This window comes from Vombatus ursinus, unplaced genomic scaffold (genome assembly GCF_900497805.2).
Source record: "Vombatus ursinus unplaced genomic scaffold, bare-nosed wombat genome assembly UNPS02014775.1, whole genome shotgun sequence".
Lineage (NCBI taxonomy): Eukaryota > Metazoa > Chordata > Mammalia > Diprotodontia > Vombatidae > Vombatus > Vombatus ursinus.
Genome location: NW_020954553.1, coordinates 9,511,650 through 9,583,738, shown reverse-complemented (window position 1 = coordinate 9,583,738; position 72,089 = coordinate 9,511,650). Strand labels below are relative to the sequence as shown.

At 44.2% G+C, this 72,089-nt stretch overlaps 1 protein-coding gene and 1 long non-coding RNA gene across 3 annotated transcripts in view; both read left to right on the top strand.

Moving 5' to 3' along the window:
- Positions 1-42,497: 42,497 nt before the first annotated feature.
- On the top strand, positions 42,498-66,931 carry LOC114044929. Its single transcript, XR_003569312.1, has 3 exons — positions 42,498-42,689; positions 63,416-63,526; positions 66,859-66,931. It is a non-coding gene; the product is annotated as an uncharacterized LOC114044929 (long non-coding RNA).
- Positions 66,932-68,839: 1,908 nt separating this feature from the next.
- MFSD2A (major facilitator superfamily domain containing 2A) overlaps positions 68,840-72,089 on the top strand; it is a 25,927-nt gene continuing 22,677 nt past the window's right edge. Inside the window, exon 1 of one of the 2 annotated variants that reach the window (XM_027864715.1) lies at positions 68,840-69,169. In XM_027864715.1, the coding sequence (XP_027720516.1) occupies positions 69,080-69,169 (90 nt within the window). In that variant the 5' untranslated portion in view covers positions 68,840-69,079. The remainder of the gene's footprint in view (positions 69,170-72,089) is intronic. The other variant, XM_027864714.1, reaches the window with a different exon arrangement.

The following is a 72,089-nucleotide window of genomic DNA, read 5'->3' as shown; positions in this document are numbered from 1 at the left end:
ACCATTGTGATTTTTTGTCATTTTTGCCAGTTTTGAGGGTATGAAATGAAACCTCAGGATTGTTTTGATTTGTATTTTCTCTTATTTGATGCATTTTTTTTATTTTCCCTTATTTGATTTGGAGTGAATTGGAGCATTTTTTCATGTAGTTGTGAATACTTTACAATCCTTCTCTTGAGTACTGTTTGTTCATATCCTTTGAGTATTTCTCTTTTGGGGAATGGTTACTAGTCTTACGTATATTTATTATTTCTATATCTTGGATGCCAAACTCTTATTAGAGAAATTTGATACAAAGATTTTTTTCCCATTTGGCCACTTTCCTTCTTATCCTAGCTGCACTAATATTGTCTGTGCAAAAGCTCTTCAGTTTCAAGTAACCAAAGTTATCTGTATTATCTTTTATATACTCTACCTTTTGTTTGGTTAGGAATATATCTCCTACTCATAACTATGAGAGGCATATGATCTGATTCTCTTCTAATTTTTTTTTATTTTGTTCTGTCATTTCAGTTGTATCCTACTCTTCATGACATTATTTGGGGTTTTTCTTGGAGTGGTTTATCATTTCCTTCTCCAACTCATTTTACAGATGAGGAAACTGAGGCAAACAGGGTTAAGTGACTTACCCAGAGTCTCATCCAGTAAGTGTCTGAGATCACATTTGAACTCAAGTCCTCCTGACTCCAGGTTGGTGCTCTATCTACTGTACCACCTAGTCTGATCTTTAATATTAAGATCATGTATCCATTTAGAATGTATTCTGAAATATTGTATAAGGTATTGGTCTAAATTGAACTTCTGCCAGATTGCTTTCCAGTTTCCCAGTAGTTTTTATCAAATAGGGAGTTTTTCCCTAGGTAATTTATGCTTTCTCCTTTATCAGACACTGGGGTTATTGAGTTGTACTGTTTCTGAATCTCCTTTGAATAGTCTGTTACACTAATCTATGTCCACATTCTTAACCAATACCAGATGGTTTTGTTAACTGCTGCTTCATAATATAGTTTGAGGTCTGGAAGTGCAAGTCTCCCTTTGTTCTTACTTCTTTTCATCATTTCCCTTGATATTTTAGATTTTCTTGTTTTTCCAAATAAATTTTGTTACTATTTTATCAAGTTCGGTAACATATTCCCTTGGCAATTTGATTGATATAACATTAAAAGTACAAATTAATTTTGGTAGTCATTCTAATCATATTGGCCTGGCCTTTTGCTAACATTTATATAACACTTTAAGGTTTGCAAAGTATTTTACAAATATTATCTCATTTGATTCCCATAAAAACCCTGGGAGGTAGGTGCTATCACAACCCTCATTTTTATGAATGAGGAAACTGAAGCAGACAGAGGTGAAGAGATCTGGCCAGGGTCACAGAGTGACTAAGTGACTAAGGAGAGATATGAATTCAGGTCTTCTTGACTCCAGGTCCAGAGCTCTATCTACTGCACCATTTAGCTGTTGATTCAATTAGATACAAATTAAGATTTGTTCCCCAAAAAGCCACTCATGTACTTTTTGGTTAAGAGTGGATGTGATTTTGCTTTTCATGTTACAGTCCAAGACATTCCTTCTAATATGGCAATAGTCGCTGTTCCATTCTCTGTATTTTCTCCTTTGGGAAAACTAGAATTCTTTTGTAACCCTTCTACTTCTGTTACTTTTGTATGTTTTCTCAGACAGGATACTGATAAAAGCACCTCTCCTTTGGGAGAGGTGGAGATTTGACACTCTGAATTCTTCATTTTTTCAGAGAGTTAGCTAGAGAGACAAACACATTGCTTGTCTTGACCTCACTCACCTGATGTAAGAAGCTAGGAATTCATTGAATCCCCTTTGAAAAAGTGGTTCCTTTAAGTTCTATGGTTCTTTTGCCTAGAGAATCCTTAACAGAGGACCCTCTTTGTCCACTAGAGGGAAACAACAGTTAAGGAGTGAGTACCAGCATAGACAGGCTCAAAGCAAGAAGTCTTCATCTAGCAGAGCTAGAAGAGATCTTCTCAGTTAACTACAAATTACTAGTGAAATTTCCTCTGCCCTTCTCAGGAAGCTTTCCTTGATACTCATGGGCAATAATGATTGCCTTCCCTCTTAGACCTTGACAGAACACTTCCTCTGTGACTCTCTAATGCACTGATCATAAACTATTATATCTTACAGTTATCTCCATTGGTGTCTCCTCCAGCTACTAGACCATGAGCACCATGGGGGTAGGGCCTGTGTCCTTTATAAATTATATATCTTTACTATGTATGTGGGATGTTCAGGGAGGACTAGCACCTCTGGTGTGAACCCTTTTCAGGGATGCTCGTCCACCTTTGGTTTTCACTTGGCACTCAACCCTCACCTATGGCTCTAAGAAGCTGTAGCATGTGCAGCAGCCACACCCAGTAAAACTGCCTTGGCAGATGGACTGAACCAGGTTGAAGGTAATCGACAGGCCTCAAACCTGTCTGTGAGTTAGGAGGTGTCTATCCCAAGTGTGTGAAGACATCCCTTGGTGGAATGGACAGATGAGAACAATTTGTTCCACCAGCCATGAAGGTGGTTGAAACCAACACTGTGGAGAATTTAGAGCTTGGTCAGACATTGAAGATGCCGAGGTCAACTGCATCCCAGGCCATGGCCAGCTGACCTGATTTTTGTCTTGCTGTTGGACTTCAATGACTCAGGAAAAGAGAGTGAGGCTGATCACTTTGTACAACTCTACTCCACTTAAATCCAATTCATACACAAATCAAGACATCACTCTGTAAGGTCATTGATCCTCTTCAAAAAATGAAGAATGAACAGCAGCAACTATATGAGAAAGGAAAGAAAAGCTAGCTTCTTTAACTTTAATTTGGCACCAACATGGCTCATTGAATTTGACCTGAGTCAAACAACATCTCCACTATCACTTAGCATGGCTACCAAATACATTACTTGTTCAATGAATCCCCCTCATTGTAGAGATGATAAACTGAGGCCATAAGAGGCCCAGTAACTTGGCCAAAGAGCCACGGGCCTGTAAGAAATGATCAAAAGAACCAGATCCAGAGAAAACTGGGAAGACTTGTATGAACTTGTGTGTATACCCAGTGACGTGAGCAGAACCAGGAGAACAATTTATACCATGATTACTAACAACTTTGAAAGGCTTAAGAACTCTGATCAGTGCTGTAATGAGTCAGGACTCCAGAAGACCAATGATGAATCATGCCTCCTACCTCTTGGCAGACAAGTACCTTGTAGAGGTACAAGGAGACATACATTTTCAGACTTGACCAATGTGTGAATCTCTTGCTTGACTGGAAGTATTTGTTACAAGGGAGAGCTTTCATCTTTCTTTTTTGGACGGAGGGAGGTTTTATGAGGGGGAATAGAAGAATAGTGATGATAATGTGATAATGCCTCCCAAAAGGAAGAAAAATGATATCAATGAAATATTTTTTAAAAAACACACACATGGAAAAGAAAGCACAAGAAAGTTCAGAGACACAAACAAGAAGGGTAGTGTTGGTACTGCATTGTTAAATGTAATACCTACTTTTAAAAACTGTATGTAATGGAAATTCAAGATTTCATACACAATCTTCTTTTTCTGGTTTGTTTGTTTTTTTTTAATGTATGGAAATTGTCAGTGTTTCGTCAAGTTGAGAATTTTTAAAAAAAGAAAGTTTTTAAGAGGTCAATGGCATATATAATGGATACTATATTGCTTGCCTTCTCAATAGGTGGAGGAAGGGCTGGAGTGAGAGAATTTTGGAATTCAAAATTTGAAAGATGAATGTATACATAAATAAATGGGGGGGGGGGAGTCAGTGGCAGAGCTGAGACAAGATTCCAAATCTTTTGTCTCTCAGTCCAGAGCTTCTTGTAACACTTGAAGAGCTGCCTCTAACTCTCCACTAGATTGTAAGCTCCTTGAGGGCAGGGACTGTCTTTTGCCTCTTTTTGTATCCCCAGCACTTAGCATAGTACCTGGCGCATAGTAGGTGCTTAATAAATGTTTATTGAATTAAAGTCAACTGACCTGGTAATTACTACTTCTTTTAATTCTTTCCTAACTTGGCTGAGTTAATTTTTAATCCTAACATCTGGCCCATCCTGATCATGAATAAATGAATGAAATCACTGTGTTCTTGATCATTCAGTAATAAGCACCTCTCTGAGGTAGTTCACCCATCCTCTGAGCCCGTCCCACCTGCTGCTCAGAATGGGCCTCCTCAGCCTCCCAACCCCATTTCTCCCACATAGCACCTCATGTTTACAGACAGGGAAACCAGAATACAAGAGGGTAAAAGACTTGCCCAGGTCACACAGCTATAAAATCCAAGCTCTTCTACTTATTCATTGTGTGACCTTAAGCAAGTCACAGGGGCAGCTAGGTGGTACAGTGGATTGAGCACTGGCCCTGGATTCAGGAGGACCTGAGTTCAAATCCGAACTCAGACACATAACACTTACTAGCTATGTGACCCTGGGCAAGTCACTTAACCCTAACCCAAAAAAAAAAAGCTATTTCTAACCCAAACTCTTTGGGTTTCAGTTGCTTCATTTATGAAATGAGGTGGGGTTAGAAAACGTGATTTTTTAAAAATATAATTCTTATATATTTTGTCCAACTACATGTAAAAACAACTTTGCTGAAGTTAATTATTTCAACTAATTTTTAGCTGATTTTCTAGAATTGTCTAAGTATATATACCATCATATCATGTGCAAAGAGTCATAGTTTTATTTCCCCATTGCCTATTCTAATTCCTTCAATGTCTTTTCTTCTCTTATTGCTATAGCTAGCATTTCTAGCACTATACTGAATAAGAGTAGTGATAATTGGCGTAATGCCCATCCTTGTTTCACCCCTGATCTTTTTGGGAAGGTTTTTAGCTAATCCCTGTTACAGACAGTGATTGCTAATGTTTTTCGATAGCTACTACTTATCATTTTGTGGAAAGTTCCACTCATTCCTATGATTTCCAGTGTTTTTAATAAGAATGAGTGTTGCATTTTGTCAAAAGCTTTTTCTGCATTGAGATAATAATATGATTTTTGTTGTTTTGTTATTGATATTGTCAATTAGGCTGATAGTTTTCCTAATACTGAACCAGCCTTGCATTTCTGGTACAAATCCCTTGTGATGTATTGTTGTAATCTCCTTGCTAATATTTCATTTAAATTTTTTACATCAATATTCATTAGGGAAATTGGTCTATGGTTTTCTTTCTCTGTTTTTGCTCCTCCTGGTTTAGGTATCAGCACTATATTTGTGTTGTAAAAGGAATTTGGTAGGACTCCTTCTTTGCCTATTTTTCCAATAGTGTATATAGCATTGAAATCAATTGCTTTTTAAATGTTTGGTAGAATTCACTTGTGAATCCATCTGGTTCTGGGAATTTTTTGGGGGGGGGAGCACATTTATAGCTTGTTCAATTTCTATTTCTAAGATAGGACTATTTAAGTTATCTATTTCCTCTTCGGTTAATCTGGTCAATTTGTATTTTTGTAAATACTCATCCATTTTACTTGGATTATCAGATTTATTGGCATATAATTGGGCAAAATAGCTCCTAATAATTACTTTAATTTCCTCTTCATTGGTGGTGAATTCACCTTTTTCATTGTCGATACTGGTAAATTAGTTTTCCTTTATCTTTTTTTTTCAATAAAATTAATCAATGGTTTGTCTATTTTATTGGGTTTTCCCTAAAAACAGCTCCTATTTTTATTTACTAGTTCAATGATTTTCTTATTTTCAACTTTCTTAATCTCTCCTTTGATTTTCAGAATTTCCAATTTTGAGTTTAATGGGGGATTTTTAATTTGTTCTTTTCCTAGTTTTTTTTTTTAGTTTCTTGCCCAATTCATCAATCTGTTCTTTCTCTGTTTTATTGATGTAAGTGTTTAGAGATATAAATTTTCCGTCAGTACTTCTTTGATTGCATCCTTTAAACTTCAGTATGTTGTTTCATTATTGTCATTCTCTTTAATGAAATTTTTTTTCCTGTGATTTGTTCTTTGACCCACTTGTGCTTTAGAATTAGGTTATTTAGTTTCCAATCAATTTTTAATCTATGTTTCCATGGCCATTTATTGAATGTAATTTTTGTTGCAATATGATCTGAAAAGAATGCATTTAACATTTCTGCTTTTCTGCGTTTGATTTTGTCATTTTTATGCCATAGTCAGTTTTTGTGTAGGTGCCACGTACCACTAAGAAAAAAGTCATATTCCTTTTTAGTCTCGTTCAGTTTTCTCCAGAGGTCTATCATATCTAAGTTTTCTAAAATTCTATTCATCTCCTTAACTTCTTTCTTGTTTATTTTTTGGTTAGATTTATCTAGTTCTGAGAGGGGAAAATAGAGGTCCCCCCACTAGTATAGTTTTACTGTCTATTTCCTTCTGTAACTTATTCAACTTTTTCTTTGAAAATTTGGATCATTCCTTAATTGATAAATGGTCAAAGGATATGAATAGGCAGTTTTCAGATGAAGAAATCAAAGCTATCTATAGTCGCAAACACCTCACACCTATCAGATTGGCTAAAATGACAGAAAAGGGAATTGATAAATATTGGAAAGAATGTGGGAAAATTGGGATATTAATGCACTGTTGGTGGAGTTGTGAACTAATCCTACCATTCTGTAGAGCAATTTGAAACTATGCCCAAAGGGCTATAAAATTGTGCCTACCCTTTGATCCTGCAATGCCACTACTAGGTCTGTATCCCAAAAAGATCATAAAAAGGGGGAAAGACCTACATGTACAAAAATATTTATAACAGCTCTTTTTATGATGACAAAGAATTGGAAATGGAGGTGATGTTCATCAATTGGAGAATGGCTGAACAAATTGTGGTATATGGATATAATGGAATACTATTGTGCTATAAGAAATGATGAGCAGGCTGATTTCAGAGAAACCCAAAAAGATTCACATGAACTGATGCAGAACACACTAAGCATCGTGCCACGATCAACTATAAATGACTTAGCTGTTCTCAGCAATACAATGATCTAAGCCAATTCCAGAAAACTCATGATGGAGAATGCTATCCACCTCTAGAGAAAGAACTGATAGAGTCTGAATACAGACTGAAGCATACTTTTTATTTTACTTTGTTCTTTTTCATGGTTTGGTTGAGGGTGGGTTTTTGTTTTTTTTTTTTTGGCCTGTGTCTTCTTTCACAGTATGACTAACATGGAAATATATTTTGCATGATTGCACATGTATGACCTATATCAAACTGCTTACCATCTATCTCAGGGAGGGAGGAGAAAGAGAAAGAATTTGGAACTCAAAATTTTAAAAAATGAATGTTAAAAATCATCTTTATGTGTTATTAGGGAAAAAATTATTAAAAATTGTGTACTATGCATCGGGCAGTGTACCAAGCTTTGGGCAAATCACTTAATTTCTCTGAGTTTCAGCTTTCTTCTGTGTAAAATTAAAGAATTAGACTAGGTGGTCTCTAAGTTTCCTTCCAACTCTAAATCTATACCTCCCTGACTTATTCCATGAATCATATTCCTGTGGTATTTCTTGTGGCTTCATAGCTTTAGCTCTGTAGACAGAATCAACCTTCAGAAGGGTTTTATTCACGGCTCTGATCTAGACCATTATGACTCACAGTTCAGGCATACTGCCACCAGGTGGAGCTAGCATACTTTAACTTCAAGGTGCATTCAAGGGTGTGCAGAAGCAGAAACCTTTGGAAGCTGGCAAGGACCTTACAAGTGGTCTTGTCCAAAACTCTCATTCTACAGATGAGGAAACTGAGGCAAACAGTGAAGTGATTTGCCCAGGGTCACACAGCTAGTAAGTATCTGAGGCCAAATTTGAACTCAGATCTCCACTGGGCACTCTATCTACTGTGCCACCTAACTGCGCCTGGCGTATTTATAGGATCATAGATTTGGAGCTGGAAGGGACCTTGGAGGTCATCCAGTCCTCTACACGAGGTTAAGTGACTTTCCTAAAGTCACACAGGTCGTAAGTGACAGACTCAGGATTTGAATCCAGGACCTCTGACTCTAAAACCAGAACTCTTTCCACTGTTTGGACAAAGTGAGATTCTTACAGCATTCTTAATGGAAGAGTAATAGTGTCGGCAGAAATAAGGAACTTAAGAAGAGCAATGATTGAAGGGGGTGGGGAGGGAAGAGAAGATAATTGATTTCATTTTGGACAAGTTGCCTAGAGGTGCCTAGAGAATACCTAGTTGGAGAGATCCAGGAGGCTCAGGAGAGAGCCTTGGGCTGGGTTTATAAACCTCAGGGTGCTGTATATGGAGTTAATGATTGATATGATCATTAAGAGACAAGTATGGGGCAGCTAGGTGACACAGTGGATAGAGCACTGGCCCTGGAGTCAGGAGGACCTGAGTTCAAATCCAGCCTCAGACACATAACACTCACGAGCTGTGTGACTCTGGGCAAGTCATTTAACCCCATCGCCCAGCAAGAAAAAAAAAAAAGAGAGAGAGGAGGGATAGAAGAAATACAAAGAAGGCCCTGGAGAGGATACAGTTAGGGGTTGGGTCTTCTTAGACCATGATCCTGCAAAGAAAACTTAGAAATAATCATCATTCAGGTAGGAGGGGGAAACCAGGAGAGATCAGGGTCCTGAAAACCCAGAGAGAAAGGAGTATCTACAAGAAGGGAATAATATCAGCTGCTTCAGGGAAGTCAAGCAGTATGAAGATTGAGAAAAACGTCATCGGATTTGGCAAGGAAGAGATCATGGGTAACCTTGGAGAGAACAGCTTCGGGAGAATGGGGGAGTCAAAAGCCAGATTGGGAGGGACTGAAAAGTGAACCAGAGAAGAGAGAATGGAGGCAAGAGTGTGTAGAATGCTTTTTCTAGGAATTCAGCTGTAAAAGGCATCTCAAATTTAATCTGTCCAAAACAGAGCTCATTTCCCTCTCCCAGACTTCACCCTCTTTCTAACTTCCCTGTTTTTTTTCTTTCTAAGAACAACCATTCTTCACATCACTCAGATTTCCTCCATCAGAGTCAACCTCAGTTCTTAACTCTCCTCATATATTCCCATATAACCAAATAATTTCCAAGTCTCGTAATTTTTTTTTCTACAAAGACTCTCACATGTCCCCTTCTCTCCACTCACAGAGCCAGGTGTTCATCACGTCCCTCCCTGGCTATTGCAAGAATCTTCCAACTGGTCTCCCTGACTTCCTTTTCTAATCTATCCTCTCCACAACTGCCAAAGTAATTATCCTAAAGCACAGCTAAGACTATGCTACTCCCTTGCTCAAGAAGCTTCTTTGACTCCCCACTACCTCTTGAGTAAAATTTACATATATCTGTTTGGAATGTATAGCCCTTCATAATCTAGTTCCAACCTATATTTCCAGATTGATTTTTACATTTCACCCTTTCATGAGCTCTACTGTCTCTCTGAACTCAAGCCTCTGTCTTCTACCTCCTTACTTTTGAATAGGTATTTCACCCATGTCTGGAATGTATTCTCCTTACTTCTGACTTTTGGAATTTCTGTCTGTCTTCAAGGTCCCTCAGGTGTCATAGCTCCCACTATCCCAATGTGACTTTGTATTTACCATATATATATTTTGTTTACTTATCTATGTATCCTTTAAGTCCTTCCAATGGAGTGTAAACTCCTAGAGGGCAGGAATTGTTTCCTTTTTTATCTTTGGGTCTTCAGAAACTAACATCACATCTAGCATAAAGTAGGCCCTTAATAAATGTTTGTGGATTTGACTAGAAGGAAGAAAACATCTGGGCAGCTAGGTGACCCAGTGCTGGGCCTTACAGTCAGGAAGACCTGAGTTTAAATCTGGCCTCAGACACTTACTAGCTATGTGATCCTAGGCAAGTCACTTCACCCTGCTTGCCTCAGTTTCCTCATCTGTAAAATGAGCTGGAGAAGGAAATGGCAAATCACTCCAGTGTCATTGCCAAGGAAAACCCCAAATGGGGTCACGAAGAGTTGGACAAGACTGAAAAATGACTCACAGCAGCAACAAAAGGAGACATCTAGCACCATAGTTTGAAGGGATGGTGGGGTCGAGAGAGGTTTTTTTTTTTAATTTGATTTTTTAAGGCTGGTGAGAGACCCAAGCATGTGGACAAAGCATAGGAAAAGATGTTGTCGATGGGGAAGGGGAGGAAGTGAACAAACATTTATTAAGCACCTACTATGAGCCATTCAGCGTTCTAAATGATTGACAGACCAACTACTTTTATCCTCGAAACAACTCTGGGAGGTCAGTGTTATTAATAATAATAATAATAACTAATATTTTTATAGTTCTAACTGTGTACCAGGCACTTTGCTGAACATTTGACAATTATTGACTCATTTGCTCCTTCCAACAATGATGGGAGGTAAGTGCTAGTATTATCACTATTTTACATATGGGGGTACTGAGGCAAACAGGTTAAATGACTTGCCAAGAGTGACACAGGTAGTCAGTGTCTGACTGGGTTTGGACCAAGTCCAGGCCCAGCACTTTTTCACCTGGCTGCCCCTGTAGGGTCTAAAGATCAGAAAGGGAGGGGAGATTGAGGAGCCAAGGGATGGAATTGGGGTTGGCCTTAGCAGGGAGACTGGAGCAAAGGAAAAGAGAATTGGAGGGATAGAAGAGAGAGGAGAGACCACCCAGTGGGTGGTCTGTGTCCTCTGGGTAAAGGATGAGCTGTGAGGGGATGGGGAGGGATTGGCCTAAGAGGCTTGAGGAGAAAAGAGAAGGTTTGAAACAGCTGCTTTGGAGACTGAGATAGAGAGTGCATTAGGGAAGAATCAGAGGATTACCGCCTAGCCCTGAGGGTCTAGCTGAGATTAGATAACAGAAATTTGTAGAGAACAGGTCAGCCGGGTTGTGGGAATTCCCCCTCTTTCATTCAGCAGTCCACTGAGCGGGATGGAGAGAAGGGCAGAGGGAGCAGCAACCCTGGCTTAGAGTTTGCTAAAGGATACACAGCGTCACGAGGACAAGGGGGCCGGGGATTTGCAAGTAGAGAATGATGTTTGCGGATCTGCTTGAGACTTCCCACTGACTCCTAGAGGGCTCCTTCCACTTTTTGGACAGCTCTAATTGTTAGAAGAACATTCTTATGTAGGACTGATATCTGTTTTCCAGTGATTGGCAATTATTTAACTCGCCCCAGACATTTAAGAGTAAGGTGAAGTCTGCAGAGAGGGGAACTGGTTTGGCCAAGGTTGCACTGTGAATCAGTGTTGGGGTCAGAGTTTAGACAGCCTCCTGATTCCTAGGCCAGGCAGGACCGTTTCAAGACCGAACAAGAGGCTGCTTCTGAGACCATCTCATAAGCAAAGGGATGGAGGTGCTGAGATGTCTTTAGATCAGGAGTCTAAGAGGGAGCCAGAAACAGGAGCCAGGAGTCCTGCCTTCCTGCCCCCAGCCTGGGCTCCCTGCCCTCGGAGGCCCGGTGGGAGGCCCTATCTGAGTGTCCATCTGTGTTCACATCTGACATCCTGTCCCCCAACACAGCGCACAGGCCTTTACTCAACACAAACAGCACCCCCTGAGGATTGGTGCATCCTTAGAACAGAAAGGAAGTTGAGGATCTGGTTGTCCTCTAGGCTTAGGCCCCCAGACCCCCTTGTTTGGAGGCTGTTTGGAGCAGGAATAGGGCCCCCTCCCTCTTCAGAGCCTCCTTTCAGAGATGGGGTGACCTGGTGCTGGAAGGCTCCCCATTAGGCCTGGGATTCCATGGGTCACCATCTGGGTCAGCTGGCTCCTGGCTGGATTCCTCAGCTCTCAGGGATGCTCACAGGAAGGGGTGGCCATCGTCTGTGGGGGAGCCTCAAAGCATCGGAAGGGAGGGGAACCTCCAACAGCAAACACCGGCACCTGCTATTGTCAGACAGACCCCCACTGCTTCCTGGGGTTGGTTTCCCGGATGGAGAAGGACCTGCTGAGAGGGTCTCGGGGGCCCAGACGGCTGGTGGGACCTGTCAACTGTCGGTTTCATGAGATCAGAGGGCTTGGGATTAGGAAGGAATTTAGGGCTCATCAGAGTCCAATCCCCTGACTTTACAGATGAGGAAACTGAGATCTAGGGAGGGGAAGCACTTGCCCAAGGTTATGAAAGTCTAAGTAGCAGTGCCAGGATTCAATGAGGTCCTTTGACACGAAATCTATTGCGCTTCCTACTTGACCACATTGCCTCCTTTTGGGGTCAAGGTGTGGGGAAGAGATAACTCAGAGCCAGAGGAGGGAACGGGTGGGAAGGAACAGTTGGCAGAGAGTTAGGAAGCATCGGGGAGGGCTTGCTTGGTGCCTCTGGCTGTGCATGAGATGAGGGGGAAGGCAAGAGCAGATCCAGCAACTTACAAAAGCCTCAGCCCCAGATGCCCCCATCCTCCCTCCCCAAGATGCATTCCTGGAGCAGGGAGGGCTGACACGAGCCTGTTGGAGAGAGAGGTATCTGCTGCTTCTTTCAGATTTCTGACTTGAGGTCACTGAGGCGTCCCCTGCCATCAGCCTCAAAGAGGGAGCTTGTGTTCCCCTAAAGGCAGATGAGCCCTCGCTCTGCTCCCTACTCCCTTGGCTATGTGACCCTGGGCAAATCACTTCCTGTCTCTGGTGCCCAGGCTCCTCATCTGCAAAATGGAGCTAACCAGTTTAATTTAATTCAATTCAACTGATTAAGTGCCTTCCTGAGTATAAAACGCTGGGTTCTGTGCTGGGAATACAAAGACATGCCCTCAAAGAGCTTACTATTGTGTGGTGGTAATTGTTACTATCTGTAACCTGGCTGTTTTATGGGGGGAGACTCCTTGTTTATAAATCAGTATGACAATAAAGAAGAATGAGGTAAATACAGGCCAAGAAGAGGTTTATATACAAAGTCATAAGAAATTTTAAGGCAGAGAGAAAGTCCTATCAGCTGGAGCGAGGGCAGGAGGTCTCTGAAAGGCTTCATGGAGGAAGTGGCACGTAAGTTGGGGCCGGGATGAAGAGGGGGTCTAGCCTAGACACAGGGGGCCCAGAGGTGGGAAAGAGAAGAATTAGAGAGGGCAACAGGGACTGGAATTTTGTTGCTGTTTAGTTGTGTCTGACTCTTCACTACCCCATTTGGGGTTTTCTTGGCAAAGACAATAGAGTGGTTTGCCATTCCTTTCTCCAGGTCACTTTACAGATGAGGAAACTGAGGCAAACACGGTTAGGTAACTTGCCCAGGGTCACACAGCTAGTAAGTACCTGAGGCCAGATTTGAACTCAGGTCTTCCTGACTCTAGACTCTATCCATTGAGCCACCTCACTGTCTCCTAAAGGCAGACTAGACAGTCATTTATGTAGTACTGTCAGACCTACATAGTAGGGATTGGTCTTGAGAGGACCCTCTGCCTCCTAAATCCCTTCCCAACAACCTGCCAGAGGACCTGAGAACCAATCTTTGGCAAATTAACTCTTTGGATTAAGGCTTTAGGAAAATGCAAATGCCCTGAAGAGGGACCCTGGGGAGTCTTAAAGGAGTGTAGGACAGTGTAAAATGAGCTTCCCTTTGAAGCCCTGGGTTCTATCATGATGCAGGGGAAAGGGGAGTGCATTTGGAGTCAGGGTTCAGCCTCTGGCTCTCCCCTCCCTCTTTTGACCTCAGTCTCATCTGTAAAAAGGAGAGGAAGGACTAGATGCTTCTAAGGTCCTTTCCAACTCTTAGCCAGTAGAGGCTAGGATGCCTGTCCCTCCTTTACCATTGATTCACTGTTACTTTGGGCACGTCTCTTCCTCTCTATGGGACAGTTTCCCTTTTCTGTAAAATGAAGGAAGCCTTCTAGGATCTCTCCAAGCTCTGATGTTCCATGGTGTGTAACTGGACAATAGCATCTAAAGCTTTCCAGCAATGGAATGAGCCGCCACCATAGTTAGTGAGGTCCCCGTCCCTGGAGGTATTTGGGCAGAGGCTGGATGGATGCCTGGCGAAGAGGCTGAAAGGTGGGAGGAGGATCCGGCTAGATGATTTCAAAGCTAGCCAGCAGCTTTGAGGTTTTTATGGGGCTCTGCTTCTCCAGACACCCTCAAGCAAGGTAGGAATTTTTAATTGGTAGTTACGAGGTGTGGATTGAGCACTGGACTCCAGTCAGGAAAACCTGAGTTCAAACCTTGCCTCAGACACTTTCTAGCTGTGTGCCCATGGGCAAGTCACATAACCTCTGCATGCCTCACTTTCCTCATTTATAAGATGAGGATCGTAGTAGCCCTGTCCTCCCAGGGCCGTTGTAAAGATCAAACGAGATGATGTAGGGTGTCCCAAAAGTCTTAGTGCAGCTTTAAGCTTTCATAGCTAAGATTCTGAGGAATACCCTGTATGTTTGAAGTGCTTTGCAAACTTTAAAACACTATATAAACGTTAGCTAATTGTTACTATTATTGTTGTTTTTGTTGTTGTCATTATTGTTATCCCCAAAGAGGGAAAAGCCCCTCCCATCCTCTCTTGGGATCTCTCCATGTTCATCTTTTCAGCCTAGCCTACAAAGGGAATGCCTTGAAGCATTTAGAAATGCCAAGAGACTTTTTATTTACCACACATTTATTGAGCCACTCTGCTCAGAGCACATCAGGGCAGACAGAAGAGTCAGATGAAGTCTCTGTCCTCCAGATGCTCACAGAAATGATTTCCTGCTTTCTGTATCCCCTCCCCTCACCCTGGGGGCCAATGGTTGTTGTTGCCCAGGCGTTTTCAGTTATGTCCAGCTCTCTGTGACCCCATTTGGGGTTTTCTTGATAGAGATACTACAGCGGTTTACCATTTCCTTCTCCAGCTCATTTTACAGATGAGGAAACTGAGGCAAACAGGGTGAAGTGACTTGCTCAGGATCACACAGCTAATAAGTGTCTGAGGCCATATTTGAACTCAGGAAAATGAGTCTTCCTGACTCTAGGCCCTATACTCTACCCACCAGGGGCCTGAGCCACCCAGAAATCAACTCTTCTTGGGTCAGCCACTCTGAACACAGTTGAGGACCAACCTCCATGCATCTGAGATCCCTGAGAACAATGTAGACACATGAGGAAGCATCTCAGCACTGGAGGGGACCAAATAGCTGATCCCTAGGTCAGGATCTCATCCCCTTCTTGGGGGGCAGGAGATGGGAAGTGAAGGTGGGGTGAGAGGAAGGCAGTGGAGGAAAAGCATAGGTAAAAATCTTGCCTTGAATATTTACTATCTGTGGGAACCCAGTCAAGTCAGTTAGACAACCTGAGCCTCCCTGTCTTCATCTGTAAAGTGAAAGGGTTAAACCAGATGGCCCTGAGATCCCTTCCAGGCCTAAATCCATGATCCTATGGCCTCTCACCTGAAATATCTCAGCCTCCTGTCTGGTCTCACTTCCCCCATCAGTCTCTCTCTCTACTCCACCCTCCAAGCATTGATCAGACCATGTTACTACTTTCCTCAAAACCCTCCAGTGGCTCACCAGAGAGTAAAGTTTAAATTGCTTAGCCTCTGGGTTAGGCAGGCCCTTGTTTGCAACAGTAACTGTATTACTTCTGGCTCAGAACTCTTCTGTGTCTCATCGTTGCTCAAAGAATAAAGTCAGAGCTCCTTAGCCCAGCCTCCAAAGGCACTCCACAATCTTCCTTACCAGGTGATTTTTCCAAAGTAAAGTTCAGATCACAATATATATGTGACTGTCTGCTCTCCTTTGGGGTCAGGCAGGTCCTTAGCTACCATAGGGGACAGGGGCTGCTTGGGTAGTTGGGAAACTGAGCCCTGGCCAATGAAGGTGGGAATAGAGCCCTGGCTGGTTTTGCTGCTTGGTGGCCTGTTCCTTGAATAGAGAGGGAAGGGAGAGGAAGTGAGAGGGAGCAGTGGTTAGAGGGGAAGGATTAGAAGTAGGCAAGGACAATAGGATTCTGGACTGGAGGTTGGGCACATGTAACTCCAGCCTCCCAGGAAATGTTTGGTGGGGACCGAATCCATGGTGCTAAAGACCCCATCTCCTTCCAGTTCTATTTCAATGATGCCGTGAACCTGTATGATCCTTGCCTCCAAAGATGGGAGGGCTGGGAGGATGGAGGGCAGGGGCAAGCAGCCCTTTGGCCAGTCCCTTCCCCAACAACATCTAGCACAGTGTTTGGCAAATCCCCTAACTCAGGGAGGGATCTGCACTCATATACTCATTGTCATCCTCACATTTGCATAGAGGAGAAGTGACTTGGCCAAGGTCATGCCTGCACTTTACTCTGTATTGCTTTTCTTGGTGTGTGGGGGTAGGAAGGAGAAGGGAGAGGAAGAGTCTCACCAGAGGGCTAGGGGAGACATTCCCTTCCATCCAAATTGTAGGGCAGAGAGGTCTCTTCCTGTCTACTCCCCATACCCAGAGCTGGGCCAGAACCTCAAAGCAAGAGGCAAGGAGTCCTGGGGAGCTTCTGGGAAGGGAATTCAGAGAGATTCCCAGGCCTCCTGGAGAACAGAGCCAAGAACCTCAGGAAGAAAGGAAGGAGCCCTGAAGTCACAGCCCTTCCTCAGATCTGTCAGCTAGCCAAGCTTTGCTTCCTAGAACTCTTGCCTCCGGGCCCCTCATCCCCTCTAGGCTCCAGGTATGGCTGAGTGGGCAAGTGGTCCAGGCCTCAGAACCTGGCTAGTTCTCAGCCAGGTTAGTGCTACTAACCTAGGGACTCCAAATGGAAAAACAAGGCCTTTTGTCTGGGCTCTAGCAGCCTCTAGGGCTCCTGGACAACTGTCTCTCCCAGGTCTGGCTAGGCCTAGTCTGAATGAGATAGAAAGACCAGGCACTGACCCCAGTAAGGGGGTCAGGGTCAGAGTATAAACCAAGGACAGGCAATGCCTCTTTCCAAGAGAAGAAGGTTAAAGCCACACCCAATGAGGCAGAAAGCTCTAGATATAACAGGGGTGTAATATTTGAGAGGCAACTAGTGTAGTGGATAGAATTGGACTTACCAGCTGTATAATACTGGGCAGACCTCTTAATCCAGGGGTGGGGAACATGGACCCTTTTGAGCCTCAGTTTTCTCATCTGTATAATGGTGAGAAGAATAGTGACAGCCAGTATTTACATAGCACTCTCAGGTTTACAGAGCACTTTACAAATATTACCACATTTCATCCTCCCAACAACCCTGGGAGGTGGGTGCTATTATTAGCCCCACTTTTAGGATGAAGAATCTGGGTTTCATACACCTACTTGTACTATTTACCCAATAGGATCGTGAGGAGGAATGAGATGATTTACGGGAAACATTTTGCAAACTCTAAGGTGGGCACTGGCTAAATGAAGTTTGTTGATCTGGCTTCCCTGTGAGCCAATCAGGATGCGTCCCAAGGACTTGGTATCTCCTCTTCCACTCACCTCATGGGATGGGGCTATACCTGTGATTTGATTGGTATTAGGAACTCCTGAAAAGATGACCTCACCTCACCCAATACAGTTCAAGGATTCAGAGTCTGAGAGTAGCCTGGGGTGCTAAGAATTTCAGCTACTTGTTCTGAGTGACTTGGCCAGTGTGTGTCGGAAGTGAGACTTTCATCTAAGTCTTCCTGACTTCATTAGTCAAACTGAGACCTGCTTAAGACCTTAGCTTAAAAGGGCCAAGGTCTCCCACTGCATCCTAGGCCATCTCCAGTCATTCTGATCTGTCTCTGGCCACTGGACCCAGATGGCTCCAGAGGAGAAGGTGAGCCTGGTGACTTTGAACAGCCCTAACTCACTTAAATCCAGTTCACTTGCATGTCACCTCACCTCCCTAATGTCCTTGCCCTCTTGAAGAATGAAGGACAAACAACGACAATCCTGACTCCAAAGCAGGCTCTTTGTCAGTTGTGCCAAACTAACTCCCCTTTGAAAAATGAAAATGTGACAGGATTCCCGCAGCCTCAAATATCAGAATTACACAGATTGCCCCTCCTTCCTGGAGTGGTGGCAGTAGGGGAGAGTATTGGACTAGACCATATTTGAAATTCCTTCCAGTGCTATGAAATTATAACAACAATAATAAGACAGGTAGAGTGCTAGACTTGGAGTCAGAACGACCTGAGTTCAAATCCTGCCTCAGACTCCTGTGTGCCCCTGGGCAAGTCACTTGTCCTCTATCAGCCTCAGTGTCTTTATCTGATAAATGGAGATAATAAAAGTGCCTGCCTCCCGGGGTGGATGTGAGACCAGCTCCCATACAAATGCCTGTCTTCAAGTATTAGAAGCTGTCATGGTACAGAAGAGAAGATGAAGGATATAAAACATCAAGATCTTGCCTGTATGACCTTGGGCAACCCACAACCTCTCTGGTTTCCTCTGTAAAATAAAAGGATCAGATTTGAGCACATCTAAGATCTCCTTTAGCTCTAAATCTATGAACCTGTACTCTTTCTTTTTAAAAAAATTTTTATTTTTTTAAATATCTCTCAATTACATGTAAAAAATTTTAGCAATCCTTTTTTTAAATTAGGAATTCCAAATTCTCTCCCTCTATCTTGCCTTTCCCTCTTCCTTGAGAAGGCAAGCAATTTAATATCAGCGAGGTCATGCAAATCCTATTTCCATATTAGCCATGTTGCAAAAGAAAAATCAGACAAAAACAAAACAGGGAAAATAAATAAATAAAATATGCTTCACTCTGCATTCAGAGTTCATCAGTTCTCTCCCTGGAGGTGGATAGCATTTTTCATAATGGGTCCTTTGGAATTTGGATCATTGTCTTGATCAGAGTAGCTAAGTCTATCACAGTTGATTGTCCTTACAACATTGCTGTTACAGTGTACAACATTTTCCTGGTTCTGCTCACTTCACTTTGCATCAGTTCATATAAGTCTTCCCAGGTTTTTCTGAAACCATCCTGCTCATCATTTCTTATAGCACAATAATGTTCCATTACAATCATACACTAAACTTTTTCAGCCATTCCCCAATTGATGGGCATCTCCTCCATTTCTAATTCTTTGCCACCACAAAAAGAGCTGCTATAAATATTTTTGTACATATGGGCCATTTTCCCTTTTCTTTAATCTCTTTGAGATTATTGCTGATTCAAAAAGTATGTACAGTTTTATTGCTCTTTGAGCATAGTATGTACAGTTTTATTGCTCTTTGAGCATAGTTCCAAATTGTTCTCCAGAATGATTAGACCAGTTCACAACCTCACCAACAGTGCATTAGCATTCCAATTTTTCCACATCCCTGCCAGCGTTTGTTATTTTCCTTCTCTGTCATGTTAGCCAATATGATAGGTGTGAGGCAGTGTCTCAGGGCTGTTTTATTTTGCATTTCTCTCATCAATAGTGATTTAGAGAATTTTTATGTGACTATTGATAGCTTTGATTTCTTCTTCTGTTCATATCCTTTGACTATTTATCAATTAGAGAATGGCTCTTATTTTTATATATTTGGCTCATTTCCCTATATATTTGAGAAATGAGACCTTTAGCAGAGAAACTTTCTATAAAATTTTTTCCTAGTTTCCTGTTTTCCCTCTAATTTTGGCAGAATTAGTTTTGTTTGTGCAAAAGATTTTTAATTTCATGTAATCAAAATTATCCATTTTATTGCTGGGATTCATTCTACCTCTTGTTTGGTCATAAACTCTCCCCTGATCCATAGGTCTGACAAGTACATTTTCCCATGCTTCACTATTTTACTTATATCACCCTTTATGTCTAAATCATTTACCATTTTGACCTTATCGTGGTATATGGTGTGAGCTGTTGGTCTATGTCTAATTTCTGCCAAACTGATTTCCAGTTTTTCCAGCAATTTTTGTCAAATGTTGAGTTCTTACCCCAAAAGCTTGGATCTTTGGGTTTATCAAATTACTATGTCAAATTACTATGGTCATTTGCTGTTGTGTATTGTGTACCTAATCTATTCCACTGATCCACAACTCTATTTGGTAACCAGTACTAGATTGCTTTGAGTGGTTATTGCTTTGTAATAAACTGGTATTGAGACCTGGTATCATCACTAAGCTGCCTTCCTTCACATTTTTTTTATTGATTCCTTTGATATTATTAACCTTTTTCAACTTCCAGATGAATTTTATTATTATTTTTGCTAGCTCTATAAAGTAATTCTTTGGTAGTTTGATTGGTATGATACTCAATAAGTAAATTAATTTAGAAAGAATGGTTTTTTTTTATTATGTGGGCTCAGCCTATCCATGAGTAATTAATATTTCTCTAATTGCTTAGATCTGTCTTTATCTGTGTGTTTTGTAACTGTGTTTATATAATCCCTGGGTTTGTTTTGGCAGGTAGACTCTCAAGTATTTTATATTGTCTGCAGTTATTTTAAATGGAATATATCTTTCTATTTCTTGCTGCTGGGTTTTGTTGGTCATATATAGAAATGTTGATGATTTATATGGGTTTATTTTATATCTGGCAACTTTATTGACATTGTTAATCATTTCAACTAGTTTTTTGGTTGATTCCCTAGGGCGATCTAGATATACTATCATATGATTTGCAAAGAATGACAGTTTTGTTTCCTTAGTGCTTATTTTTAATTCCTTCAATTTCCTTTTGTTGACTTATTGATGTAGCTAGCATTTCTACTAAAAAAAAATGAATAATACTGGCAATACTATTTTTGAACCCTGATCTTAGTGGGAAGGTTTCAATTTAATCCCCAGTATAGATAATGCTTACTCTTGGTTTTAGATAGATGTTGCTGCCTCACTCAAAGTGAGAACCTGAAAAGACCTTAGCTTAAAAGGGTCAGGGTCTCCCATTTCATCCTGAGCTATTTCTGGTCATCCTGATGAATATCTGGCCACTGGACCCAGATGGCTCTAGAGAAAAAAGTGAGGCTGGTGACCTTGCACAGCCCTCCCTCACTCAATTCAAAGTCAATTGCAAGTCATGTCATCATCTCCCTGATGTCATGATCCTCTTCAAGAACAAAGGACAAATACAACAGTTGTATAGTTGTGTCCAACTCTTTGTGAACCCATGGACCATACTGTCCATGGGGTTTTCTTGGCAAGGGTACTGGAGTGATTTGCCATTTCCTTCTCCAGTGGATTAAGGCAAGCAGAGGTTAAGTGACTCGCTCAGGGTCACACAGCTAGTGAATGTCTGAGGTCGGATTTGAATTCATGTCTTCCTGACTCTAGGCCTAGTGCTCTATCCATTTAGCCACCTAACTGCTACTTATCTTTGTAAGAAAGGCTCCATTGGATGGTTTCAGGAAAACTTGGAAAGACTTACATGAACCGATGCAGAGTGAAGTGAGCAGAACCAGGAGAACATTGTACACAGTAACAGCAATATTGCACGATGATCAACTGTGAATGACTTAGCTACTCTCAGCAATACAAAGATCCAAGAAAATTCTAAAAGGACTCATGGTGAAAAATTCTATCCTCCTCCAGAGAAAGAACTGATGGAGTCCAAATGAAGATCAAAGCATGGTATTTTTCACTTTTTAAATTAAAAAAAATTTTTTTTGGTCTGTGTTTCCTTTCACAACATGAACAAAATGGAAGTATGTTTTGCATAATTGCACATGTATAGCCTATATCAAATTGCTTGCTGTTTCAGGAAGGGGGAAAGGGAGAAAGGTAGAGAGAGACTTTGGAACTCAAAATTAAAAAATAAAAAAGAATGTTAAAATTGTTTTCATGTGTAATTGTAAAAAAAATTTTTTTTAAAAGAAAGGCTCCATTGATTCCTATGCTTTCTAGTGCTTTTAAATGGAATGGGTGTTGTATTTAGTCAAAGGATTTTTCTGCATCTATTGATATAATCATATGATTTTTGTTGTTTTTGTTATTGATGTGGTCAATTATGCTAATAGTTTTCCTAATATTAAACAGACCTGCATTCCTGATATAAATCCCACCTCGTCACAGTGTATGATCTTTGTGATACATTGCAGTGTTCTCATTATTAGTATTTTATGTAAAATTTTTGCATTGATATTCATTAAGGAAATTGGTTCTGCTGTCCATTCCTACTAAGCCGTTCTGCTATCTGCTTCCATTTTATGGGTGAGTTCATCCCATTCATACTCACAGTTATGTTTACTAACTGCGCATTTCCCTCCATCCTCTTTTCTTCTGTTTATCCTTCTCTCTCTCTTCTTTTCCTGTCCCTCCTCTAGATTCTGTTTTGCTTCTGACTACTACCTTCTTTTATCTGCCTTCCCTTATACCTCCCCCACTCCTTTCTCTTATCCTCTTCCCCTCGTACTTCCCTGTTGGGAAAGATAGATTTCTAGTACCAATTCAGTATATATACATACGTACATACTAAATATATATATATATATTCCCTCTTTGAACCAATTTAGATGTGAGTAAGGTTCAAGCACTGCCTATCCCCCCTCACCACATACTCCTTTCCCCGCTCCACTGTAAAAGCTCTTTCTTGTATGCCTCTTTTATAAGATAGTTTTTCCCATTCTTCCTCTCCCTTCTTCTTCTCCCAGAACATTCCTCTTTCTCACCTATCCATTTTTTTACATCATTCCAACATAATTAACTCACTCCCACTCCTTTTTTCTATGTAGAATCCTTCTAACTTTCCTAATAATGATAAAGTTTTTAGAAGTTACATGTATCATTTTCTCATAGAGAAAGCTAAATAGTTTAACTTCATTCAGTCCTTTATGATTTATCTTTCATGTTTACTTTTTTATGCTTCTCTTGAGTCTTATATTTGAAAATAAAATTTTCTATTCAGCTGTGGTCTTCTCATCCGAAATTCTTGAAAGTCCTCTATTTAATTAAATATCCATTTTTTCCCTTGAAAGATTATACTAGCTTTTGCTGGGTAGGTGATTCTCAGCTCTTTTGCCTTCCAGAATAGTATGTTCTAAGTTCTCTGCTGCTTTAATGTGGTAGCTGTTGAATCTTGTCTGATCTTGACTGTGGCTCCACAGTATCTGAATGGGTTCTTTCTGGTTGCTTGAAATATTTTCTCTTTCACCTGGTAGCTCTAGAGTTTGGCTATAATATTTCTGAGGATTTTCATTTTGGGATCTCTTTCAGGAGGTGATTAGTGTGTTCTTTTGATTTCTATTTTACTCTCTGCTTCTAGAATATCAAGGCAGTTTTCTTTGATAGTTCTCGCAATATTATGTCTAGGCTCTTTTTTTTTTTCTTGGCTTTCAAGTAATCCAATAATTCTTAAATTATGTCTCCTGGATTTATTTTCCAGGTTAGTTGTTTTTCCAATGAGATAGTTTCTGTTTTCTTCTATTTTTTCATTTTTTTTTTTTACTTTGTTGTATTGTTTCTTGATGTCTTATGGAGTCATTAGCTTCCACTTGCCCAATTCTAATTTTTAAGGAATTTTTTTTTTTTTATTGAGTTTTTGTACTCCTTTTCCATTTGGCCAATTCTGTTTTTTAAGGTATTATTTTCTTCAGTATTTTTTACTTTTACTAAGCTGTTAATTGTCTTTTCATAATTTTTCCCTTTGCTTTCATTTCTTTACCTCATTTTTCATCTACCATCCTGATTTTGAGAATCATTTTTTAGCTCTTCCAAGAATTTTTGTTGGGCTTGTGTCCAATTCACATTTTTCCTTTGAGGCTTTGTTTGTAGCTATTTGACTCCATTGTCTTCTTCTGAATTTGTGTTTTGATCTTCTCTGTCACCGTAGTAGCTTTTTATGGTCAGGTTCTTTTGTTGTTGTTGTTTGTTCATTTTTCTACCCTGTTTCTTGATTTCGGACCTTATTTTCTTTTTTTTTTTTCTTTTGGCTAGGCAATAGGGTTAAGTGACTTGCCCATGGTCACACAGCTAATAAGTGTTATATGTCTGAGGCCGAATTTGAACTCAGGTCCTCCTGACTCCAGGGCCGGCGCTCTATCCACTGCGCCACCTAGCTCCCTTGGACCTTATTTTCAAGTTGGACTCTATTCCTGGCATGGGGGGAGAGCAGCACTGTCTAAAGTGTTAGGCCTTTTTACACCACTGTTTTCAGAACTAGTTCTGGCTGTTTGAAGGTTTGCTTCCAAGGTGGTGTATTCTGGGGAGACATGTGGTCACTGCTCTCCTGTTCTACACTCTCATCCTTGGCCAGGAAAGGCCCTTGATCCCTTGGGATTGTAACTGATACTCTTTTCAGGGCTGTGCTTCCTTGGGACCAAAAAAAAAAAATGATACTGCTCCCCAGGGTCCCTGATCCCTTGTGACTAAAAGTGACACTGCCCTTCAGGGCTTTCACTCCCTCTTGATCAAAAGTGTTGCTCTCTTCCCTTTGAACTTTGACCCAGAAGTGGGTATAGGCAATGGAACTGTCAAACAACATCTGGTCCTGAATCCAGTGCTAGCACACAGGTTCCCTGTCATCTCTTTCTGAGCAGTTGTCAGCCCCCCCTTACAGCATATGGCTTGAGAGATCTAGAAGCTGCTACTGCTTTTGTCACCACCACCTGGTCTCATCACTGGGCTTTCATCCACATGGGTTTTGGGCCAGCCTACACCCTGGTGTCACAGACCTCTCTTGCTGACCTCCTAAGTTGTCTCACTCTGACCTTTTGTTGGCTCTGCCATTCTAGAATTTGACTTGAGGCATTATTTTAAAGTTGTTTGGAAGGAAATGTTGGGAGAGCTCAACTGAGTGCTTTCTCTACCCCACCATCTTGGCTCCATCCTTGCAATCAACCTAAGTCTTTCTAAGATAACTTGTCATCATCCAGGTTCAACTCCCTCACACTCTCTCATGTCAAGCAGATGGTAGCACCACTATTACACTTTTAGGTCATAGGTTGCTATGACCAAAAAATCATTCCCTGGCGGCCAACCCTTTGGTGACTGATTAGTCTTTCTGCCCAGAGATAGGCTGATCCACTGGACCAGAGACACTCTTAGAAGTAGAAAGAACCTTGGAAATGATCTAGTCCAAAACCCTCATTTTATAGATGGAGAAACTAAGGTTCAGAGAAAGAAAGGAACTTGCCCAAGATCACATAGGTAGTAAATAATATAGCAAATATTTGAACCCAGGTTCTTTGGCCCCAAATTCAAGGTTCCTTCTGGTCTATCACACTACTTCCTTTCCAAGCTGCTAGGTTTGGGGTAGTTAGGTGGCATAGTAGATAGAGCATTGGCCCTAGAGTCAGGAGGACCTGAGTTCAAATCTAGCCTCAGATACTTACTAGCTGTGTGACCCTGTGCACATCACTGAACCCAATTGCCTCCTCAAAACAAACAAACCCCTCCAAGTTGCTGAGGTGTGTCCGGAGGGCTGAGAAGCCATATGAGGGAGACAGAGGGAAACAGCGGCAAAAGCTTCAGTCCTCAGGCCCTTTGGCTCAGGCCTAGTTGGGCAAGGGCTATCTTCTTCTCCAGAGCAAGTTGTTTAAGCCCAGACTGAGGTTATCTCTGCCTCCACCTCCCCCACCCCTCTTCCATCTCCCTGGCTTACAGTTAGAGTCCTAGAAAGGAACCAGAACATCAAATATAAACAGTTACATAACTACCTCCTCCCAACAGGCCACTGACAGAAAGTCACCAGACCCTGCCCAAGGGGTACAGCTGATGTCAAGTCGTACTCTGTGGCCACTTCTGCACACCAGCCTATTCATTAAGGTGACCTTGGGTCACAGCAGCTATTCATATGAGACCTTGAAAGCAAGGAGTTGCCTGTCTCAAGGCAGAATGGGCTGTTCTGGGGATGGCATGAGGCCCCCCCTTGCTGAAAGTCTTCAAGTGAAGGCTGGAGGACTCCTTCCTTATTGGGGATGACAAAATTATAGAGATAGCCTAGTTCAACCCCTCATTTTACTCATGTTTGACCCAGAAGTGGGTATAGGCAATGGGACTTCCAAACAATGTCTGGTCCTGAATCCGGTGCTAGCACACAGGTTCCCTGTCATCTCTTTCTGACCAGTTGTCAGATAGCCTAGTTCAACCCCTCATTTTACAGATGAAACTCAGGATGGGGATGTGACGCGTCCAGGTTACACAGCCATTTGGCGGCTGTGTCTTCTGACCAAAGCTAGTACAGGCAATTGGGCTTACTCCTATCTTTGAAAATTTTACTCTAGTACATGGCTGTCTGTCCAACAGAAGCTTGAAATCATCCTTATTATTCATCGTGCTTGTTGTAAAGCAAGTCCTTTGGGGCCTGGAAAGAGGTATTTCCTGGCATTAAAAATATTTGCTTTTTTTTTTTTTAATTTTTTTAGGCAATTGGGGTTAAGTGACTTGCCCAGGGTCACACAGCCAGTAAGTGTCAAGTGTTTAGTCTGAGGCCGAATTTGAACTCAGGTCCTCCTGACTTCAGGGCCAGTGCTCTATCCACTGCACCATGTAGCTGCCCCCTTGCCTTTATTTTTTTAAAAAATCTTGCACCCTCTCATCCATGTGCCCTGCCTGAAGCATCAACCTACCCTGCTTCCTCTAGCGTGAACCTCTTACCTCTAAAATGGAGATAATTGTGCCAGGATGGTCAACCAACCAGGGTTTCTATGAGGCAATATTTGGGTTAGGAAACCTGGGCTCATTGTCATTTACCAGCTATGTGACTTCTGGCAAATCTCTTCCCCTTTGGGGGCCTTGGTTTTCTCATCTTTAAATGGGTACAGCAATTCTCTCATTCCCTATCTCAAGTGCTTTGTAAATTGCTGTAGACAGAAGGTCAAAGTCCTTGGGGCTGAGAGCATCTAGTCCAAATCTCTGATTTTATTGATGATTTGACCCAGGCCCTAAGAAACTAAATGACTCTACATTTAATGCTCTTTACAATCAGGTTCCATTAATCTTTCCAGACTTACTTCATAGAAATCTTTCAATCATTCCATATTTCAGACAAGCCGGCTTACTTGGTGGTCCTCAGACTTAATAAACCATCTACCACTTCTCTGCCCTTAAACAAGCTGCTTCCTTCCACCTGAAATTCCATCCTTCTTTACCTCCTTTTAGAATTCCCTGAGGGCTCAGCTCAGGTGCCAGCTCCTAGAAGAGGGTTCTTCCTGTATCTCTCCCTCCCCTTCACTGTGCATATAGTTCCTATTTTATTACTTGTGTCCATATTATGGAATATCACACATGGATTATATTATATTCTCCCAAGAACGTATCAATTGAAGGGCAGAGATCATTTTCTTTTTATGGTTTTTCTATCCCCAGGGTCTAGTACATAGGAATACTTTGTCAATGCTTGTTGATCTGAACTGAATCAAATTAATCCCCTTAGTTGTTAGTGCTCTGTCCCTTCTCAAATTATCTGGCATTTCCTTCTCCATTTATATATTGAATTTCCTAGAATGTAATCTCCTCGAAGGCAAGGTTTGTTTTTTGTCTTTGTATTGCCAAATTTAACCCAGTGTGTGGCACATAGTAGGCGTCTAATAAATGTTTGTCGAAGGAGGTTAAAGAGAAAGAACAGTCCCATTCATAGCAGCACTTTTTATGGCAGTCAAGAACTGGAAAAAAAGTAGATAACCATTAAATGGGAAAAGGCTCAACAAATCTTGTTTCATTAATGCAGCAGAATAGTATTTCCCCAGAAAGAAATACAAAAAGGAGAAATATGGGAAGACTTTTTGAATGGATGCAAAGTCAAGTAAGAAGAACCAGGAAAACAAAATACTCAATGACTTTGACAATGTGAGCGGAGAATAATAACAAAAAAATAAATAAAACAAAACCCTGAAAACTGACTGCTATGCATTTATGACAAACAAACCTTGAGAAAACATAACTGCCTTTTTTTTCTCTGTGGAGATAGGGGGCTGAGGGGTCTGGACTATTGCATATGTTGTCTCCCATGATTGATGTGTTAGTTTTGCTGACCTCTCTTGTTTTCTTCTTTTTTTTTTTTTTGTTAGAAGGAGTGACTCAATGGGTAGGAGGTGGGAGAGGGATACAGAAAGGGATATATTCAGAAATGAAAGTGATGTAAAAATAAAACATATCAATACAATTGTGGTTTTTAAAAGTGTTTGTTGAATGAAATGGTTTTTTCCTGGGTCACCTACGGTAGTGGCCAGCCTGAAATTTTGACTCTAGGTCCTCTGACTCCAAATGCAATAACTGTTCCCAGCTCCTCTACCCTGCTTAGTTTCTAGTAGAATTATCATTTGGGCAGCTAGGTGGCACAATGGCTAAAGAACCAGCCCTGGAGTCAGGAAGATGAGTCTTCCTGAGTTCAAATCCAGCCTCAGACCCTAGGCAAATCACTTCACTCTGTTTGCCTCAGTTTCCTTATCTGTAAAATGAGCTGGAGAAGGAAATGGCAAGCCACTCCAGTATCTTTGCCAAGAAAAGCCTAAATGGAGTCACGAAGAGGTAGACACGACTGAAAAACGACTAAACAACAACAAAGAATTATTATTATTGTTGTTTTTTATTTTGTCTTAAGCCTACCTCCCTAAGGGTTAATGGCTCCCATCCTCAGTCTACAGGCCATACCTCACCCTACAAGGGCATCCCTTTCCTCTGCCACCCATTTGGCTCTTTCCCCACCCCAGTCATGTACAGGAGCCAAGGTTCTCCACTAGTTTCCACACCCCTCCATACGTTATTTTCATTTTTGGGGGGCTGGAGACTCTGACCCATCCTGACACACTTCCCTTCACTCCTTCCACATGCTTCCCTGCCTTACTTTATCTGGCAGGTCAAATCTCCCTCACCAACCACACAACACATAGAACAAGGGGAGGAGATAAACATAACCTTTGGAAGGCGATGGTGATGTGTCTGGAATGGGGGTAGGGGTAGGGCTCCAGATGGCAGGATGTCCCCAGGACAGGCCTAGGGCATTGACCCTGAGGCTAACAACTGTCCCTCTGATCCACCTGCCTGTCTGTGTGTTGGGGGTGGGGGATCAGGTGAGGCCAGACTGTAGCCTCAGCTTTGCTTCTCCCCACAACAGTTGTCTGTTAACCCTTACTACTTCCACAACCAGACCTCATGGGAATGAGGTGGCACCCAATCTAATTGCAAAGGCCTAGAGCTAGCTCGGTGGGGAAGATATGGCAAGTATGGACCCTAGGGAACATTAAGGGGACCTCATCTGATCCCTGCTGCCCTTGGACCATAGGAAGTCTGGTCAGTCTCATAGAATCAAAGACTATCAGAGCTGGAAGGAACCTCTGAAGCCATCACCATCCAGATGGAGCTAAACTAGACTCCCTTTACTGGGCACCATCCCCAATAAGTATTGATCTGATTCCTAACTGAAAACTTCTGGTGAGAGGGAGCCCACTATGTGGGAAAAGGCTGAGACACTTTGGGAGAGCTGTTTGCTATGAAGTTTTTTCTGAAGTCAAGCCCAAATCTGCCTCTCTAACTTCCACCTGTAATTCCTGGTTCTGATGCGATTTAGGGATTCAGGGGTGCTGGGACCCTAAAATCACAACCCGTGGGTCCTGCCCAAAAGAATTCGACCCAAGCCTTCTTTCAGCCAAAGATAAGGTTTATTAGAACATCTATCATATTGGGCAGACTCTTAAGGAATCTGATCTAAATTCGTATGTAAGCAGTGGCTAGATTGTAAGAATCTGAGCAGTGGCTAGATTTTAAGAATCAGAGCCCAAGGCTAGATTATAAGAATCTAAGCATCTTAATGGAGACAAGATGGATCTTATATACAGAAAGCCTGTGGGAGGGACCTAGGAGTGGCCAGTAAACTGGGGTGAACAAAACTCCTGGGACCTGGGCCTCGTGGCCAAGGGACAATGGAGCCTAGCTAGGATTAAGGGTGAAAAATAGCCAGGGGCCATAGGGAGGTAAGACAATGGAGGGGAGATTGGGTGTAATCACAATGAAAGGCCAGTTGATGGGATCATCGCCTCAGGCAAATGCCAGAGATTTGGCCACGTGGGTTTTTCCAGGGTTTTTCCTTTCTGGGGCCCAGATCCCAGCCCCATCAGTTCTACCCTCTGTGGCTGAGTAGAGTTGGTCTAATTGAGCTTCCATTGGACAACTCTTCAAATATTTGAGGACTGCAGTCGCTGGATTCAATTCATTTCAATTGAATTGACATCTATTAAGAACCCATTCCACCTAGCATTATGCAACCTGTGAGGATAAAAAGTAAAGAGTGGCTGCCCTGGAGGAGTTTACTTTCTACTTGGGGTGGAGGGAGGGAGGAAATAATCTGTCCAAAGTAAGGCAAATTCTGAGTAATTTGAGGAGGGAGAGCCCGAAGATGTAGGTCAGACCTGCATGACTTGGCAGTAGGTAGGGGTCAAAATTAAAACAGGATAAACTTCTTCAGGCCGCAGATAAGTTAGGCTAGAGACAGACTGATGATGGTTGGCTTCTTCAGGTCACATGACAAACGGGCACCAGCGTGCAAGTGGTAACCTTGCATTTTTTGAAGGCTGCCCAAAATCCTTTGGTAGCCCCAGGTATGCTGTGCAGGCCCAATCTAGGTAGAGAGGAAAGAGGTTAAATAGTCCCTGGGGACATGACACCTGAGGTGATCCTCCAAGGAAGATAAGGATTTTGAAAGTTTAGAGATAAGAAGGGAGTGTATTCATTCTAGGCTAAGGGTTAGCCTGGGAAAAGGCAAATATGGAGACTGGAAAAGGAATGTTAAATTCTGGGAAAGGCAAGTAGATCACTTTGACTGGAATATAGAATGAACAAGGGGAGGAATATGAAATAAAGGAGGAAAGGTGGGGCAGTGCCAAAGGGTGGGGGGAGGTTGAAAAGGCAATAGAAAGCTACAGAAGATTTACCAGGGAAGACGTGGTAGGATCTGCTTTTTAGGAACATTATTGGTGGCTGCTGTCCTTTCTAGAAGATGACCAAAATGACATCACTACGTTAGAATGGAGTTACAGTGCGTCCAACTGTGACTGATCAGACCAAAATGAGCTCAGAATGCTCTAACACAGGTCGGGCACAAATAGTCTGTGTGAACCTTTGGGGTGGATTCTCTAAATCTGCACATCTCCCATTTCTTTTGAGCTACTCAAAATTCTGCTTTGCTCCTAGAGCACAGCACCTTCTCTGATGAGGGCATGCCATGCTGGGTGGTCCTGGGCCAGCATCTCCAGGAGCATTATTGTGGAAGCTGTATGGAATATGGTTTGGAGGAAGGAGGGACTAGAGGCAGAGAGACCAAGTAGAAAGCTTCTGCAGATATTATATAGGCAGGCACTGATGGCAGACTGAACTAGGACAGGACCCCTGTGACTGATGAGAGGGGGACAGAAGCAAGAGATGTCCTCAAGGTAGAATCAAAAAGAGTTGCCAACTGATGAGATGTAAGGTGTGATGATGATGGGCTCCTAGGCTTATAACTGGCTTTAGAAGCCATCTAGAACCCCTGCATTTTACCAAAGAAGAAACTGAAGACAAATCTTGGGTTTTGAAAAATGGTCGTGTTCTTCTGCCTTCCCTACATCTTCTCTTGTTGTTCAGTCGTGTCCCACTCTTTGTGACCCCATTTGGGGGTTTCTTGGCAGAGATACTGGAGTGGTTTGCCATTTCCTTCTCCAGCTCATTTTACAGAAGAGGAAACTGAGGCAAATAGAGTTAAGTGCCTTGCCCAGGGTCACACAGCTAGTGTTTGAAGCCAGATTTGAACTCATGAAGAGCAGTCTTCCCTAATTTAGGCCCAGAGCTCTATTCACTGTGCCACTTAGCTGCCCGCATCTTCTTTACTGTGGATTAAAACTCCAATTCTTTCACGTGGTCCTCCTAAAGTCTTTAGATCCTTCTGCATCTTTATTAGTTTCCTCTGAACAGTCTACAGCTCAACGCCCAATTGAAAACTCAGTGTCTGGAATTGAAAGTGGTCTGACTGATGCGGTTTAGGGATTCAGGGGTGCTGGGACCCCAAAATCACAACACATGGGTCCTGCCCGAAAGAATTCAACCCAAGCCTTCTTTTAGCCAAAGACAAGGTTTATTAGAACATCCATCATATTGGGAAGACTCTTAAGGAATCTGAACATTAGTAAGCTATTGGCTGGATTATAAGAATCTAAGCAGTGGCTAGATTTTAGGAATCTAAGTATCTTAATGGAGACAAGATGGACCTTATATACAGAAAGACTGTGGGAGGGATCTAGGAGTGGTCAAGTAGTTTGGGGTGACTGCAGGAGGGGTCTAAGGAGATCTGGATGGGAGTGGCTAGTAAACTGAGGAGAACAGAACTCCTGGGACCTGGACAATGGAGCCTAGCTAGGATTAAGTGTGGGAAATGGCTGGGGGTCATAGGGAGGCTAGGCTAGGTTAAGGGTAATAGAATTGGGAGATTGGGTGTAGCCACAATGAAAAGCCAGTTACTGGGATTATAGCCTCAGGTGAACACCAGAGACTTGGCCATGTGGGAAAGTCCAGGGTTTTTCCTTTCTGGGGCCCAGATCCCAACCCCATCATGACCAGGGCAAAGTACTTTGAGACTTTCACGTCATCTGTTCAGGACAGTATGCTTCTTTTTATGCAGCCCAGAATTACATTCGATTTTTGGGCTACTGTGTTGCATTGTTGACTTTTATTGAGCTTTTGATTTTGACAATTTGCTCTCTGGAGAAGTGCCCAATGACACCAGGGTGTCTGCGTGGAAGTGTCTCTACAACTGTTTCTCACGTACTCCACATTCTACCCCAGCAGTTCCTAGCCTCTTTTGGGTAATGGAACTCTTGGGCAGTGTGGTAAAACCTATGGATTCCTTCTTAGAATCACACTTTTAAATGCATAAAATAAGTTCAACAAAGGAAACCAGTTACACTGAAATATAGTTATCAAAATAGGAAGAAAAAAAAAGCTCATGGATCCCAAATTAAGAACCCCTGCTCTAGAAAAACTAGATGACTCTCCACCCCCACCTTTCTTTGCCTGGTCTAGAATAACCCCGAGTTCCGCCTTTTTCCCACACCCAAACACCTTGGGTATCCCTCATATCTAAAGGCTGAATTCCTTCCCACCCTTCAAGGTCTAACTCCAGATATCATTTCCTCTAATCTCCCTGAATGATAGTGATCTGAAATTTTCTCCCCTCCAATTTCTCCAACCTGTCCCTGGTTCTTAACTTGCATCACAGCTCTATGTACACTTAACTATTGGGTTGTTGGGTCTTAGAGAATAATGTCTCCAAGTGTCTTGTGTACCTGGTAGTCTAGTAGTAGGATGACACAAATACACATAGCGGAGAGGACCAGAGGATCCCACCATTTGCTGAACTGGAGAACCTTCCATGGAGCTGGACATGAGCTCTGGCACCTTGCTGAGGGACATACATACATCTTGCCTGAATGACACAGGGCACTCTTATAATAGGTCCCCAGGGACTAGGTTAGGCAGAAGGTGATTGGCAACTGAGAGTCCAGGCAAGAAATTCCTTGACAAGAGTGTGTTCCTTGACTCTAAATTCCCATTCTTTGTGCTGGAGCCAGCTCTGACTGACTTTCAATTATTAAATTTTCAAAGTGATTGTTTACACCTCTGAAATGGTGCAAATGCTACAAACCAGGGCTTGATTTATTGTTTTTTATTTATTGTATAGGCATAAGAAAGCGATGAAGAAAATATTGGTGATGAAGATTAAACATAAAAGTGTGTCATGTTCACATCCCCCCCTCTCCTGCTCCCAGATGATTGTTCAACATTTGCCGGCATATTCCAGAACACAATCCAAGTCACTGGGGACCAATTAGCAATTTCCTCTATCTTCCCAGCATGGAACAAGGAGTAAAAGCACAAGTCCAGCTCCACAGGAGGTGCCCCATGCCCATCATTACCCCTAACCCTGCTGTGCTCACATGTTGATTATATAATGTGACATGATAAGAATATTAGAGAGGTTCAAAGTGCTAGGTGACAAGTCAAAATAACAACTCTCATTTGGATTGCACTGTCCCCACAGCAACCTCATAAGAAAAGCAGTACATGCATTATTACTCCCCTCTTTACAGGAGGAGAAACTGAGCCTCAGAAAGATTGAAGTGATTTGCCTAAGCTCATGTGGCATGTAAGGGTCTGAGATTTGAACCTAAGCCTTAAGGTCCTAGATTTCTAGCTAGAAGGACCCTCAGAAATCATGTACTCTAACCACTTCATTTTACAGATGAGGAAATTGAGGCATAGGGACAATAAGGCATCTGCCCAAGATTCCACAGGTAAGTGTCAGTGGTAGAATTTGAACCTAGGTCCTTTGAATCCAGAGCCAGAGATTTTTCTACTACTTTCTCTCACTTTGAGTCTTCTCTACCCACACCCCCACCCCCACTTCTTCTGAAGGCCTTTAGAGAAGGACAGGCTCTGGGGGGGATCACAGGATCATAGATCTCAAGCTAGAAGGGACCCTACAGGTCATCTAGTCCAACATCTTCGTTTTACAGACGAAGAAAGTGAGGCGCAGGAGAGGAAGTGACTGGATTTGAACCAGTTAGTGCATAGAATGCTTCCTCCTGTCAACCAAGGGGATCCTGGAGGCTTGATCTGGGTGTGCCCTGCTCGTTACAGGCTTCCCAAGGCCTCTTCAGATCTAGGAGTTGGAAGCTTTGCCTTTGACTTCTGCTCTTTGGAAGGGTTTCTCTTTTGTGACAACTTGGATGGACTTTGACATGTTGGCTTGCTGACTGACTGACTCTGTCTCTCTCTCTTTCTCTCTCTCTCTCTCTCTCTCTCTCTCTCTCTCTCTCTCTCTCTCTGTCACACACACACCACCGCCTGTCTTCTGATATTGACAGCTCCTTCTGTGTGACCCTGACCTGGGGCCTCTCCTAGTTTTTGCCCTCGTGTCTAGGGCCAGGCCAGTGCAACTACTCTTCCCCCACTCCCTATGGAGAACCTAGACCAGAAGAGATGGAGATGGGGGGAAGGGAGCTTGTGTCACCAAGCATGGAAGGAATGGCTTCAGGAATAGGGGATAAGCAAGACCCTCAAGAAAGGCTTAGGAAGCCTGAGCACCTAGAACACTCGGAACTCCGTCCACAAAATTACTGAAGGTCTGAACAGGAAGTCCCAAGCATTTCCAGATTGGGAGGCTCCTCTACACCATCCTCAACAAACAGTCCCCCAGTCTTTGTTCTGCTCTGCTAGCATTAGCTGTTTAGGTGGGAGGTAAACTCCAGCAAGTCCTTTCCTGAGTCTGGGCTCAGTTCTCACAGATAGGCAGCAAGGAGTTAGAAACCCAGCCTCATGATTCATAGCTTCACGACCCTGGGCAAGTCTCTTAATCTCTGCCTCAGTTTCCTCATGAAAAATGAGGATCATAATAGCACGCAGCTCGTAGCGTTTAGGGGCAGCTAGGTGGTACGGTGGATAGAATGCCCGACCTGAAGTCAGGAAGACTCAGCTTCCTGAGTTCCAATGTGGTCTCAGACACTGACTAGCTGTGTGACCCTGGGCAAGTCACTTAACCCGTTTGCCTCAGTTTCCTCATCTGTAAAATGAGTTGGAGAAGGAAATGGCAAACCACTCTAGTATCTTTGCCAAGAAAACCCCAAATGGGGTCACAAAGAGTCGGATACAAGGCGCAGCTAGGTGGTGCAGTGGATGGATCACCGGCCCTGAAGTCAGGAGAACCTGAGTTCAAATCCAGCCTTAGACCAAACACTTGACACTTACTAGCTGTGTGACCCTGGACAAGTCACTTAATCCCAATTACCTAATAAAAAAAAATTTTTTTAAAAAGAGTCGGATATGACTGAACAATAAAAAAACCTAGGGCTGCTATGGGGATTAAATGAGATAATATTTGAAAAATACTGCAAACCTTAAAATATTCTATGAATGTGCACTATTATTATCATTAAGAATATTATTAATTAAAATCAGGGACCTGAACTTGATCATCTCCAAGGTCCCCTCAGTGCTAAGTCTTGAGAACCCTTCAATGATCCCATGGTGGCCTCTGAGGTGGGGAGGTATTACCAGCAGACAAGAGAGGATAAGGAAGGCCCCCCCAGGGGACATTTGGGTTAGGTTTTAAAGGATGGGGAAGAATTCAAGAAGGATCATAAAACAGGTCACTCAGGAAATGAATGAATGGTAAAAGAAGAGGGTGGGCTATGATGCAAAAAAAATGAGGATGAAAACAAGCATTTATTAAGCACCTACTATGTGCCAGGCACAGTGCTTTACAATTATTATCTCTTCTGATCCTTGCAATAGCTACGGGAGGTAGGCTAATATAATTCCCAGTTTGCAGATGAGGAAGCCGAGGCAAACTTGCTCAGACTCACACAAGTAGTAAGTATCTGAGGTGGGATCTGAACTCAGGTCTTCTGACTCTAGGCCTAATGTTCTATCCACTGTGCCCTCCAGTTGGATGATAGCCCTGGTGTTGCACAGACATCCACGAGGTGTTTATGGGATCACAGATTTAGAGCTGGAAGGGACCTGAGAGGCTGCTGAGTCCCCAACCCTCTCATTTTACAGATGAGGAAACTGAGATCCAGCTTGCCCAAGATGGAACAGGTGCTAATAAGAGGTGTGATTTGACACTGTTTCCAATGTTTCCAAGTCACTACCCCAGTTCAGGATGCCTCTTGTTTTAGGGTGGCAATGGCCCTGTAATAATAAGCTGCTGTTTCTGTAGCACTCAAAGACTAACAAAACATTCTTCATAACAGCCCTGTGAAATAGGATGATTATCATTACAGATGGGGAAACTGAGGTTCAGAAGGAGAAGTGACTTACAGAGCTCATCTCTGCCAGAAAATGGATTTGAACTCAGGTCTTCGGTCTCCAAGTCCTGGAGTTCTCTATAAGCAGGTCCAGTGATTTGGCCCTTTGGGGATGTGGCAGCTTACCTCGGGGAGGGCGCTTCCCCCTTCTACCCACCTTCCCCATCTCAGAGGGATGGATCAGATTGGGGGCTGGAGGTGGGCACAGAACCAAATTCCTGGTGCCCTAGAGGTTGCTGGCCTGGGAAGGCAAATCTCCCACTTAACCTTCCCAAGGTTTGAGTGGGAGGTCAAACAACATTCCTTCCTGCACCCCAACTTCCTTTCGGACCTTCACCTTCTCAAAGCTACGGTTTAAGGAGTGAGGAGCCTATGTGCCCTATTCCTACTGGAGGGGTGGAAAGCCTCAGGGAGAAACAGCTTTGACATTTCCTTGTAGGATCATTATAGGGCTCAGAGCCACAGGGCAGAGGGGAGGTGGGGTGGTCTTAGAGACCAAATCTGCTGCATAGAGGAACAGAAGGGGAAAGAATGAATTACTAGGCTCACAGTGAACCCCGGGAAGAGCTAAGAATTTTCTGACTCCTGGTTCAATGTTTTGTGCCTTGTATGAAAATGAGCACAGTCTGAAATGCCTGTTAACTGATTGAACATATCCAACCTGAGTGTGTGTGTGTGTGTGTGTGTGTGTGTGTGTGTGTGTGTGTGTGTATGGGTTGGGGACTCGGGTGGACCCGCTGATTCTTTTCTTTTTTAAACTAAATTAATTTATTTTTAGTTTTCAACAATCACGTCCATAAGCTTTTGAGTTTTAAATTTTCTCCCCCTCGCTCCCCAAGACGGCGTGCAATCTGACATAGGCTCTATATATACATTCCTATTAAATATAACCGCTGATTTTTTTCGACGAGGAAACAGGTTCACATAGGGAAGTAAGTTTCCCAGAATCACACAGTTCGCTCTGAAGTGTGGCTGCGGGCACACACCAGGGGCTCCTGACACCAGAGCAGGGGAATCTCTCGGCCCTGCTTAACAACATGCTTTACATTCACCGTCTCACTGAGTTAATTCATCTCAGCCCTGGATTTCTGTGGCTGACCTTGCCAAGGAGTGCAGACCCCACAGCCTCGGAGGCCCTGGGGCGGGGGGAGGGAGGGAAAAAGGGGAGGGGAGAACAGAAGCTGAGTGAGGGAGAGGGATTCCAAGTCTCAGCTCCTAGCAACCAGAGGGACAAAGGAATTCCTTAGGGAGGGCCGGGGGGCCTGGAGGATCGTGGGTGAGGATAGAATCCTCTAAGGAGGAGGGGGCAGGCAGCAGGATGAGAGCCGAGATTCTTGGGGGACAACTGAACTAGAGCGGGGCCAGGTAGCAGAGAGGCTGAAGGGGTGGCGGGGCGGACTCCTGGGGTCCCTAAAGACATGGCTTTGAGTCAGAGCTTCGACACTCGAGGGGCTGTACGATGAACCTGGTCAAGCCCCTTGCTCTCGCTGGGGCTCAGTTTCTCCATCTGTACAAAGAAGGTGGGGGGAACTAGATGCTCTCTCATATGCTTTCCTGCTGTAATGTCCCCGGGGTCCTCCCCACACAGACAAAACACAATTCTGCGCTCGAGTTAGGACTGTATGGAAGTCCTGGCCCGCCCCCTGGGCGGGCTTTCTCAGGAAAAAGCCAATCATTGGGAGCCCCGTTCCCACCAGGGTTGGGGTGTATTTTTTAAAAGAACAGAAAATTTAACCCCTTCCTGCCCACATGGTGGTGTTTCCTAGCTACACGTGAAACAAAGGGCTTCCTCAAACTTCCATAGGGAGAAAAGCTTCATCTAGGGATGTTTGGTAACAATTATAATAACCAACATTTATAGGACAGTCTATCTCCTTTGATTTTTGTTGCTGTTCAGTCGTGTCTGACTTTTCCTGACCCCATTTGGGGGTTTTCTTGGCAAAGATAATAGAGTGGTTTGCCATTTTCTTTTCCAGTTCAGTTCATTTTACAGATGAGGAAACTGAGGCAAACAGGGTTAAGTGACTTGCACAAGGTCACACAGCTAGTAAGTATCTGAGGCCAAATTTGAACTGTCTTCCTGACTCCAGGCCCAGTGCTCTATCTTTTTTTTTTTTTTAATTTTGGAAGCAATGGGGATTAAGTGACTTGCCCAGGGTCCACTTCACCACCTAGCTGCCCCTCTCTCTCTTACTCATTATCCCAAATTTACAACTGAAGAAACTGAGGCTGGGAAGCTAAGTCACTTGCACAGGATCACACAGCTAGTAAATTTCTTCGGGAAGATTTGAACTCAGCTCTTCCTGGCCACCCAAATCCAGAGGCACTCTATCAACTCTACAACCTAGCTTGTGTGTATGACGGGGAGGAGCAGAGGGCATTTCTGGGGAGCCAAAGGTGGAAGAACCTGCCAGCAAATGTGGAGACTCAACTTGCAGGAAGTCCCTCACCCTCTCCAGGTCTCCAGTTAGGTTAAGAAGTGGAAAGGGCATAGAATTTGGAGTCAGAGGACCTAAGTTCAAATCCTGGCTTTGGCCCCTACTGTGTGATTTGGGCTAAGTCACTCACTTCATGTCTCTAGGCCTCAGTTTCCTCAGGTGTAAAATGAGGGGGTTGGACCAGATGGTCTCTTAAGTTTCCTTCCAAGTCTACAACTGACTGTGATCCCAAGTTAGAATTTCTGGGAGCAGGGGTGGGGATTTATCTATTATTTCTTTGGTATGGGGAACTCCCAATGAAGGGATTCCCTCGGCCAATGCAAATGAGTGCTTGCCCTTTCTGCTAGCCTAGACCACCTGGAGGTTAAGTGACGTTGTCACAGTAAAATTGGTCACACTGACTAGATGAAACCTGAAGTCCTTCCTAGCCTAGTTCACACCTTCTGCAGAGTCTGCTCTGCTCTGAGCATCCAGGACGTTCCTTGCCAGAACAGACTGCCGCTTGGTGACCAGTTGGCTGGAGGCCGGATTTGGCCAAGGCCTTGGTTTGGTTTGGGGAGTAGAGGAAGTCTCCAGGCAGTCTGGAGAGGGCCTAACCTCACCTGATTCATCTTACCTGATCTACTTCCAGAGGGCTGCCTTGGGCTGAGCTGTCCCTGGGAGGGGCCTCCCTGGCTACCACTAGGAGATGTCCCTGATTGAGGGTGGGGGCCAAAGAAAGACCAGAGTCCCAGACAAAGAGAATTACCTTTGTAATCCTCTTATCTGGTATATATGGATTTATGCACCTGATGCTCCCTCCTGCTACCTTGCCCCAGTTCCAGAATGTAAGTTCCTCGAGGACGGAGATTGTTTCTTTTTCTGTCTTTGTATTTCTAGCACCCAGAGCAGCTAGGTGGTGCAGTGGATAGAGTGCTTCACCCAGGAGTCCAGAAGACCTGAGTTCAAATTCAGCCTCAGACACTAGCTGTATGACCTTGGGCAAGTCACTTAACCCTGTTTGCCTCAGGTTCCTCATCTATAGAAAGAGGTGGAGAAGGAAATGGCAAACTAATCCAGCCCCAAAAGGGCTCACAAAGAGTCAGACACAACTGAAATGACTAAAGAACAAATCCCTAGCACCCAATACAGTAGTGTCTGGCATACAGTGGTTGCCTAATAAATGCTGGTTGATAAATTGGCATTATATGGAATGTGGGAGAGTCCCTACACCCTGCTACTTCTTTCTCTTTCTGGGAAGAGGCTGGAATCTACTAACTTTTCATTCTCTAAGGCTGACCTGGGTGAGTAATGATAAAAATAATGATAAACAATAATAGCTGGCATTTATGTTGCACCAATTATGTGTAAGGCCCTATGCTAAGTGCTTTACTAATATTATCTTATTTGATCCTCACAGCAACCCTGGAAGGGAGGTGCTATTATTATCCCCATTTTACAGTTGAGATAACTAAGGCAAACGATGAGTTGCCCAACGGGCAAGCTAGTAAGTGTCTGAGGCTGGATTTGAACCCAGGGCTTCCTGACTCCAGGCCTTGAGCTCTATCTGCTTTAATAGATAAGTCCCATTTCTATAGCACACTAACATTCATAAGTTACTTTTCCTCTTAATAATCCGCTATGGTACATAATACAATTATTGTCCCCATTTTACAGATCACAAGACTAGAAACCCAGGGAGAAGTGATTTGCCCAGGATCATGCAGCTAGTAAGTGGATGAAGCTGGAATTCAACTCCAGGTGTCTCCTGCCTTCAAGCATACCCATAATGCTTTTCCTGGTGTGCTTCCATGCCTGGGAAGAGGCAAACTATGTAGGATGGATCAAAGGTGGGAGAGGAAGGAATAAAAGCAGAGACAGGTTAAGAAGTGAAAAGAGAGTTAACTCTGCAGTCAGAGTCTTTGAAGCCCTTGGGCTTCAGGCATAAAATGAGAGGTTGGATTAGACAGTCTAGTCTCTAACGTCCCCTCCAGTTGTACAGCTGTGCTGAGAGCCAGGGTGGGGTAGAGGGTAAGGTCCTGAGTCTGCAGTCAAGACAGACTCAAATCCAGCCTCTTATACTTTTTTTTCATTATAAAACTCCTTCTTTTTTTTTATTAATTTTTTTTGATTTATCAATAATCACTTCCATACGCTTTTGAGTTTAAAATTTTTCTCCCCCTTCCTCCCTACGACCCTTCCCAAGACGGCACACAATCTGATACAGGCTATACATTTACATTCATATTAAACATATTTTCACATTAGTGATGTTGTAAGTAGAAATTAAAATCAATAGGAGGAACCATCAGAAAGAGGAAACAAAACTCAACAGAAGAGAAAAAAAATAACAATTCGGCTTCCATAGTTCTTTCTTTGGGTGTGGATAGCATTTTCCATCACAAGGCCTCTGGAGATGTCTTAGATCCTTGTATTGCCAGGAAGGGTTAAGTTTATCAATATTAGTCATCACGCAAATGTGGCTGTTATTGTGTACAATGTTCTCTTGGTTCTGCTCACTTCACTCAGCATCAGACCATACAAGTCGTTCCCGGTTTTTCTGAAGTCAACCTGTTCATCATTTCTTATAGCACAATAGTATTCCATCACATTCATATACCACAACTTGCTCAGTCATTCCCCAACTGATGGGCATCCTCTCAATTTCCAATTCTTTGCCACCACAGAAAGAGCTGCTATGAATATTTTTGTACATGTAGGTCCTTTTCCCATCTGTGTGATCTATTTGGGATATAGCCTTAGAAGTGCTATTGCTGTGGCCTCTTACACTTGCTAGTTGGACTCAGTTGGATTCAATTGGTCTCAATGGCCTCTAATGTACCTCCCAGCTCTAAATCTAGTGTACTAAGCTGTTCAAATCTTTTTTCTCTCCAATTGAATCTGTGATTTCATTGGCATAGAGAATTCCCAGTTAGATGACTTCCTCCACCAATGCAAACCAATGCTAATCTTTGTTCATTTTGTGGTATTAGAGCATTCTTTGGGGCACTGAGATGTGAAGTCATCTATCTGCCCAAGGTGGAACAACCAGGATGAAAGGGGATGGGGACCAAGGTCATCTCAACACTGAGACTGGCCAAGTTGCCTGGGAGGTTGTTATTGTGGGTCAGGTAAGATGAAATGAAGGTCAGATACAAGGTTCTAGATTGTCAGGACCAGAAGGGAAGCTTGAAATCTATACCACAACTCTTTCATTTGACTGATGAGGAAACTGAGGTCCAGACTGGAATCATTGGATTGAGCTGGGAGAGACTGGTCCAATGCCATTATTTTCTAGATGACTGTCCAGAATGCCTATGGCTTGCCCCAAGGTCACATAACTATTTAAGGACAGACTGGAGACCAGTAGTTAGGTCTTCTGACCCCTCAACAATCAGGTGCTTTTCACTGAAGTAGACACTGACTAGCTTACCCTTTGAGGAAAGTCATTGTTTGCCTTAGTTATCTCAACTACAAAATGGGGATAAAAATAGCACCTACCTCCCAGGGTTTCTGTGAGGATCAAATAAGACAATATTTGTAAAACACTTAGCATAGGGTGGTAGAAATGGCAAGAAGAACTCAAGACAGAGATGAGGAAAGAAGCTTAGAGAGGATCCAGGGACCGATTGGCAGCAAGGTGGTAAAAAGGTGAAAAAGAAGAATCAGTCAGAAAGGAGTTAGAGATTTTGGACCCTGGGTGGGTGATGGAGAGGACAGTGGAGTCATCTACAGAAACTGGGAAATCAAGAGACAGAGTTGGTATAGAAAGGAGGAAGGTGAGTTTGGTTTCCAATCTGTTGAATTTGAGGGAAAGTAGAATATCTCAGCCAAAAGACCCTAGTGGGGCACAGGACTGGCATTGGGGAGAGAGGTCAAAGCTGAAGATATGGGATTTTGGAGTCATCTGCATGAGGAGTTTTCAGAGGTAGTGAGCTCCCTGTCTCTGGAGCCGAGACTGGATGAGCCCTGGTCTAAGATGTTATAGTGGGGATTCCTATTCAGGTATGCATTGGATCAGGTGAGTGAATGTATTTTTTTAAAAACATTTTTTAATGCCTACTATGTGCCAGGCACACTAAAATATAAAAGTGCCCTCAAGAAGTCTGTGTTCTAATACGAGGAGACAATACATAGGCGGCCAGTGGTGGCGGGTGAGAGGTTTGGTGAGTCCCAAGTATGGCAAGTGGAGATCCAGGGCAGTTAATTCTCACACTCTTTGCAGAAGCAAGGGTGGGTACTATTGATCTGATTACTATTCTTAGAGCAAGAAGTAGGAAGTAGGGGTGGGGAATGGAGGGAAAGCATGGTCTGGAGCCAGCTAGAGATAGAGTTAGAGATAAACTTTCTTCCTCCTCTATTCCCTGTGTCCAGGGAAATGAGGCAGGCAAATGAGGGTGGTGATGTCAAAACCATTGTTTCCTCCATTCTCCCTGCCTGTTTGTCTATCTGTAAAATGAGAGAGCTGGAATTTTAGGTTCTAAGACTTTATGATTCTAGGTGAAAGTTGAAGCTGTAAGAATGGATGGAGATTCTGGAAGGAAGGAAGGGAGGGAGAGAAGGGGAAAAAAAGAGGAAGAGAGAGACAGAGAGAGAAAACAGAGAGATAGAGAAAACAGCAGAGAGGTGAGAGAGAGGAAAGAGAAGAGAGAAGAAAGAGAAAGGGCAGGAAAGAAAAGAAGGAGAGAGGGAGGGAGGGAGAAAGAAGAGAAAAGGAGGGAGAGGAAGGGAAAAGGAAGAGGAGAGGGAGAAGGAGGGAGAGGGGAAGGGGCTGAAGACAAAGGAGGAGAGCCTGGAGCCAGAGAAGGAACAGTCAGAAAAAAAAGGAGGGGAGTCCAAAGTGTACAATATAGTTATTTCTTCCATGCCCCTTTCTCTGTTCTGAGCATTGTCTCTACTTTGCCCACACTTCTTTCTGTCCATTAGTTATTTTGCCTCTGCATATCTTTGTACCCTAAGGGGCTGTGTCTCCCTTCTCAGACTGGGGAGCACCCTGAGGGCAGGGTCTCCACCATCAAAGAAGCCCCCAACCAGGGCAGGGACCATGCCTGTTTCCCTCTGACTATCTCTAATGTCCAGCCCCAGGCTGTACTGGGGACACTCAGGAATGAATTCCCAGCCCATTCCCTGCCATAACCCCAGACACAGCTGGCATGGATCAGGAGTGGAGATGTATCCCCGACTGGGTGCAAACCAGGCTGAACATGGAGCCTACAGGGCTTTGCCATAGGGCAGTGACATCCAGAGGGGGTGAGCTTCCTTTATCCCCAGAAGGTTGCATTTCCTTCCTATGCAGACCACTGTTTTTGAGCCTTGATTCAAGGCTCCCCACTTCTCTTCTGGGGACCAGGGTTAGGGACCTCCCCCTCCTGGTATAATTGTAAGGACTGTCTTAGGTAGCTAGGTGGTGCAGTGGATAGAGCACTGGATCTGGAGTCAGGAATAACTGAGTTTAGATGTTGTCTCAGACACTAATTAGTTGTATGGCCTTGGGCAAGAAAATGTAATTCTCTGTTTCCTCATCTGTAAATTTGGAGTAATAGCACCTTCTTCCCAACATTGTGAATATCAGATGAGATATCTGGCTAGATATTATTAGTCTGTACCACCACCACATTCCTTCCCCCAACTGTTTATTGATGCCTTTTTCATTAATACCACAGTCATTTCTGGATATACACCTACCCTCCTCTCTCCTCCACTTCACCCCCCATTAAGCAAAACCAATGAACCCGACAACCTCATCTGACATTTGCAGCATTCTACACCTGTGGTCTCCCACCAGTTCAAGGAAAGGAGAGAAATGCATTTCCATATCTCTTCCCAGAGGCCAAAAATGGTTATCGTAGTTACCGTGGCATTTGGCTATGTTGTATTGTTCTTTGCGTTTTTATTATTGTAGTCATTCTATCCTTCTGGGTGTTTTTGCCCCAGGTTAAAAAAAATTCCTTTGAGACTAGGACGTAGCTTATTCAGTTGTCCAATTTTCACTGACCTCATCCTGGGAAGACAAATCTCAAAGATCTCTGTCTAGCTTTATTCTTAGGATGGAAGGCATTTTAGGAAGGAGACTATCTAATCTGACTCAAAAGAAACATTCATGCTTCATAATATATGTAGGTGCTTTTACTGCCTTACAGAAATGCATAATGAGTACCACTCCAAGAGGCTTTCAAAGGCATGCTCAATAACCCAAGGGCAAGGCTTGGGTTATTCAGTTAGGTCTGAGGACCTCCTGAGGGGTGGGGGTCAGGGGGCGCAGTCCTGGTCCCTCCAGATGTCCCTGCCATGGAATTCCCTGGGCTTACCTCCTGGCTCATTCACCTGGGAGTACCAGTTATTTAAGGAGATCTGGGCTGTAATTCCACTGCTGGCTTGCCACAATCCCTACCCCCCCCCCCAGACCTTGGTGGTCAATATTACCAATTGCTACAAATGTCAGCGGGGTTCCTGTAGCTGGCACTCCTAAATGGGATAAAAATGTAGCCCACTCACTCCCACTCTCTCCGTCTCCAATTTCACCAAGGCAGGTGCTGGCCCCGGGGTCTCTTCCATTACACAACTGGTTGATATTTTCAGGCTGAACTGCTGCTTCTCATGCTATCATTGGCTGCTCTGCTGAACCCCTACCCCCACCAAACACACGAGAACACACATTGCTGCTGGGGTACATACCCCTGCTGGAGTTGCTGTCTATATTGCTTCCCATAATGCCACCTCTTCTGGGCTTGGAGGTCATCTCGCCCACCAGTCTACCAACTACAGAAGAACAACAGGGAACCACGGGGCCTCTTTAGCCAAAGCAGTGTTCAGTTGGAAGAGCCCTGGATCAGAGGACTTGAGTTCAAATTTGATCTCAGTTCCTTCCTACTTCTGTGATCTTTTGGAAATCACTTTTCCAAGTCTCAGTTTCCTCATCACATAGTGACTGATTAACTCAGTAAAGAACTGATTTGACTGACCCTGTTAACTAGAGGGTTCAGACTAGATGATTTCTCTGGTCCCTTTCGGCTATGCATCCATGATTCTATTCTTAGGTGATTACCTCCAGACCACTCCATCTTCTCCTCCACTGGGATGTGATGATCTCCATAGTGCTCAACTCTTATCTCCTGAATAGCCTTTGTGAATGAGCATCACTCCTGTCAGTCCCCCTTCCCCCCCACCCCATTCCCATGCAAGCTCACTGACCCACTTGTAAGACAGTCCCTTGAAAGTGCCCAGCTGAGGGCCAACCCTGAGGATTGATTTACTGACTCAGTAAAGGACTGACTTGACCAACCGGCTGAGCCAGGAAATGAATGATTGAGCCAATGAATGAGCACATGGGTGTGAAAGTGAGCTAGTGAGGGAATGAATGAATGAATGGTTGGAGTGAGCGAGTGAATAATTGACTAAGTCCTGCCAATGCTACCTTCTCTATTGCTCTCATCCATTCCCACCTTTACCCTCATGTATCTCCCATCCCATTCCAGACCCTGATCACCTCTTGCTTGCCCAATTATAATTGCTCCCTAATTGGTCTTCCTGCCTCAAGTCTCTCCTCTCTGTTCCGATCTATTTTTTACCCAAGTGCTAAAATAACCTAACCTTCTTTGGACACTGGAGGTGGTCCCTCCCAGGCTGGAAATTCAGCAGCTACTCATGGCCCAATCCCCATGCTGATCTGCACAGAAACTTTGACCTGCTCTGTTTCCCAATGACCTGGGCTGATTCACTCCTCAGACAGCCCGGTGGCCCATACTCGGGGACTCACCTTATTGGTGCCACACAGTACAGACCCCAGATCAGCTTTAGCCCTACCAAGGTTCAGACCTTCCCAGTTCAAATGATCCACCAGGCTCAACCTCCCCAGTAGGAGAGATTACTAGCATGTGCTACCCCCTCCCCTCAATAATCTTCCTAAAGCGTGTCTGACCTTTTCACAATCTTGGGTGGCTTGTTGTTGGCCAGGGGACAAAACACACATTCCCAGACTGAGTATTTAAGGCCCTCCGCCACCTAACTCTAACCAATCTTTCCAGGAGAATTTTGCTTTACTCCATTTCATGCACTCTGTTCCAGCCAAATGAAATTACTTGCTGTTCCCTGATTTTGTCTTGTGCTTTCCTTCCTCCGTGAATTCACACAGTCCACTGTCTCCCATCTGCCTTGCCCAGAATTTGCTCTCCTAATCTCCCCCTGATGAAGTCCTTCTCTTTCTCTAACGAGACTCAGCTCAGGCGGTACATCCTCCATGAAGCTTCCTGCGGTCCTCCTCTTCTCTTCAAATTTCTCCCAGTTGTTTCCTCTTCTTTTCAATCACCCTCTGCTTGGTAGGATGTTGTAGTGGAGAGATAGCTAGACTTGGAGTCTTAAAGATCTGGATTTGAATCCTACCTCCAATATTTACAGTTTGTGACCCTGGTTAAGTCACTTTCATACTCCTGGGCCTTGGTTTCCCTATCTGTAAAACAAGGGTGGTAGCAGGAGAGGATTAGGGGAGGAGAGGTGGACCAGAAGGTCTTTGAGGTTCCTTCCAACACTGGCGCTTGGATTCTATGGTAACAGGTGCTCCAATAGAGTATCTCCCACGGGTCTGTAAGCTCCTTGAGGGCAGGAGCTTCATAGCTTGGCAACTTTGTATCCCAGACACCAAGCAAGATAACCATGTATATAATAGGTGCTTAATAAATGTATATCAAATTGACTTGAGAAAGTGGCTAAGCGACTGAAAGAGAGGCTTGCCTCCTTTCCTCTCTCCATGACTGCTGGCCTTCTCCAAGGTTCTGTCTTTGGTCCTATGCTCTGTTCCATCTCTACTATCTCTCTTAGCAATCTCCCTCCCTCAGGCAGCTTCGGCTCTCACACGTTTCTGTGGACCCTTCTCCTAAACTCCAGACTCACATCTCTAACTGCCTAACTGTCAAATGATCATGGAGCTGGACGGGACCTCGGGCTTCATCTTGTCCAGCCCCCTCATTTTATAGACATCTTTACCTGGATGTCCCACAATGATCTCAAATTCAATACACCCCAAACTGAAGAAATTATCTCCACCCACCCACCCAAACTGGCTCTTCCTGAAATCCCTCTTTCTCCCTGTGGCATCCTTACCATTTACCCAGGCTCCCATGTTCAGGAACCTCTCAAAATTCAGGTGATTTTTTACTCCTTTCCACCACCTTTTCTATCCCATCAGTTACCAAGTCCTGTAAGTTCTACCTCAGAAATCTCCCTAGCATTCATTCCCTTCCCTTTAATCCCACAGCCTCCAAACTAGTACAGGCTCTCAGTTGCCACCCAAATGGATAATTTCAAGAGTTTCCTTAGATAGGTTTTACCACCTCGGCTTTCTACATTATCTTCCTCACATCATGTCAGTTCTCTGCTTAGAAATCTCCAATGGTTCCCTATTACCTTTGCAATATGAGGCCCTCCAGAGGGAAAAAGTAGAGATATATAGTACTACTGGTATAAACTGGGACTGTTCTACTTTTCCAGCCTTAACTCATACTATTTAATTCAATTCATAGTCTCACAGAGCAGCAAGGAATCTCAGAGGCTATTGAGATTAGCTTCCTCATTTTTTTTAATTTAAAAAATTTTTTTTTGTTTTTTTTTTGTTGTTGTTGTTAGGCAATAGAGTTAAGTGACTTGCCCAGTGTCACACAGCTAGTAAGTGTTATGTGTCTAAGACTGGATTTGAATTCAGGTCCTCCTGAATCCAGGGCCAGTGCTCTATCCACTGCGCCACCTAGCTGCCCCCAGCTTCCTCATTTTACAGATGAGGAAACTGAGACCCAGGAAATTGAATAACTTGATCAAGGTCATTTAGGCAATGAGCAATAAAGGTGCCATGCTTTTCAATTTATTAAGTGCCTACTAGGTCCAAGGGAAGAGGGAACAAGTATTTATTAAGTGCCTATTATGTGCAGGGCATTGTACAAAACATTTTGCAAATATTATCTCAGTTGATCCTTGCAACAATACTAGGAGGTAGTTGCTATTATTATCCCTCTTTTGCCACTGAGGAAACTGAGTCAGACTTGCTCAAGGTCATGAAACCAGTGAGTGTCTGATGCAGGATTTGAACTTGGGTCTTCCTGACTATAGACCTAGTGTTTTGTCCACTGTGCCACTTAGTTGTCCAAGATAATGTGCTGTGCATTGAGGATACAAAGAAAAAAAAGCCATGTGTCTCTCTCCACCCCCACCCAGAAACTTACATTCTACCACACATGTGTCAGTGATATGAAGTGTATGCAGATAAGTATATACAAAATGATTTGAGGAGGAAGAGAAAATCATGGAAGTCTTTATGGAAGGAACGACGAACTAAGCCTTGAAGGAAGATAGGATTCTATGAGATGGAGGTGAAGAGGAAGAGCATTCTGGGTGTGGGGACAAGTTATGCAGAGATAGGTAGAATGAGACAGAATGCTGAGCTTGGACACATGGAGTCCAAACTCAACTACCTGGTGTCCTGAAATGTGTTTTTTATCGACCCATTTCCTGGTTTTTTCCCAAAGTGCTTCCTATATTGGGAATGCCCCTCTTCCTTTTCTTCCCCCTTTGAATAGGAATACCAGTGATATTTTCATCACTTGTGCTGACTGAAGTTGAGGCAGCATGGATGGTGGATGGGGGCTTGGCTGGAGAGCCATGAACACTTCAGTTCAAGAGCTGCATCTAAGAAGGACGAATAGCATTCCCCAATTGATAAATAGTCCAAAGATGTGAATAGGCAGTTTTCAGAGGAAGAAATCAAAGCTATCTATAGTCATATGAAAAATGAGCCAAATCACTACTGATTAGAGAAATGTAAATTAAAACAATTCTAAGGTACCAGCTCATACCTATCAGAGTGGCTAATATGACAAAAAAGAAAAATGTTGGATGTTGGAGGGGATATGGGAAAATTGGGACGCTAATGCACTCCTGGTGAAGTTGTGAACTGGTCCAACCATTCTGCAGACTACTATGCCCAAAGGACTATAAAACTGTGCATACCCTTTGACCCAACAATACCATTACTAGGTCTATAGGCCAAAGAGAATAAAGAAAAGGGTAAATGACCCATATGTATAAAAATATCTATAGCAGCTCTTTTTTTTGTGGTGGCAAAGAATTAGAAATGGAGAGGATGCCCATCAATTGAGGAATGGCTGAACAAGTTGTGGTATATGAATGTAATGGAATACGATTGTGCTATAAGAAATGAGTAGCAGGATAGTTTCAGAAAAACCTGAGAAGACTTACACGAACTAATCCAAAGTGAAGTGAATAGAGCCAGATCATTGTACATAGTAACAGCAATATTGTAAGGATGATCAACTGTGAATAACTTAGCTATTTTCAGCAATACAATAATACAAGATACTTCTGAAAGACTTATAATGAAAAATGCTATCCATCTTCAGAGAAAGGACTAATGGAGTCTGAATGCAGATCAAAACTTTTTTTAACTTTCTTTTTCTTGTTTTTGGTCTGTGTTCTCTTTTGCCACATGGCTAATATGAAAATGTTTTGCATGACTGAACATGTATAATCTTTATCTAAGTGCTTGCCTTCTCAAGGACAAGAAAGGGGATCGAGAGAACTTGTAACTCAAAAATTATATATAAAAAAGAATGTTAAAAATTGTTTTTACATGTAATTGAGAAAAAAATTAAAAATTCTTTAAAACCAAAAAGGACTAGTAAAAGTGTATTTGCTTAGTATCATGCAAATCTAATCAAAAGAACTTTAAATGGAAAAGGGAAGGGAAGGAAGCAAACTGCTCAAGTGTGCCTAGCAAGTCAGGCACCATAGAGACCACCAGATACTATAGAAAGAATAATGGTGAGGTACTCAGAAATTCACAGGAAACAGATGCAGCAATAAAGAAATGAGTCAGCAATAAAACCTGGGTCCTCCAATGTCTATACATAAATCTATTAGGTATGGGAAACAAGCCAGGTAAACTAGAGGTTAAGATCCTGATATGTGGAAGTAAATTCCCTCTAACAGATATTGCTGAAACATGATGGGATAAGACACATGAATGGAATCTGGTCTGAAAAAAATATGCTTTATCTGAGGGGAGTAAGATAGGCAAAAGAGGGTGGGAGCAGGGTAGCATATACAGTACACAATTTACTCAGGTGAGCTAATCCAGAACCAGAGAGCAAGCCAGGTAGAGGCCATTTGGGTGAGGAATACCAGTGGCAGAGACAGAAGTTAGAACGTCATTGTCAACAAATGCAGACTCCTAGACAGAAAGAAGAACCAGATGAGTTCAGAAAACAGATTCGAGCCTACCATAGAGGCATGAAATTGTAGGGATGTTCTCATTGTTATTGGCTAGATGTTTTCAATCATGTCAGACTCTCCGTGATCCCTTTTTGGGGGGAGGTGGTTCTTGGCAAAAGATACTGGAGTGTTTTGTCATTTCCTTCTCCAGCTCATTTTACAGACGAGGAAACTGAGGCAAATAGAGTCACATAATTAGTAAGTGTCTGAGGACAGATTTGAACTCAGGAAGATTCATCTTCCTGGCTCCAGGCCTGGCACTTGATCCACTTAGCAGCCCCATTGACTCTTTCTGCCCAAATCAGTGGCTTCACCATTTACTCATCCTCCTGCGGCCAAAATTCTGGTTATTTTTGATTCCTCTTTCTACCACCTTTCCTATCCAATCAGTTATCAAGTCTTATCTAGTCAATCTTAGTAATTTCTCTGGCATGCATTCCCTCAAAATCAGAGAAATTCTTGACTTTCCCTAATGATAATGTCATCCTTTTAAAGATAGAGGAAGGCATCCACATGGCACAGAGCTTGGTTTTGGAGCCAGATAGGCCTGAATTCTAATGCTGCCTCTGATACGTACTCTTTAGGGCAAGTTACCTAACTTCTCAATCTTCTAAGCAGCTCTCCAAGACCATAAGCTTTGGGGAAGGTGCAGATTGGCATTAATAAAGGGAGTTCCTCACTGGGACCTCCTAATGACAATTGAAAGCACAGGTCTAGTAAAAAAATAAAAGTAGAGGAACCAGCAAAGGGAAATTCTATTCTGGGTGTGATTCTCAACGACAGGGTAGAATGGGTTGTTGGAGTGGAAATGGTTGGAACATTGGGATGGAGGTGGGAGGTGGGGAGGAGTGATTGGAACCCTGGGATTAGGGTGGGGGAATGATGACTCCATCTTAGATTTCTGATACAGGAGAGAAAAGTCAGGTATAGTGTGATATGCACCCTAAACTTGGAGAGAATTCATTTCAAGGTTCAAATAAAGAACAGTCAGGCTTCCATTGGACAAAAATTCTACTGGGAGAGTCAGCCTAGGAGGAGTGGGTAGTGTTCAAGAATAAAATTTGGCTGGAAGAAGAAACAAATCCCCTTTGAAGAAAGAGAAGCAAATGTCCACTGAGGCTGAGGAGGGTGACCAGGGAACTCATTGGTCAACTTAGACCTTACAAAGCTACATGTGGATATCAGAAGGGAGGGCAGGGGGGCAGTGCTAGCTCTCTGCTGAGACGACAAGCTGGGGAATAGGGCTCAGTCCTGGACACTACAGTTTAGGAAGAGGATGGCATGCAGAGGAGGGGGGATGGAGAAGGACCTTCATTACATGTCACAAGAGGATCAGTGAAAGAAATTAGGGATTTAGGTTAGAGAAAAGAAAACTTAAGGGGTGTGTGTGTGTGTGTGTGTGTGTGTGTGTGTGTGTGTGTGTGTGTGTATGTGTGTGTCTTGGGAGGTGGGGGCGAGACAATTGTCTTCAAGTATTTAGAGGGCAAATATAGGGAAAGAGACTTGTTCTGTCTGTCTCCAGGAGTCAGAACTAGGAGCAGTGGATGGAATGTGAGGGCAGAGACTATTCAGCTTTTTGTCTCGATATCCTAAGTGCTTGACACATAGTAGGTGCTTAATAAATGCGAGTTGATTGGATGCTACCAAGGGGAAAATTTCTCCTTGATGTCAGGAAACACTCCCTAACAATGAATTGTCCCAAAGCAGAGTGTGTTCCTAAGGGAACACAAGAGTTCCACCTCCCTGGAAGCCTTTAAACAAAGGCTGGATGGCCTCTTGTCAGTTATATTGTAGATAGGATATGATTAAGTTGAAGAGGACTCTCATTCAGATGCAGGAACGTTGGACTCCGTGGACTTTGAGGTCCCTCCCAACTCTAATGATCCTGGCTTCCACAAAATGCTGTGCTTAGACCGGGGGCTTTACAAGATCAGGAACAGGGACCACATCCCCAGCTGCTGTGTCCTCCCAAAAGGACCTTATCTATTCATCTGGCATATATCTTGTCTATACTTATCCATTGGAATGGAAACTCCTGGAGGACAGAAACTTTCATCTGCTTTTGTCTTTGCATCCTCAACACTTAGCACAATGTCTGCCACTTAGCATTGACGCTGCTTGTTGATTGACTGATCTTAAACCTTGTGTTTTTCAAGGCTCTGCGTACAGGGCCCAGCACACAGTAGGTGCTTAATAAATGTTTTTTAAATTGTATCAAATGAATAAGTGAGCAAATGAACAACGATAGGATTTTTTTAAGGGGAAGGGTCCGGTTAGCCCAATTCTCCCCTATTATAGACAGGGAAACTAAGTCTTAACATGAAGGGGCTACTCGGAGACTCCATAGCTAGCAAATAGCAGAGTTGGGGTTAGAGCTCAGGCTCTCTGACTCCAGATTCAGTCTTCTTTACATTGTTCCTAAGGAATGAGTGAGTAAGGGGATGAATGAACTGTACTTGGAGATGACTTAAGAACTAAAGGACACAGGAGATCACAGGCCCTGGGGACCGGCTCAGGCAGCAAGCAAGATGTCTCAGATGGGAAGGGAGAAGAGACAGGCTTCTTCCCACCCTCAACACAAAAACAAAGAGCTTAGAGGAGGGAGAAACTGTAAGGGGCCAGAGGAGAGACCTCCCTGCCCTTCCTTTCTCTCTGCTCCCCTGCCTGTATCACACCAAAGATCTGAATGGAGCCCCTTGGGGTTTTTAGGCAATGACTGGTAACCTTGTCCGTAAGACTGTCCCAGGGAGAGTCTGCCCCATCCTAACCTTTTCGCTTTCCTGCCAAATGCCCCGCCCCAAGCTAGAGCTCTCCTGGCCAAAGGCTAGAGCCAAGGCTGAACTGGGCCAGCTGGACATGGTGCTTGGAGTTGGTGGCTTCTCAGCTCCTAGAAGGGATTTATCTTGGGCCATTGCATCTGGGATGGTCAGGGTATGGGAGTCTGTGGAGGCCAGCCTGGAGACACTGCTGCTCAGCTGTGAGAGCAGTGCCAGCTTTTGCAGATCTTGCTTAGGGGGAGATGAGAGATATCTCCCATGGATTACCTCCTGAGCCTGCCAGGGCTCTCCCTGGCCCAGCCCAGAAGGGCCTCAGGGAACTGGGCCTGGCTTGGCCAAAAATCTCCCAGCCAGCTTTGTACCCACTCCTAGGAAAGGTCTTTTTGGCTCCTTAGGCTTCTCAGGGAGGATGTTTGTAAGCTGAAGGGTTCTCTAGCCCAGGATTTCCTAACCTCCAGGCCCGAACCATGGAGGGCCCTCAGGGCACAGCACTTTCCACATAAGGGCTCTTCTGGGTCACTTATTAATAATCACCTCTCCTATAAGTCCCTCCTTTACCCACTTCAACCTCCTCCTCTCCAGAATTTCCCCCTCTTCCCTCTTTCTCTCTTTTTTCTTGACTTTCAACCTCTATCTTCTCCCTTCTCCCCAACTCCTTTTCCTCCTCCAATTCAACTAACATTTTTTTAAATAACTGGAACATAGTCAGTCAACAGTCAACAAGCATTTATTAAGCACCTACTATGTGTCAGGTACTGAAAACTATATGATGGAAAGGTCACTAGACGTGGAGTCAGAAGACCTGGGTTTAAATCTGATTTTGCAATTTATTAGCTGTGTGACTCTGGAAAACTCATTTAACTTTTCTGAGTCTTCCCTTTCTTACTTGTGAAATGGGGATAACTATACTTGTGTAACAGACCTCAGAGGGTTACTGAGAGGCTCAGAGGAGATAAAGACCATAAGGTTTTTAGAGCTAAAAGGACCTTGGAAATCATTTAGCCCAACCCCCTTGGTTTTTTTTTCTTTTTCTTTTCTTTTCTTTTCTTTTGTTTTTTTATTTACAAATAATGAAACTGAAGCCCAGAGAGGAGAAGGGACGGACTTGCCCAACCAAGGTCATGCAGATGGCAAAGTATGGGCTTGAGCTCAGGTCTCCTGAACTCCTTGTCCAAGGCTTTCTCCTCTATATCACAACTTCCTTCTCTGTCCAAGGTCTTGTGCTCAGCCTGTGGGAGATAGGAAGATGTTGACATGGAAAAAAACCCTGGATTTGGAGTCAGAGGACCTGGACTTAAATCATAGCTCTGTTACTTCTGTGCCTCAGTTTCCTCATTTATAAAATCAGGGCCTACAATAAATGGCTCCTACAGTCCCTTCCAGCTCCAAATCCTACGATCTTCTAAAACAAGACAGAGTCCCTGCTCTCAGGATGGTGTCCAAGTTTGGCTTAAATACTGATGAGGACCTCAATGCTATCCAACCACACCGGTCTTCTTGCTGTTCCATATTCCATGGACATCCCTCTCCAAGCCTTCAAACTGATTATCTTCCATGCCTGGAATCCACTCTGTCTTTACTTCCACTGCTTGGAATCTTTCTTTCCCTTCAAAACCCAGCCTAAGTGCCATTGTCCACATGAAACCTTTCCTGATCCTCCACATCCTCCAATTACCTTGTATTTATTTTTTATAGACTTGCATTTCTCATTCAGGGTGAGGGATGGTAGGTGGACAAGCAGAGCATTCGAATGATACCTTCAAGATGGCCAGGGAAACCTGGAGCATATTGGATGGACCACGTTGGTCAGATCTCCTGTGGCAAACTGACTGGTGGAGATAGATAAGAGTCACCACACAGAATGGGCAGGCATGGATGGGCTTGTGATCTGCATGACCTGCCTCATTGGAGGCAATTCCCAACTTGATGACATCACAGAGACCTCTGAGTATTTGGATATTGAGGCAACTCAAAGTCACTTTTGTGTTAGTATCCCCAATTCCCAGCATAGTCTCTGGCACAAAATAGGTGCCTAATAAATGCTTGTTGATCAGCTGGTTGATTTACAACCTCCTGAGGCAGAGTTCCCTGAAGGTATCTGATTGTATTGGTCTAAAGGAGCCCAAAGAATATAACTCTAAGCAGGACCTTTGGCTAGACTCCTTCAGACAGACATTTACAGGTATATGTAAGGAGTCAAAGGTGTGCCAGGGGATTGGGGGTAAAGGGCTTCCTCTACTTCCAACTCCTTGTCCTTGTGCAAACGCTGCCACATGTACTTCCACCATCTCTGTCATCCTCCTTAGCCTTCACCACCCCCAATCTGAACCTTGGACTCTGCCCATGGGACACTGGGATCTGATAAGTTAGCTTTCTCCTTCTAGTGCCCAGAACCAGGCATTCATGGCACTTCTCAGCCATCTCCACATCAGGTCCCTGAACATAACCCAGTCCACTTTTATGTCTCTTAAGCATTGTTCCCCTCTTCCCTCCCACTAGAATGTAAGCTCCTTGAGGTCAGGAACTGTCTTACTTTGCATATGTAGCCACCAGTGTATCTATGGATACCATGCATCTATGGTGCCTGGAACATAGGAAGCCGTTAAATACTTCATTCATTCTGTCTTTCACACATCCACAGAGCTCCACAAATCCAGCTCTGGGCTGGGCAGCCCTGTTTCCTCATCCTCGTCCTCACTGATTTGCCTTGAATCATTCTGGGAATTGGAAAGATAAGATTGGATCAAAGATTGCTCCAAGAAGCATCCCCAGGGCTACCTTCTCTAACATCTGGATGCCATTAGAGGAAGAAATGGTGATGACAAAGAACTCCAAACAGTGGTAGTTTATCAGTGGTGATCACAGGTAGCTGGGGGTGTGGACAGGATGGAGTCAATGGGGCTAAGTATGGTGACAAGAGTTAAAGGTCAGACTTGGACATGCTTCCTGGATTACCAGAGTCAATATCAGATGGTTTGGGCCACACTGGCTGAAGCACACTCTCCGAGAACCACTGGGTTCTCTTCCGACTGTAAATCCTATAATCCTAAGAGGCAGATTGAAATCCTATTTAAGGAAACCCTTCCCAACAATCAAAACTTTCAAAAAGGGGCATAGGTTGCCTCCGGGCATAGTTCTCCATCACGGTGGTTCTTCAAGTAGAGACTGGATGGACGCCCATGTGTTAGGCATGTTATCAGAGAGTTTTCTGTTGAGGTCAAAGTGGGACTAGCTGACTTTGGAATGCCTCCCAGCTCACAGATGCTGTAATTCTTCCACTCTTGTTTTCTCAGAGAAGAACTCTCAGGATTAAATACATTGGAGGATCATGGAACATTTCTATTTGACATAGGGGTAGCTACATTAGCATATCTTGATTCCAGCAAGGTATTTGATGAAGTCTCTCAGGGGTGTGCTGGAGCCAGTTCTAATTGACTCTTGAGAGCTGATTGTTAAATGTTCTGTGTGACCATTTACTCAATGGAAATCAGCAAACACTACAAATTAGGGCTTGTTTTGTTGTTTTGTTGTTTGTCTAGACTTAAGAAATCAATAGGGGATATGTTAATAATGCAAATTAAAGAAATGTGTGCTGTGCATACATCCCCCCTTCCTCCTCCAGAGGGCTGGTTTTTAAACATTTACCAGCACACCACTGCTCATGATTGATCCTTCTGGAAAAGAGAGAGAGTTGTGCACTAGATGAGAATGCCTAAGTGGTTTTTTGTTGTATAGATTTTACACTTACATATATGTGTGTGTGTGTGTGTGTGTGTGTGTGTATTGTTTTCTTCCAATAAAGTGGAAACTCCCTGAAGGCAGTAGTGACCACACAGTTCTTGGCACATACGGTATGTGCTTGACAAAATATGTGGTGAATGAATGAGTGGACTGACCAACCCTACCCCAAAATGTCTTGATTAATGTCCCACCTCCAAATCTGTAGAGAGGTTTCTAGATGTCAGCCATATGGCTCAGCTTGGGTTCTCTTCTATTGAACATTTTTCATCAATGAATTGGATAGTGATGCAAAGGATGTGCTTATCAAAGATATGAAGGCCAGAAGGGAGAGCCAACAAGTTGGATAACAGAACAAAGAGTAAGAATGATCAAAACAGGCTGGAAATATGGAGCCAAAGCCATCAAGATGCCACATGCTGAAAAACTTCGAAGATAATAATAATAATCATAGCTAGTTTTTATATAGTAACTTCAAGACTTACAAAACTTAATAATTTAAAAACTTTAAATGCTTAAAAAGCTTAAGTTTTAATAGTTTAAAATTGTGCTAACACTGCTGGAACACCCCTTATTGTCTAATTTTATCCTCACAACCACCCTGGGAGGTAGGTGTTATTATTATCCCTATTTTACAGATGAGGAAACTGAGGTAGAGAGAGCATAAGTGACTTGCCCAGGGTTACACAGCTAATAAGAGTCTGAAGCTGGATTTGAACTCAAGTCTTTCTGACTCCATCTACTAGGCCACCTAGCTACCTTAACCAGGGCAGCTAAATCAAAGACCCTCCTGTCCTCTCTAGACAGGTGTCCATGAATTGCTGTGGTTGGAAAAAAACAACATCTCTCAGCAGGCAGCCTTATGGTGACAAGCACCCCTGAGTTCTGTTCAGGAGACAAGTGTAAATATGTCACCTGGCCCATCCCAAAAACCATTCCACCCTGGGATACCTGCTAAAATTTCTCTTCAGTTGGTTAACTTTCTTTGCATAATTTTCTTGAATTTCTTTTTTTCCCTAATTTTCCCTTGATCTCTCTTACTTGATTTTTGAATTCTTTTTTAAGTTCTTCCAAGAACTCTTTTTGGGTTGTGACCATTTACATTACTCTTTGGGGTAGGAATGACTTTCTTTTTAACCTATCTTTCTCTGAATTTGAACCCAGATCTTCTTTTACACCATAATAGCTATTTATGATATACCTATAATATACTAGCCTCTTTTTCCTTTGCTTATTCATTTTCATTTTGTTTTATTTTATTTTTAGCAGCTTATTATTGTAATCAGGTTTTAATCCCGAGTTGTGGGTAATGTTGCCTCAGGCCTTAGCTCCTCCTTACTGTTATTTTCCGAATTCTGTCTGGGAGCTCAACCTCAGGGAGTCCTCTCCTCCCCCAAGCCGCAGCTGTATGCCTACTGAGCCTAGGTTTAGACATGCGAATGCTGTTCAGGACTGAGAGTGGGCTGTCGAGGGGGGGGGAGATAATGCTGGCCAGCAATGCATGGGAATAAGGGGGTGCAGTTAATGACCACAGAAACACTCTGAGCCAACAGTGTGACCCCAACAGCCCAAACAGCTCAGTGAACCTTAGGCAGCATTCATGAAAAGCCTACTGTCCAGACTCCAGAGAATAATAGGCCCATTGTGTTTCCCTCTGGTCAGGCCCTATCTGGAATAATGTGTCCAGGGTCACTGACAAGCCAGAGCTGGAGTCCAGAGGAGGGTGACCAGGATGGGGAGGGGACTAGAGAACACGCCATCTGAGGATTGGAGCCTGGAGGATTGGAGCCTGAAGGATTGGAGCAGGTTTAGCCTTAGAAAAAACAGTCTCAGTAGGGAAAACATGATGTCTTCAGGTGTCTAAAGAGCTGTTGTAGAAAAAAGGGATTATTCTGATTTTGTTTAGTCCTAGGTGAATAGAAACAATGCGTAGATATTATGGGAAGGTAGATTTGGGTTCAAAAAAAGGAAAAACCTGTCTGGAGAGGAGGATGGTGCAGTGGATAGAGTGAGGGGCTCCTAGCCTCAGCCTCAGACCCTTATTAGCTATGTAACCCTGGGCAAGTCACTTATGCTCTCTCTACCTCAGTTTCCTCATCTGTAAAATAGGGAGAATAATAGTACCTACCTCCCAGGGTGGTTGTGAGGAAAAAATGAAACAATAAGGGAAGTTCCAAAAGTCTTAGTACATTTTTAAACTATTAGAACTAGTGAAGCAGCTAGCTGGGTTCCAATGTTTCTTCTACCACCTCTTAACTGTATCAACCAACAAGTACTTATTTAGGGCCTGCTGTGTGCCAGGTCAGGGCAGCTAGTTGGTACAATGGATAAAACACCAGACCTGGAGTCAGGAAAATCTGAGTTCAAATCCAACCTCAGACAAGTACTAGCTGTATGACCCTGAGCAAGTCACTTACCCCCTTATTTGCCTCAGTTTCTCATCTGTAAAATGGGGACACACTGGAGAAGTAAATGGCAAACCACTCCAGTATTTTTAAAGGTTAAGAACCACTGACTTAGACCATAGAGCTGGGAGGGACTTTTTTTGTTTGTTTTTGCTTTTTGGTGAGGCAATCGGGGTTAAATGACTTGGTCAGGGTCACATAGCTAGTAAGAAGTGTCAAGCGTCAGGCCAGATTTGAACTCAGGTCCTCCTGACTCCAAGGCTGGAGCTCTATCCTCTTCGCCACCTAGCTGCCCCCCATCCACTCCAGTATCTTTGCCAAGAAAACTCCATGGAGGGTCAAGAAGAGTCAGACACAACTGAAAACGACTGAACACCACCAACAACATGTACCAGGCACTGAAAAAATACTGAGGATACAAAGAGATTATATTCTAATAGGAAAAAAAAATATGTAGATACATGCAGACCCTGGGCAAGTGACCAAACCTTTCTGAGCCTCAGCTTGCTCATCTGTAAAATGGGCACAATAATATCTGTAGCACTAGCCTCCGTGGCTATTGTGAGGCTCAAAGGGAGACCTCCATAAAAGGTGCCTGGAAAACTTTAAAGCACGCGAATGCTGGGAATCATTAGCTCAACGGCTTTATTCAGAAGAGGCTTTGTTTAGTCTTGATCACTTTTCTAACTCTTTCTTCCAGGATCCTTTCCCTTCTTGTTGAAGTCTTCAGTGATGTCCTTCCCCCTCCCCTCCCCCTCCCACTCCCCTGCCCCCACCTAAGCCCATCCCAGGAGCAGACAATACAACAGTGAACAAGATTTCAGACTAGAGGTCATCTAATTCAGCTCTACAAAGGAAGAAACTGAGGCAGAGAGACAGAGAGACAGAGACAGAGAGAGAGACAGAGAGACAGAGACAGAGAGATCAAGAGAGACAGAAACAGAGACAGACAGAGACAGAGAGAGAGAGAGAAAGACAGAGAGAAAGAGAGAGAGAGAAAAGAGATTTGGCCATGGTTACGCAGACTCTAAAGTAACCCAGCCGAAATGAGAACCCAGGGTTTCTGACTCTGAATCTAGGGCTCTGGGGCCAACACCACGACCATTTCCTTCGTCACTTGATTCCCATTTCTGTTTTCCTGGCCCAGGATCAGCCTGTGTTATTCCTGTCCATGTCTTATCTCTCCTACTGAAGTGTGGTCTCCCTGGGTGCAGGCAAAGACTGGGTCTTATTCATCTTTCTGTGGCTTCACATCTAGAGGACCTTCACATAGTAGGTGTTCCCTGAATATTTGTTGAATGAATGAAAGGATAATCCAGAGGGAATGTCTGGGATGCCTTCAATTCAGCCTAATTTAACAAAGGGGGTATTAAGCACCTGCTGTGTGTAGGACACAGTACTGGGCACTGGTGAGAGACAACAGATCTTCCAATCAGCTTTTATTAAAGCACCTACTGTGAGCCAGGCACTGAGGATAGAAATACGAAAGTGCCCTCAAGGAAATTAATAAGGAGATACAACACAAATATAGTGTGGTGGCCAGGGAAGCAAGCTTTGGGTTTGGTACTCACACTCACAGGGATTGTGAGGAGGGTTATATGGTGATTAGTTGTCATGGCCTTTCTAGCAGCTTTCGGAGTATAGATTTTATTATTGTTTCTAGAGTGAGAGACGGAAGCGGGGAGGGGATGGAATGTGTAGCAGCAAGGCACATGTCACATGGCAAAATACCTGAGCTGAACAGGTCCTGCTGTCTGGCTGGATGGGTAGATGGATGGATGGGTGGAATGTGAAGCATGGACTGGCACACTCAACTTAGCTAAAACAGAGTCACGCTCCTCTAGGGCTCGTGGTCCAGTTGAGGAAAGTGATACAGGCTAGATGGTCAATGTGCATGTAGACGGTAGGCCAGCCAGACCGATGAATAACCATGAGTACAGCCAGTGATGCCAGAGGAATTCTCCCAACCTCTGTGTTTAGCCTCAACTGACCTACTCAGGACTGATGCAGTTGCATAGGACTCCACTTGCTTTGACTAACTGAGTATGCCTGTCTCATGATAGCTCACCTTCTGGGAGCAGTGAAGAGTGCGTTTATGTTTTCAGGAGGTTGGCCTTGGAGCAGATGCTCATAGCTTCTTATAGCCTTCTCCTATGAGGGAATATGTCTTACGTGGTTTGCACATGAATAAACACTAGCATTTATATGGGGCTTTAAGGTGTGCAAAGTGTTTTACAAATATATCTCACTTCATCCCCACAACAACTCTGGGAGGTAGGTGCTTTTATTATCCCCATTTTATAGATGAGGAAACTGAGGCAGACAGAGGTTAAGTATCTTGCCCAGGGTCACATAACTAGTAAATGTAGTTAGGCTGGATTTGAACTTCCTGACCTAGCTTCCTTCATTATCAACAAAACAACTCAATAACAATGACTGACAGTTATATATCTCTTTCAAGTTTACAGAACACTTGGCATATGTTCTCTTATTTCAGCTTCACAAACTAGGTAGGGAGGCAACATGATATGGGGTGTGTGTGTATATATATATGTATGTATATATGTATATGTATATGTGTGCATAGATATAGATACATGTATGTATGTATGTATGTGTGTATACACATACACATACACATACATGAGTAGTTAGCTGGTGCAATGGATAGAAAGCCAGACCTGGAGTCAGGAAGACTCATTGTCATGAGTTCAAATCTGGTTAGTTGTGCGATCCTGGGCAAGTCACTTAACCCTGTTTGCCTCAGCTTCCTCATTGTAAAATTAGCTGGAGAAGGAAATGGCAAACCACTCCAGTATCTTTGCCAAGAAAACCCCAGATGGGATCATGAAGAACAAAGAGTTGGACACAATGGAAACAACTCAACAAAAACAATATGTGTATGTATGTGTGTGTGTGTGTGTGTGTGTGTGTGTGTGTGTGTGTGTGATAGACAGTCCTTGATCTCAAGGAACTCCTAGTCTAATGGAGGAGACAACATGCAAACAACTATGTATGAAGAAGATAAATGTATATTTTGTATACGTGTGTGTATATACATAGATATAATACGCCTACATATATACACACATGTATATATGTGTGTACATACATAGATACATACATACACATATCCTTTCCGTCTATCCCAGTGCCTGGCACATAGCAGACACAAAATAAGTGCTTGATGAAAATCCTGTTAGTCCAACAATGGAATGTTATGAAATGGTCAGCTCATAAGGCTTCAAGCACAGAATGGAGGATATCCATCTGTCAGGGTCCTTACAAAGGGCATTCCTTCATTGTTTGCAGGTAAACCCTCTCCGGGATCCTTTCCACTTCTAAGATTTAGGATCCTCAGTGAAGCTGCAGATACACCAAAGGATTCCTGACAACTTCATGCCCAGTTTCTTATGCCAGGAGGTACCTGAGAGCTGTGATTGGGGTTCTTCTTTTCTCCACTTTCCTTCTTGGGGAATCTCATCAGTTTCTATCAATTCAATTAGCATCTCTATGCAGTTGACTCCCGAACCTGCATGTCTAGCACTCTTTTCTGAACCTCCAATTCCCCATCTCTCACTGCCCGCTAGGTATCTCCATCTGGTGTCCCATAGGTATCTTATTTTCAGCACGCCCAAAAAAACAAACTTATCGTATTCTCCCTTAATTCAACCCCCTGCTCCATTTTTATTGAATGCACCACCATCGTTCTGGTCACCCATATCTCCCTCACTCCCAAGTCTTTCCTCTCCCTCCTTTCCCCTGTCCCACATACATAACCAATTGCTAAACCTTGTTGATTCTCAACATCTTTTGCAGCCTTCTCTCCACTCATACCATAACTACATGGTCCAGGCCCTTTTCAGTTCTAGCCAGGATTATTGCAATAGCCCCCTGATTGGTTCCCTGCTTTTCCAACTCATCCTCTACACAGCTTTCAAATTGATATTCCTAAAGCTCAGGTATGATCATGTCACTCCTTCCTGCTCCAAGAAGTGGCTGCCCCTTGCCTCTGAGACAAACTAGAAACTCCTCTGTCTGAAGTTTTGCCCAATGGATGCTTCTACTTCCTTGCACCTAGTGAGATCCTCTGCAGTCTGGATTCAGACCCCATTATTCGCCTGAAACTGCTCTCTGCAATCTCTAAAAGCCTTTTCTCAATCCCCACATTTCTGGAACTCTGCTATCTTGGACGCTGCTGATTGTCCTTTTCTCTTTGTTACTCTCATCTCTAGGTTTTGGTGACGCTGCTCATTCCTGGTCCTCCTCCTAACTGTCTGATTTTTCAGGCCACTCTGCTGGATCTTCACTCAGGTTATGCCCATAGGCCTTGTCCTGGGCCTTCTTCTCATCTGCCTCTCCAGGGGTGGGGAACCTGCGGGCCTCGAGGCCCTTGGGTTTGGCCTTTTGACTGAGTACAAGTTTCACAGAACAAATCCTTTTATTAAGGGGATTTGTTCTGTGAAGTATTGATTCAATCAAAGGGCTGCACTTGAGGACCTACAGAGCCACACGTGGCTTTGAGGCTGCTGGTTCCCCACCCCTGCATACTATTTCAGTTGGTAACCTCATCAGTTCCCATGAATTCAACTGTCGTCTCTAAGCTGACGATTCTCAGATCTATTTATCCAGCCCTGACCTCTCTTCTGACCTCCAGTCTCTAATCTCCAACTGTGAAGGACGAACAACAATAACAACAACAATCTCCAACTGTTTATTGGGCAGTTGGAACTGGATATCTTGTAGACATTTTAAACTAACATGTTTAATACTGAACTCATTATCTTTTCCCCAATACCTCCTCTCTTCCTAAGGTTCTTGTTACTGTTGAGGGTACCACCATCCTCCTAGGCTCTCAACCTAGGTGTCATTCTTGACTTCTCTCTCTGTCTCTCTGTCTCTCTCTGTCTCTGTCTCTCCCCTCTCTCCAATATCCAATCATTTGCCAAGCCCTGCTATTTCTATTTTCATAACTTCTCATATATATCTCCCCTTCTCTTCTTTGACACTGTCACTACCCAAGTCTAACTCTTCATCGCCTCACACTTGGATTATTCCAATATCCTGTTGGTTGGCCTCTCCACCTCAAGTCTCTCTGCACTTTAGTTCATTCTCCACTCAGCTGTCAAATTAATCTTCCTAAATCACAAGTCTGACCATGTTACCCTCCTAGTCAATAAACTCCAGTGGCTGCCTATTGCCTCCGGAATCAAAAATAAAACCCTCTGTTTGACTTTTAAAGCTGTTTATGACCTGACCCCTCTTCAAGTCTTCTTATACCTTACTTCTCTCTCTCTCTCCACTCCCCTCCACCATCCCCAGCTCCCATCACACACATACTCTGTGATTCAGCAATATCGGCCTCCTTGCTGGTCCTTACACATAATACTCCATCTCCTGACTCTTAAATGTTTTCCCTGGTTCTCCTCCAGGCCTGGACTACTCTCCTTCCTCATCTCTGCGCTCTACTTTCTCTGGCTTCCCTTAAGACTCAGTTTGAACTCCACCTACTTCAAGGAGCCTTTCCTGATTCCCCTTAATGTTAGTGCCTTCCCTCTGAGGATTATCTCCAACTTATCCTGCCTATATCTTGTTTGCACCTAGTTGTTTGCATGTTGTCTCTCATCAAGTCTTCCTCAATCCTCATTCTCCTTGACCTTGATCACTCCTCCTTGATCAGTCTCTTCTCCTAGATACTCTCTTCTCTCTAGGTTTTCAGGACACCACCCTCTCCTGGTTCTCTTACTCATCTAACTGTTCCTTCTCTATCTCCTTTGCTGGATCCTCCAACAGATAACAGCCTCTAATCTCAGGGTTTTGTCATTCTTCTCTTCTGTTGTTATTGCTATCCTACTTCACTTGGTGATCTCATTAGCTCCCTTAGATTTAATTACCACCTCTTAGTGATGATTTTCAAATCTATCGATCCCACCCCAACCTCTCTGTTGACCTCCAATCTTACATCTCCAACTACCTTTCAGGCATCTCCAACTTGGTGTCTAAAATGGAATTTATTTTTTCCTCTAAACTTTCCCCCTCCCAACTCCCCTATGACTATACAGGGCAATACTACCCCAGTCCCTCAGGCTCCCAACCTAGGAGTCATCCTGGACTCCTCACTATGTCTCAACCCCCTCCCCCCATATCCAAGCTGTTGCTAACTTCAGGGAGGGGATGTCATGATATGCAAGTGAATCAGATCCAGTGCCACTGGCCTCCTGCATGATCCACGAACAGACTGAAGGCATTTTCATTGTCTGTCCGCCATGTCTGGAATACTCCCTTCTCCACTCCAGCCACCGACCTCTCAGGCTTCTTTCCTTTAAGTCCCGATTAAAATCCCACCTTCTAAACAAAGACTTTCTCAACTTCTCTTAATTCCAACACCTTCCCTCTGTTAATTATTTCCTATTTATCCTGTATATGGCTTGCTTTGTATATATTTATTTGCACATTGTCTCCTTTATTAGACTGTAAGGCCCTTGAGGGCAGGGACTGTCTTTTGCCTCTCTTTGTATCCCTGGCAGTTAGCGCATGTAGTAGATGCTTAATCAGTCCTTTTGGACTGACTGACTACCTCTGTCCCACATTCCTGGAATGTTCCTTCCCTTTACCTCTTGGAACCCCTTGACCCGTTAAAAGCTCCACTCAAATGCCACTTTCTTTAAAGGACCTTTCCCCTTCCCCAATCTCGTTGTACTTATCTTGTATATCCCCATGTTTACTTTGTTTCGCTTTTGTTTCTGTCTGCCCAGGGTCTGGCATCATTCATGGAACATAGAAGTACGAGGCTGCAGTATAATAAATTCTTCTTGGTTGACCTCGTAAGGCTCTATCCTCTGAGTCAATGTTTCTTCTAGTGTTCTCCAATGGATGAGATTAAGGATTAGGTAAGGAGGAATGGGACACCTTCAGAGCTAAGAAAATTATAGAAATGTAGCAGCTGTCCTGGGTGTTCAGAAGAAGGTGGGCACTCCGAGTGCCCACTCCTCCCTCCACCCTTCATTTTACAGACAAGAAAACTGAGGCTCAAATAGGGGAGGTATTGCCAGATACCACAGGACTAATAAGTGACAGAGATTGGACTCACATTCAGGCCTCTTGACCCAGCCCAACCCCCCAGACTCCTTCACAGATGTCTCAGTCCCTACTAAATGATGGCCAAGGACACAGCTATCATACCAGCAACTGTTTCCTTTTGGAGTAGGGGAGGGGGCTAAGTGGGGATAGAAATGGGCCAACCTGCGTGTGAGTGATCTGTGCAGAGTAAAATGCAGTTACCTCAGCTCAGCTGGGCCAGTCTTTAGGGCAGCCCCTGAGAGCCCTTACAAGAGGTACACAGGAGCTGGCTTATTCAGGGGGCTGGCAAATAGTCCTTACCTCCTCAGACTGTTCTGAAACTCAAGTTAGACAATCTATGTAAAGTTCTTTGAACAACTAAATCATTGCATACATTCTCGAGGTTATTAATTTTTCAAAATAGATCTCTTTCGATATCTGTTGTTTTGATGTTGCCTAGATCTTCCCTCCACCCCCATAACAAAGATGTGATTGTTTTTATCAGTATGCTTTAACATTTAATCAGACTATAAAACAGCAAAAGCACCCAGAAGTCTCTTGTTCAGACTTCAGATCTCTTTCTAAATCTCCAGTTTGGGGATAGTCGTTTCAGACCAGGGATTTGATTTTATAAACATGTTAATTAGGATGGTTTTGCACCAGTTCTTTAATAAGTAAGTTCAGTCTTCTAGTTCCCCAGAGCTATAATTGCCCTCCCTCTCACTCCCCCCATTATCTCTAATTTCCATATAGTGTCCCTCAACGAATTTAAACTCCTAGGGGACAGGGGCCCTTTCACTCCCTCTCTTATTATCACGTAAAAGCCTATTTCCATATAATATCCCCCATCAGAATGTAAACTCCTAGAGGGCCGGGGCTGGTTTTCCTCTAGTCTTTGTAGCATTTGGCTTTGTTATTTTTCAGCCTTGACTCTTCCTGACCACGGAGTTTTCTTGGCAAAGATACTAGAGTGGTTTGCTATTTCCTCCTCCAGTGTGTCTCCATTTTACAGACGAGGAACTGAGGCAAATAGGGATTAAGGGACTTGCCCAGGGTTACACTGTAAATGTGTGAGGCCGAATTTGAACTCAGATCTTTTAGACTCCAGGCCTGGTGCACTATCCACTGCATCGCCTAGCAGCCTGAAACGGTGTTTAGCAGACAATTAATACTGTAAATGTAGAGTGTCTCGGTGGGGCTGAGAAGATCAGGCCCTGGGAAGCTCAAATGGAGGGTGGGCTGGTTCGCTGTTCCAGGAGATTCCTGAGGGTCGTAGCAGCTGCCCTAGGGCGCAGCCTGAGCTCTGAGGAGGACTCTTCCTTTGGCCCCAAGACTGGGAATGGGATTCTTAGAACTGGAACACCAGGGTCCTTTTCTCTCCCGTGGAAGAATAGTACTGTGGTACGGCTGGATTGTCCTCTTGATCCCGGCATTGGACCGCTCCTAGGCGCTTGGGGTAAAGCCCCCAGGCACCAGGTGAAGGAAGCACAAAAGACTTCAGGAAGTGGAAGCGTCGGCCCGGGAGCTGCGGGCATCATAAAAGATGCGGGAGCCGTGGGCATCGCCGAAGCCTGGGCCAGTGCCCCGGGGCGTGGATGGGGGCAGGACTCGTTGATTGGCAGGGGGCGGACCTGCGAGGCAGGTCCTTAAGAAGGGAGGAGGAGGCGGAGGAGGGAAAGTCGAGAAAAGACCGAAGGGAGGCGGAGCAGGGAAGCACACACACGCGCACGCACACGCACACACACACACACACACACATACATACATACATACAAGCAAGCGAAAGAAAAAGAAAGAAAGAAAGCGGACGGCAGAGAGCTCTCTGCCGGCTCCGCCGCCTGGCGCTTTGCTTTCGCTTGTATTTCATTCAAAGCCGAGCGCTGCCCCAGCCGCCCCAGCTCTGCTCGGATCCGGGCCATGGCCAAAGGCGAGGGCGCAGAGAGCGGTTCAGCCACCGGGCTGCTACCCCCGGGCATCCTTCGGGGCGAGGAGAACGGGCGGACTCAGGTGAGAAGGGCGCAGTGGGGAAGTAGGATGGTGTTGAGGTGCTAGCGCAAGGATGGCGGCGGCTCAGGGTCGGAGGATTATAGGTTCGGGAGATGGCAAATAGCTGGAAGGGTAGAGTGGCATGTGGGGGCAGTTGTGGGGGGCACATTGGGGAAAGGGGGACATACGAGGAACAAAGAAGGGGGGAGCGTGGAGGCCTGAGGCTGGAGGATGGAGAGCCCCGGATCTGGGGGACAGAATCACGGGACACTGAGCTGAGAGAATTGGGGACGCACAGCACAGTGAGGGAGGGGCAGAGATTTGTTTAGTTAGGAAAAAGGGGAGCAGGTGGTGGTGGTTGTGGATCGGGGAAGAGTATATGTAGCGGGGCGGAATAAATTTAGGGTAGATGGGAACGGGGAGGGGAAGGGTTCAGGGAAAGGGGATCAGCTTGAGCTTGAGGGGCTGCTGTGGAAGAGGGCGTACAGGTGGAAAGTATAAGGCTGGAGATGGGTAGGATGATAAGGAAGTGGGGGAGAGACTTCTGGGACGCTTAAAGGACTGGAGGAGTAGGTCTTGGGATGGGGGCACAGAGTTAGAGAGGCGAGAGCGTGACGCTTAGGGCCAGGATGGGGAGGAAGGCAGGTTCCAGCTCGGGGCCAGGAATACGGAAAGAGTCCTTAGCTTTTCGGTGGACTGCTTGGGGCAAGGGGTCGGATGTGGCTCGTTTCAGCGGACGATTAACTGGGACACTGGACAGGCAGAGTAAGCAAAGAGTTGGGGTTGGAGGGTGGTTAGAGTCCTACCCAAAAGGAAGAATGATTAGTAGAAGGGTCCGGCGCGGGGCTGTGTACTCTCTGGAGGCTCAGGGTTGAGCGGGGTACTGGGGGAAGAGGGTGTAGATATGGTGGCGTCAGGTTGGGAGTACAGGTTTAGCTCCAGCTCAGGTGGGGCGGAGGGCTGGAGCAGGCGAGCAGCCCCACCCCACCCCCTTCCTCTCCCTTCTCGGGTAGCGTGGCCCGCCGGCTTCCAGCTCCACGTGGTGGTGAGTGACTCCGCTACCTCATCCGGCCCGGCTTCCCGGCTCCCGAAGCCCTGGAGCCACGACCTGGGCGTCTGGAACCCAGAATCGAAACTCCAGGACCTGGAACCTGGCCTTCTCAGTCCGGTTTTACCCTCAAGTTCATTCATAAGAACATAGGCTCCGTTCTTAAAGGGGACAAGGCTGACGTGCCGAACTGGGCAGAATAGAACGGAGGAGATGGAGGGGAAGTCTTAGCTCTGTGCGCCGCCCTGGTTCCCCTGCTCCATCTGGAGGGGGACGGGGGTGCTCAGAGGCTGCTCCGGCTCTTGCCTCCTCATATCTGTGTCCTGGGAAAGTCGTAGGGTTGTAGGGTCCGGACCGTTGGGACGCACGGTCCTGTCCAGTCCAGGTGGCTGGGACGCACAGTCCAAAGCAACTCAGCTCAGAGCCCGCGGTTACCTCGTCCTGCCTCCTGTCCCCCTCTCTTGCCGGGCTAGGGGGTGCCCCCACCACTCCCTGCCCCCGCCCATTCCTGGGGCTCTCGAATTAATTTTAGAAGCAGACTACAGTGCGTTGGGTTGGGCTAGGCCGGGCATCTGTCTCTTGTCTGCCCCCTGCGGCCCTCCCCAGCCCCTTCCCCCCCCTCCCTTCTCGGAGCTACTTGGAGCCTAAGTTTGCTGGGGAAGGGGATCTTGGGCAGGACTGCTCTTCGCCCCCACCCCAACTGCTTGGGAGGCCTGGCAGGGAAGCTGGGCCTGGAATTCTGAGATGACTGTCTTTACCTTTTAATTTTATTAATTGTTCCTCTGAAGGGGCTCCCACCTCAGTTATTAATCCGCCCACGATGAGTAATCCTAGTTTCCTGCCCCTGTGGTCTCGCCTCAACACGCCATTCCATCACCCCCCCCCCCAACCTCCCCTTCAGAGCTCAGGGTTGGAAGAGACCTTGTAGAAGCTAGACGATGATTTCGAGTTTATGAAATGCCTACTGTGTGCCAAAACCTGGGAAAGAGTTTAGTCAAGTCATCCCTGCCCTCTTGGAGTTAAATTGGAGGCCATTCAATCTATTTTCAGAAGCTGAAACTGAAGCCCAGGGATAGGAAGTAGCCCACTCACCGACCAGAATGAAAGCTGGTAGCTGAGCTGGCTTCAGAATTCAGGGTTTGGACTTCCAGCCTTTAAGTCCTCTTGTGGGGGGGGAGGGAGGCAGGTTGAAGGACGAAGAGGCCAATGTTACTCAGTTCAACAAGTGTTTATTAAGTGCCCGCTAAGGATAGTGGACACCATAGTTTAGATGAGACCAAGCCTTTGCCTTGGTAGAAATCCTAGCAGAGAAGCCTAATCTTTTTGAGGGCAACCAGGAAATCTCAACGTAGCTTGTGGGGCTGAGCTAGGGCTCCTAGTGTTGGGAATAGTTCTTAATGACCACTTAGGATGGACTAGAGAACATTGTCCATCCCGGCTCTGCAGCTCTCCACCCTCCCCCACTCTCAGTGAAGTCCCTGGGGCCTGGAGGTTCCTGGAGGCTTGGGGTGGATTTGCCTTCTTGGGCACCAGCCCAACCCCCACCCTTCACTGGGGGCTGTGGAGACCTTGACTGACCAGATGGAAGGAAGCAGCTGTAAGCCTAGGCTTAGAGGACTGAGGCCCTGGGCCAGGCTTCCCTTCAGCCCTTATAGACATGTCTATTCAAGATAAGCGTGAGTGGGACCTGGTCCTGGGTGGGGTTGGGCCCAGGTCCCAGATGCCTTGGAGAGGATTTTCAGGTTGTGGCAGTGCTAGGCAAGGCACTGGTTGGGCTGCTGGAACCTGCTGTTTCCCTTATCCCATAGAGTGTCTTCCTCCAGCTGGAGCCTGTCCTTAGACTGGGGGTGGGGGACAGAGGGAGAAGAACCCTTAGGTTAACCCAAAAGTTGA